Source organism: Leptodactylus fuscus, chromosome 5 (genome assembly GCF_031893055.1).
Source record: "Leptodactylus fuscus isolate aLepFus1 chromosome 5, aLepFus1.hap2, whole genome shotgun sequence".
In the NCBI taxonomy this organism is placed as follows: Eukaryota; Metazoa; Chordata; class Amphibia; order Anura; family Leptodactylidae; genus Leptodactylus; species Leptodactylus fuscus.
In genome coordinates, this window is record NC_134269.1 from 23137677 (window position 1) to 23190346 (window position 52670).

The 52670-nt window shown below is 45.2% G+C and overlaps 2 protein-coding genes across 2 annotated transcripts; both read left to right on the plus strand.

The window, feature by feature from the left end:
- The first annotated feature begins 4295 nt into the window (after positions 1-4295).
- RDH8 (retinol dehydrogenase 8) lies at positions 4296-15215 on the plus strand. The gene is made up of 6 exons (XM_075272624.1): positions 4296-4462; positions 9396-9557; positions 9637-9816; positions 10065-10158; positions 11871-12054; positions 13952-15215. Exons 1-6 carry the CDS (start codon positions 4357-4359, stop codon positions 14174-14176), a joined length of 951 nt encoding a protein of 316 aa, XP_075128725.1. The 5' UTR covers positions 4296-4356; the 3' UTR covers positions 14177-15215.
- A 6138-nt stretch (positions 15216-21353) lies between these two features.
- SHFL (shiftless antiviral inhibitor of ribosomal frameshifting) lies at positions 21354-51973 on the plus strand. Its single transcript, XM_075272625.1, has 9 exons — positions 21354-21451; positions 42415-42556; positions 43522-43571; positions 44936-44977; positions 46209-46238; positions 46576-46731; positions 47426-47529; positions 48748-48896; positions 50175-51973. Exons 1-9 carry the CDS (start codon positions 21422-21424, stop codon positions 50390-50392), a joined length of 921 nt encoding a protein of 306 aa, XP_075128726.1. The 5' UTR covers positions 21354-21421; the 3' UTR covers positions 50393-51973.
- Positions 51974-52670: the final 697 nt, after the last annotated feature.

Below are 52670 nucleotides of genomic sequence, written 5' to 3' on the forward strand. Positions count from 1 at the left end.
GTACAGAGATAATACACAGTGATGTCACAGTACACGATAATACAAACAGTGATGTCACAGTACAGAGATAATACACACAGTGATGTCACAGTACAGGGATAATACACACAGTGATGTCACAGTACAGGGATAATACACACAGTGATGTCACAGTACAGGGATAATACACACAGTGATGTCACAGTACAGGATAATATACACAGTGATGTCACAGTACAGGGATAATGCACACAGTGATGTCACAGTACAGAGATAATACACACAGTGATGTCACAGTACAGAGATAATACACACAGTGATGTCACAGTACAGGATAATATACACAGTGATGTCACAGTACAGGGATAATACACACAGTGATGTCACAGTACAGAGATAATACACACAGTGATGTCACAGTACAGGGATAATACACACAGTGATGTCACAGTACAGGGATAATACACACAGTGATGTCACAGTACAGGATAATACACACAGTGATGTCACAGTACAGGATAATACTCACAGTGATGTCACAGTACAGGATAATACACACAGTGATGTCACAGTACAGGGATAATACACACAGTGATGTCACAGTACAGAGATAATACACACAGTGATGTCACAGTACAGGGATAATACACACAGTGATGTCACAGTACAGGATAATACACACAGTGATGTCACAGTACAGAGATAATACACACAGTGATGTCACAGTACAGGGATAATACACACAGTGATGTCACAGTACAGAGATAATACACACAGTGATGTCACAGTACAGGGATAATACACACAGTGATGTCACAGTACAGAGATAATACACACAGTGATGTCACAGTACAGGGATAATACACACAGTGATGTCACAGTACAGGGATAATACACACAGTGATGTCACAGTACAGGGATAATACACACAGTGATGTCACAGTACAGGATAATACACACAGTGATGTCACAGTACAGGGATAATACACTCAGTGATGTCACAGTACAGGGATAATACACACAGTGATGTCACAGTACAGAGATAATACACACAGTGATGTCACAGTACAGGATAATACACACAGTGATGTCACAGTACAGAGATAATACACACAGTGATGTCACAGTACAGGGATAATACACACAGTGATGTCACAGTACAGAGATAATACACACAGTGATGTCACAGTACAGGGATAATACACACAGTGATGTCACAGTACAGGGATAATACACACAGTGATGTCACAGTACAGAGATAATACACACAGTGATGTCACAGTACAGGGATAATACACACAGTGATGTCACAGTACAGGGATAATACACACAGTGATGTCACAGTACAGGATAATACACACAGTGATGTCACAGTACAGGGATAATACACACAGTGATGTCACAGTACAGAGATAATACACACAGTGATGTCACAGTACAGAGATAATACACACAGTGATGTCACAGTACAGAGGTAATACACACAGTGATGTCACAGTACAGGGATAATACAGTGATGTCACAGTACAGAGATAATACACACAGTGATGTCACAGTACAGAGATAATACACACAGTGATGTCACAGTACAGGATAATACACACAGTGATGTCACAGTACAGGATAATACACACAGTGATGTCACAGTACAGGGATAATACACACAGTGATGTCACAGTACAGAGATAATACACACAGTGATGTCACAGTACAGGGATAATACACACAGTGATGTCACAGTACAGGGATAATACACACAGTGATGTCACAGTACAGGGATAATACACACAGTGATGTCACAGTACAGAGGTAATACACACAGTGATGTCACAGTACAGGGATAATACAGTGATGTCACAGTACAGAGATAATACACACAGTGATGTCACAGTACAGAGATAATACACACAGTGATGTCACAGTACAGGATAATACACACAGTGATGTCACAGTACAGGATAATACACACAGTGATGTCACAGTACAGGGATAATACACACAGTGATGTCACAGTACAGGGATAATACACACAGTGATGTCACAGTACAGAGATAATACACACAGTGATGTCACAGTACAGGGATAATACACACAGTGATGTCACAGTACAGGGATAATACACACAGTGATGTCACAGTGCAGAGATAATACACACAGTGATGTCACAGTACAGAATAATACACACAGTGATGTCACAGTACAAGGATAATACACACAGTGATGTCACAGTACAGAGATAATACACACAGTGATGTCACAGTACAGAATAATACACACAGTGATGTCACAGTACAGAATAATACACACAGTGATGTCACAGTGATAATAATCCTATTAATATTATAAATGTGAAAGTTTGTGGGTTTGTGAGTTTGGATGTTCGGATGTTTGTTCCTCAATCACGCAAAACCCGCTCGACCGATTTGGCAGAAAGTTTCCACAAACATAGTTAATACACCCGATTGCGCAATAGGCTACTTTTCGTCACAATAGCGCACATACGTTTGTGCCAGGACTTCCACAAATCCCAAACTCACACCACCATCTCTGCAATCTCACACACTTTGGACCATAGCAAGCACCAAAATTCATATTGCCCTCTGCAGCCTCGCCCCTAACCCCACACAATCTCATATACATATACTTTACCACTTTGCCCCTCACCTTACCGATACTCCAGGAGGCGCTCTTTAACGCTCCGGAGCAGCCATGTTTGCCGACCCCCACCGCTCTGACAATCCGCGACACCGCCCACCCATGTCAATACCCCTAGGAGGTCTAATAAATGCAAAAAAAAAAAGTTTACAAAAAAGGAAAAAAAAATATAAAAACAAATAAAAAGGATTAAAAATTCAAATCACCCCCCTTTCCCTAGAACACATATAAAAGTAGTTAAAAACTGTGAAACACATACATGTTAGGTATCCCCGCGTCCGAAATTGCCCGCTCTACAAAGCTATACAAATATTTTTCCTGTTCGGTAAACGCCGTAGCAGGAAAAATGGTCAAAAGTGCCAAACCGCTGTTTTTTCACGGTTTTGATTCTGATAAAAATTTGAATAAAAAGTGATCAAAGCAATAACATTTCCCGAAAATGGTAGAACTAAAAAGTACACCCGACCCCGCAAAAAAAGACGCCCTATGCATCCCCGTACACGCACGTATAAAAAAGTTACGGCTGTCGGAATATGGCGACTTTTCAAAAAAAAATTTTTTAACACAGTTTTGGATTTTTTTAAGGGGTCAAAATGTAAATAAAACCATATAAATTTGGTATCCCTGGAATCGTAACAAAACACAGAATACAGGGGACAGGTCATTTTGGTTGCACAGTGAACGCCGTAAAACCAAAGCCCGTAAGAAAGTCGTAGAAATGCATTTTTTCTTCAAATCCACCCCATTCTGAATTTTTTCCCTGCTTCCCAGTACATTATATAGAATAAATAATGGTGGCACCATGAAGAAAAATTTGACCCAGGAAAAATTACGACCTCATATGGCTCTGGGAGCGGAGAAATAAAAAAGTTATGGGGTTTAGAAGGAGGGGAGTCAAAAACGAAAATCAAAAAATGCCATCGGTGGGAAAGGGTTAACTTCAAATACTTCTGTCCCAAAGTCACTATGTAAAGTTTCTCACAACACCGTATATATAGCAGCTCAAATACAAAGTAACTTCAACACAAAAGTCTCACGTATTCTCTGAATTACAGCAAAAACAAGATACAAAGTTACATTTCATATCCCATACCTTATACACAGTACGAAAACCTTACCCGCGCCTGTATATACCCACTGCTACAATCACCGCAGACGAAGTCGCGGGTACCAGCTAGTAATAATAATAAGTACATTGATGTCATAGTACATGATATGAGAAGTAATGACGCACATAGAAGCGCTGACCAAGGGACTCCATCGTAAAAAATTAGTTAGGCCATAGCTGGTTTTCATCATCATCACTAGCTGCGTATATGTCTTGGTAAGGACAATAACTCTTTTTATTTGTGGGTCCCATGGCACTTGTTATATTTGCCACCCTTGTAGTTACTCCCTATGTTCATCCAATCCTTGTCTGAGGGTGCAGGTGCCATTCCACTACTGAGCATTCATTTTGGGTCTTGTTCACATTCATGTTGTAGATTCCTATCACTGGTGGTATTTCGGTATATGAGCAGAGATATAACATGACAGGTAAGCTTCACCTGTTGTTATTGTAATAATTTATATAACACATGAAGGCGGTGAAGACCTTTGACCCTTGAGGCAGTGAAGAGGTTAAAAGGGACAGTCGTCAGGAAAATACTCTGTCACGTGGTGCTGTGATAATCCGGGATCTCTAGCAGAGGAGGGTTGGCAGCTCACTGAGAACAAGGCACAATGGCTAATGACAGCAAGAAGACTGTCCTTATAACAGGGTGCTCATCGGGCATCGGCCTGAAGATTGCAGTGCAGCTGGCAAAGGACCCCCGGCAGCGTTACCACGGTAAGCAATGATAGGGGGCACTTAGCTAATGACTTAGCCCGAAACTTACATAGAGTCCCATAAACATGTTATGTGGCGTGATAGGAAGAGATAGAGCGAGAGGTTATCAGAGGTCATAGTCAGGATCGAGAGGTCACACTGAGTCGGCCCGAGAATACGAGAGAATTCATATACATCTAATGGCTGCCTATATTATAACCAGGACTGCAAATGGTTCACATTGTGGCCCCTTTAGCGAAAGTAGTTAGTAGTTCAAGAGAGTCCACCACCACTACTACCAGCAAAACTAGGTGACACAACGGCACCGAACACAGTAGAAGGAAGAGTATGCTACTACTATGCCTTATCCTAGAAATAGTTATACCGGGTATCTAGTAGGTTGTGGTTAAAGAGAGTCCACCACCACTACTACTGCCACCAAAACTAGGTGACACAACGGCACCAAACACAGTAGAAGGAAGAGGATGTTACTACTATGCCTTATCCTAGAAATAGTTATACCGGGTATCTAGTAGGTTGTGGTTAAAGAGAGTCCACCACCACTACTACTGCCACCAAAACTAGGTGACACAACGGCACCAAACACAGTAGAAGGAAGAGGATGTTACTACTATGCCTTATCCTAGAAATAGTTATACCGGGTATCTAGTAGGTAGTACTTCAAGAGAGTCCACCACCACTACTACTGCCACCAAAACTAGGTGACACAACGGCACCAAACACAGTAGAGGGAAGAGGATGCGACCACTATGCCTTATCCTAGAAATAGTTATAGTGGGTACCTAGTAAGTAGTGGTTAAAGAGAGTCCACCATCACTACTACACCAAAACTAGGTGATACAACGTCACCGAACACAGTAGAGGGAAGAGGATGTTACTACTATGCCTTATCCTAGAAATAGTTATACTGGGTACCTAGTAAGTAGTGGTTAAAGAGAGTCCACCACTACCACCAAAACTAGGTGACACAACGGCACCGAACAAAGTAGAAGGAAGAGTATGCTACTACTATGCCTTATCCTAGAAATACTGTGTTTCCCCGAAAATAAGGCAGTGTCTTATATTAAATTTTGGTTCTAAAGATATGCTATGTCTTATTTTCAGGGGATGTCTTATTTTATTTTTGTGTGCTGCTGTCACCACTGCGCTACACTGAGATGTGCTTGCTGCGCAAAGACTGTATGAAGAAAAACATTGCAGCCGGCTGAACGCTGTGTGTGCTGTGCACAGGTATGCTGGCTGCTGCCGCTGCTGTGATACCGCACATTGTATCCACTGTTCCTGCTTCTGTGGGATGAGCTGGGAGAGTGGACCCCCCGCCACATATGATGCTTAGTGTATGCACAGCATCTCCCAGCTCACCGTACAGCAGCAGGAACAGTGGATACAACGTGCGGTATCACAGCAGCGGCAGCAGCTGGCATACCCGTGCACAGCGCACACAGCGTTCAGCCGGCGGCAATGTTTTTCTTCATACAGTCTTTGCACAGAAATATTATTATTATTGGGGGGATGTCTTACTTTCGGGGGGTGCCTTATATTTGGCAACTCAACAAAACCTTGGTTATGTCTTACTTTTGGGGGATGACTTATTTTCGGGGAAACAGGGTAGTTATACCGGGTACCTAGTAGGTAGTGGTTAAAGAGAGTCCACCACCACTACTACCACCAAAACTAGGTGACACAACGGCACCAAACAAAGTAGAAGGAAGAGGATACTACTACTATGCCTTATCTAAACAATAGCTATAGGGGATATCTAGTATGTAGTACTTCAAGAGAGTCCACCACTACTACTACCACCAACAATTGGTGATACAACAGCACCGAACACAGTAGAGGGAAAAGGATGTTGCCACCATGCCTTATCTTAGCAATAGTTATGCAGGTATCTAGTAGGTAGTACTTCAAGAGAGTCCACCACTAGTATTACGACTAAAAATAGGTGATAAAAAAGGGGTATAAAAAGGCACCGAACAAAGAAGAGGGAAGAGGATGTTACTACAATGTCTTATCATAGCCCTAGTCATACAGGGTATCTTGTATGTAGTCGTTTGAGAGAGTCACCACCACTACTATGACTAAAAATAGGGGATACAACAGGGGTGTAAAATGGCACTAAACAAAGTAGAGGTAAGAGGATGCGACCACTAGGCTTTATCTTAGCCCTAGTCATACAGGGTATCTTGTATGTAGTCGTTTGAGAGAGTCACCACCACTACTATGACCAAAAATAAGTAATACAACAGGGGTGTAAAATGGCACTAAACAAAGTAGAGGTAAGAGGATGCGACCACTAGGCCTTATCTTAGCCCTAGTCATACAGGGTATCTTGTATATAGTCGTTTCAGAGCGTCGCCACCATTACTATGACCAAAAATAAGTAATACAACAGGGGTGTAAAATTGCAACAAACAAAGTAGAGGTAAGAGGATGCGACCACTAGGCCTTATCTTAGTCCTAGACATACAGGATATCTCGTATTTAGTAGTTCAAGAGAGTCCATCGCTAGTACTATGACCAACAATAGGGGAAATAACAGTGGTGTAAAACAAAGTAGAGAGAAGAGGAAGCTACCGCTATTCCTTATCTGAACCCTAAAGAAACAGGATACCTATTATGTAGTAGTTTGAGAGAGTCCATCACTACTAATTTTACCAAAAATAGGTGATAACACAAGGGTGTAAAAATGGCACCCAACAAAGTAGAGGGAAGGGCGTGCTACTTCAATGTCTTTTTGCCTTTCTCTGCATCAACACTGTAGGGTTTTAGGTTGGACTTGAAGGAACTGGGTCTTCATCCAACCTCATCTACTATGTGAAGAAGATACTACTACTATTTCTTATCTCAACTCTAGCCATACAGGGTATCGGCCCCTTGTCCTGGAGCAAGGGGCTATTGAGGCATATCTTTAGGGACTGTAGAGGTAGCAGTTGCTCCCGGGCCCATCACTGGTCCATCACTACTACTGCGACCAAAAATAGGTAACACAACAAGGGCTTAAAACCGGCACAGAACAAAGTAGAGGGAAGAGGATGCTACCACTAGGCCTTATCTTAACCCCAAATCCAGATAAGGGTGACTTGTCCTACAATTTCACCCTAGTACATCCTAACAAATTTCCCGTCCTGACACTTCTGATGCGTCAGAACAGGAGACTCATCAAGGGGTTCAACCCAAAAATAGTAGATGAAGTCAGATACAGGATTATGATCCCCAAAACACTATATACCATCTGTTCCCAATCATTGCCCAATGTAAAAAGTCACCTATAACATGACAAATGAGCAATTACTCATTGTGTCCTATATTACGCGACATAGGGGGGTAGAAATGATTTAGGTCAATCACAAAGTACAAACACAAAGTATTTTGTGAAAATCCCAATGCCATCCATCATCGTATCGGCACTGTCACCCTGAGCATTGTGGTGTTTTGTTTATCCAAATACGTTCAGTTATTCCACAGATATAAGCCCTTATAGTATTGATATTGATTGTTTCTCTAGCGGTCTCTGTCTGCTGTTTGTCATGTAGTGTTACCACCCACTTGTCTACTATATCCTATCTACATAAACACTAGAAGGGCTTATAACTTTGGAACAGCTGAACAGATTTCAATAAGCAAAACACCACAATGCTCAGTGTGTCGGTGCTGATCAGATGTATGACATTGGACTTTTCACATCTGGTGACAGATCCTTTTTTATTAAGGTGTTGTGTTCTCTGGTCGGGCAAATGTACAAACTACACACAGGACTGGCACATTTGGAGCTCATATAAGTAAATTATTAACAATTTATTTAGTAACTTGATATACTGAACACTATGCCTGCTTATTAACGGAGACATAAATTAGATTAACATGGCTGCTATCTTCCAGAGACAGCACCACTCTTTTATATTGTCTACAGCTAAGCTACATTCACCTGATTATTTACTCTTTACAGAAAACAGTGCTGTGACTTCCTGCTGTGAGAGGGGCTGAGATTACGTTTTTTTTCCCAAAAAAAGCCACATTAAAACTTTATTTTCTATCATATGAGCACAAGAGTGTTTTAAATAGACTCAAAATAGTATAAATAACACAAATTCTAAAAAATACAAACCTCTCTCCAACCGCTGTATTGAGCTGGTTTCTACATCACCCTAGTCTTGAGGATTCTCCATCTTTACATTTCATAATCTGTGCTGGTCTTTACTTTACCTTATGGTGGCCCATCGCAAGTGGTTGGCTGAGTAGACATCTCTACACTAGAGGTGGGTGTAAAAAATTTGGATTCGATCAGCATATTCCAAATGATTTGGGTTCATCCCATAACTTTGGGGGTTTATTACCCACAAACCGGTGGCCATCGGTCTCTGATGACCTCCTCGGTGACGTCAAGTGCCAGAGTCACTGCTGAGGCCTGTGATGACCCCGGGCGCATAACATAACCAGGAGGAAGTTTTGTAATAACCATAGTCAGCCCCAGACACTGACCTTTTGCTCCGAGCAAATCTGCTTATTCTTAAGACTTATTCCCTCCGATCATGAAGCCTCTTAAAGTGCCATATGACTACTAACTAATACCCACTGATAGCTTGCGGGATGAGGTGAGGTGTTTTGTAATGCAAACCGATAAATCTTTATTTCTAATTCCTGGCGGGGTGTAAAACCTAACAGCGTAATGATTGTTGGCCTAGGTGAGACAGAAAGGATAAGACCTCAGCTAAGGAGATCAGTGTAGGATAGTTGGGTCCAATTATGTTGGCTCCAAAGTCAAAAGAAGAACATCTTCATCCTTCCCGCCATCCCAAATGGGCAATGCAAAGGTATTGGGTCAAAATTCTGAGATCTTAGAATTTTGCCTCAACGTGACATCAAATCAAAAGTTCAAAAAATTTGACAGTCCACCGACATGGCTAACCTAAAGCCCCTGCTCTATCTACAGTGTTTGCCACCATGAGGGACCTCAAAAAGAGTGGTAAGTTGGAAGAAGAAGCTGGTGAGTCCCTCAACAAGACCCTGGAAATCAGACAACTGGACGTTACCAAAGATGATTCGGTGAAGAAGTGCATATCGGAGCTGCCTGGTCAGACAGTGGACATCTTGTGTAAGTGGTCCATACATGGAGTTACAATTGATTTGTTATAACTCTTGATGGAGATATAATGTACGTTGTTGATTCGCAGTGAACAATGCTGGCATTGGCCAGGTTGGTCCACTCGAAAGCATCTCAATGGATGACATGAGGAAAATCTTCGAGACAAACTTTTTTGGGGTGGTGCACTTGGTCAAAGAATTCCTCCCTTCCATGAAGAAGAGAAGAAGTGGTCATATTGTGGTTATAAGCAGTGTCATGGGACTACAAGGTGAGTAGTTTACTATACTGACACCGTGTAATGCCTCATTCTGCCTATAGTGGTGCTGTTGGGAAACTGAACACTTGTTGGTGGAGCCTCCCACAGATTACAGTCGATTGCTGTTGGTTCTAACATCAGGACAGCCCTAGGATAAGCTTATTGTCCAAGGAATCTTAGAAGAATAAGGGACTGTCCGAAGCAGAAAACCTTCTTAATATATGTAGGACACTTGAAATGTTTTTTCTTTTATTACACAGGCATCGTGTTTAATGACGTCTACGCGGCATCAAAGTTTGCAATCGAAGGATTCTTTGAAAGTCTGGCCGTTCAGCTCTTAAAGTTTAATATCTTGTGAGTATGACATACCTCCCAACGTTCAGAGGACTGAAAGGGGGACAAAATCTGGGTATCGTAAGCCATGCCTCAAACTCCACCCCACTTGGCCCCACCCATTCCCAACCATGTCCCTTTGCGCCTGTACACAGTATAACACCCCTTTTGTTACCCCAACATGGTATCATACCGCCCTTCCGGCCCTGCATTATAGTATCCCTCTTATTATGGCCGGAGCAATAGAATGCCCCCCTCATTGTAGCCTCCACAGTATAATGCCCCCCCTGATTATAGCCTCCACATTATAATGCCTCCCTCATTATAGCCTCCACAGTATAATGCCCCCCTCATTATAGCCTCCACAGTATAATGCCCCCCTCATTATAGCCTCCACAGTATAATGCCCCCCTCATTATAGCCTCCACAGTATAATGCCCCCCTCATTATAGCCTCCACAGTATAATGCCCCCCTCATTATAGCCTCCACAGTATAATGTCCCCCTCATTATAGCCTCCACAGTATAATGCCCCCTCATTATAGCCTCCACAGTATAATGCCCCCCTCATTATAGCCTCCACAGTATAATGCCCCCCTCATTATAGCCTCCACAGTATAATGCCCCCCTCATTATAGCCTCCACAGTATAATGCCCCCTTCATTATAGCCTCCACAGTATAATGCCCCCTTCATAATAGCCTCCACAGTATAATGCCCCCTTCATAATAGCCTCCACAGTATAATGCCCCCTCATTATAGCCTCCACAGTATAATGTCCCCTTCATTATAGCCTCCACAGTATAATGTCCCCTTCATTATAGCCTCCACAGTATAATGCCCCCTCATTATAGCCTCCACAGTATAATGTCCCCTTCATTATAGCCTCCACAGTATAATGCCCCCTTCGTTATAGCCTCCACAGTATAATGCCCCCCTCATTATGGCTCCCACATTATAATGTCCCCCTCCAAGTGGTTCCCACAGTATACTGTCTGCCTCCATAGTATAATATCCCCCTCATTATGCCTCCCAAATATAATATCATCATCCAAGTGGCCCCCAACAGTATAATGTCTGCCTCCGCAGTACAATATCCCCCTCGTTTTTTTCCCCCCACAGTATAATATTCCCCTCTAAGTGGCTCCCACAGTATAATGTCTGCCTCCACAGGATAATGCTCCACCCATTATGTCCTCCCACGTATAACATCACCCTGCAAGTGGCCCCAACAATATAATGTCTGCCTTCACAGTTAAATGTTGCCGTCATTATTTCCCCCACAGTATAATGTTCTCCTCTCAGTGGTCCACCATATGTCTGCCTCCCCAATACAATCCCCCTTATTATTTCTCCCACAGTATAATGCTCTCCTCCAAGTGCTTCTCCCAGTATAATGTCTGCCTCCACAGTATAATGCCCCTCTCATTTCATTCCCCCACAGTATAATGTCCTCCTCCATATGTCTCCCACAATATAATTTTCTCCACTATGTGAGTATAATGGCCCCTTCTGTATCACCCTTACATTATAATGTCCATGTGGGCTTCACAAAGAATTCCCCCAAAAAATCTGCAGAATTATGAATGCTGCTGTGGAGTATAATACAGTCTACGCAATACAATGTATCTACAAAGTCATGGAACGTTCCATGTAGAGGATATCTATAGATATGTACAATAATGGACACGTTTTGGTGGTACGGCGTGATATAACCCACTCTCTATATGGTCAGTGTTTCTTTAATAGAGCCCGGACCCGTGAACACAGAGTTTGAGATGAAGTTGATGGAAGAAGTGGCTCGCTCAGACTTTCCTGGAGCTGACGCCGAGACGATAAGATACTTCAAGGACGTTTACCTCCCTAGCGCACACGAGATCTTCGTTACCATGGGACAGACACCGGAGGCCGTAGCGAAGGTCAGTAAGAATTAGTTTCCTTCAGTAATTTTCCTTCCAGTCCTTCAGTCCTTGTTGTTTGTTCTTGGCCTCCTTTGTGTAGCCAATGATCTTTCCTTAACCAGCGGGGGCCCACAGTAATCCCTTTAACACTGGACCAATACTCAAATTTTGGAGTCATCCACCTCTCCAGGAACCCAATTTGACTTATTGTTGATACCCGTGTATCCAACAAGTTCATCCTATAGGTTCTGAGTAGAGATGAGCGAGTAGTATTCAATCGAGTAGGTATTCGAAATACTCGTACTCGATCGAGTACCACTCGCTATTCGAATGGAAAAGTTTGATGCAGAACTAGCGTTGATTGGCCGAATGCTATACAGTCGGCCAATCAACGCTGGTTCTTCTCCATGCAGCGTCCCCGCGGCGTCTTCCGGCTCTGAATTCACTCTGCCAGACATTGGGCCTGGGCAGAGCCGACTGCGCATGCCTGCACTACAAGAAAATGGCCGCTTTGACTGTAAGCAGTCATTTTCTTGTAGTGCGGGCATGCACAGTCGGCTCTGCCCAGGCCCGATGCCTGGCAGAGTGAATTCAGAGCCGGAAGACGCCACGGGGACCCTGCACGGAGAAGACTTCTCGGAGAATCCAGCCCGACCCTCACTCGTGGACTTGGTAAGTTCAATTTGATCGAATGTTGTCTACCCCTGAAACGAGCATTTTCCCCCATAGACTATAATAGGATTCGATATTCGATTCGAGTAGTCGAATATTGAGGGGCTACTCGAAACGAATATCAAATATCGAATATTTCACTGTTCGCTCATCTCTAGTTCTGAGATTTGACCCCTTAAGGAACTGTAACCAAGATGTGTCTCTTAAATTATTCTAATTTGAGCCCTGTCAAATTTACGAGACTCAAGCATTGAAATATTCAGTCTTCAGTAATAAAGGTGGGCGAACTGGTTCGGATCGAAACAGAATCAACCCAAATTTTTCAAAAGTCACCCACAAATCACTTGAAGTGAAGAAACCCCAGAGTATAATAAGTGGATCACCTGGGGATGTGCTGAAATACAATAAGTAGTTGTCAGTGGCACCCCATAATGGTGGGTAGAGAGGTAGGTACCGAGCCGTAGACAATAGAAAAATAACCTTGCACTCCATATGGTTGTAGTTGATGCTGCTTAAAGGGGTTGTCCAGGATAAACCAAGAAAGATTAAAAAAATACAAAAAACCCCCAAAAACATACTCACCAATCCCCACTACTCCGTTGTCTCCCACCACAGTCCAGCTCTTCTGCTTCCTGAGTCTTGTTCCAGCAGAGGTCCTCACCGCATGTGACCTTTGAGGCCAAGAAAGTAAGGACACATCCCAGTTCCTTTCCTCTGGTTGGACGGTTAAACTGGTTCTTGTAAGGCAAGAAAAAAACCTGTGTCCTTAAGGGTTAAATAAGTAGGTGCAAGACTTTCGTCCAAGACTGTAACCTCCTCGAAACAATAGACTAAATTCAGAGGAGCTAAGAACAGGATCTTGGCGGCCTACACTGCCCCGGAGGCCGTAACTAAAACCGTTTCTCAGCACAAGTTGTGGTTATGGGATGACACATCATAAAAAACTTTGTAGGAAAGCCCCTTTAAAGAACAATGCCTCCAAGATCACTATTACCCAATCTCCCCAATATATGGGTACACAGAGTCCCAACAAAAAGTGAGAACTGATGTTTTTGTGCCAAAGGATGAGCTAGAGTTGTACTTGACTATTAAAACCAATGGTCAAATTTGGAAGAAATTTTTGGGTTTCCTATTTTTTCTTTGTCTCGATCAACACAAGATACAAAAAATAGGGTAAGGTTTTGAGACTTTTTGAATCTGAACAAGGTGCAAGGTCTATTTTTTAACCTTTTATTCCTTGCAGGCCACAGTGAAGGTGATAGGGATGGAGCAGCCGGTTTTCCGTCATCAGACGAACGTCCTTTACACCCCGCTCACGGCTCTGAAATACGCAGACAACAGTGGAAACCTCTCCGTTAGGACCTTCTACAATCTCATCTTCAACTATGGCTCCCTCTTCCATTGTAGCCTCAACCTCTTGAAGTGTATCACTTGCAATTGTTTCCGACGGAGAGTCATGCCGGTGTGAAAATTGGTTTGGCATTTAAAGGGTGTGTATACTTCTGCAAAAACAGGCTTCAAAAAATTTCTCAAAAATTAATAAGCAACTTAATACATAGGCTTAAGCAGAGCCTAAGATTTTGTGTCCTCAACTTCTAAGAAATTTTTGAAAGAGGCTTTTTGCTAAGACAATTTTTTTTACTTTAGAGGTATTCAGTGATTGCAAAAGTATATACGCCCTTTAACAGGTAAACGGGCTGTAGGTCTAACATAGGAGTATTGCCGGCTATGAGATTTAAGAATCGTAGCGATCAAGGTTGAGGAGGTCTACTTGTAGACATCTTATCCTAATATTGTAGTGTGTCATTTTTAGGGAGTGGGCCGATGGGGTCGTTGGTAAATCAGTCATTGTCCACAATGTCTAAGGCGTCTACAGTGAACAACCAAATGGAAACCTGACCCATCACCAAATTTAAAGACTGTACAAGCCTTTGTTAAAAGGGAGCCATTTTGTTGAAACCTCGAGGAAAGGTTTCATTTCATCACCAAAGAAAGCCAGACTTCTCACCCACAACTAGGAGTGTGGCTATAGAGGGTGCGGGGGGTAACAATTGTACCTAGACCCTAGTGTCTGTGATGGCCCAAAGGTCCTTCTGCTATATGGGAAGACACTAGTGTAAATGTCACATGGTATTGTTGGTAGAACCCTGCACAGATTTGGCATTAGGGCCCAAAAAGCTTTACATTTGTCTGTGGTCAACAGATAGTGGGCCCAAAAAGGGGAATCTCCTCTATGATGGCCTGAATACGACCAGGGGCTGTAAATTTTTGAGAATTTATTTAAAGGGACATTTTTTGAAAAAGAACATTTAAAGGGAACGTGTAGTTTGCAAATGGTCACTAGGCCAAAAACTTCCCATATGGGCCTATGTGGGTAAGGTGTTATAATGATCAAAAATTATAATAAGCAGATATTAGAAATGATCCTCATAATAAGGAGTAGAGATGAGTGAGTAGTATTCGATTGATACTACGCTATTTGAATGGAAAAGTTCGATGCAGAACCAGCATTGATTGGCCGAATGCTATACAGTCGGCCAATCAACGCTGGTTCTTCTCCTACCTTTAGAAGTCTTCTCCTTGCAGCTTCCCCGCGGCATCTTCCGGCTCTGAATTCACTCTGCCAGGCATCGGGCCTAGGCAGAGCCGAGTGCGCATGTCTGCTTGTAGTGCGGGCGTGCGCAGTCGGCTCTACCCAGGCCCGATGCCTGGCAGAGTGAATTCAGAGCCGGAAGACGCCGCGGGGACGCTGCACGGAGAAGACTTCTCGGAGGATCCAGCCTGACCCTCACTCATGGACTTGGTAAGTATAATTTGATCGAACGTTGCCTACCCCTGAAACGAGCATTTACCCCCCATAGACTATAATAGGGTTCGATATTCGATTTGAGTATTAAAATATTGAGGGGCTACTTGAAACGAATATAGAATATCGAACATTTTACTGTTCGCTCATCTCTAATAAGGAGCATTAAAAATTTCAAGTATTAAAATAGGCAAAAGTATTAAAATAAAAATAATAAGAAAAAAAATCCCAACTTTTTGAATTCAAAAATCCAAAAAAGTTCCTTTTATTACAGTTCTCAAAAGTTATAATAAGTAGTGATTAGAAGTGATAACATGCTATAATAAGGGGTATTATAATTTTCAAGTATTAAAATAAGCATGTCTTATAATCAGAATAAGAAAAAAACAAAAACAACTTTTTGAATCCAAAAAGTTGCGGTATGGGCGAAGAAGTATTATAATTGTCAAAAGTTATCCTAAGTAGGGATTAGAAACGATCAAATGCTATAATAAGGAGTATTATAACTAGCAAGTATTAACATGAGCGTGTCTTATTATCGGAATTAAAATATTAAATCCAACTTTTTGAATCCAAAAAGTATTAAAATTGTCGATAGTTATAACAAGCAGGTATTAGAAATGATCAATAATATAATAAGAAGTATTATAACTAGGGGGTATTACACAAGTCTGAATAAAAAAATAAAGCCGAAATTTTTTTGTATAATATATACTGTATATTCCGTATGCAATATAGGATTCAAAAATTCAGATTACGGGGTGAACACTCATCAGTAAGGAGGGAGAGATTGTTCCGATTGATTAGGAATCTTTTAGTAACTTTTTGTTTAACAAATTTTTGATGGATTGAGCTCCACCTATTATGACTCTACAGCTGCACACAATGATAGTGACACCTTCGGGCATAAAAGGGTACTGCACACTAAATGTGACCATAGACCCAAAAATTAAACCATCCAACTGTACCATTGTTTTTGGTAATTGTTAAGGCTTTTATATGTCCATCAATGTTGTCTATATAATATAAGTGAAATTTTTTTTTATTGCTCAGCTTCTCAGGATTACTGCCTGTCCTCAGGGATAATAAACAGGAAATTAACGGGGTCGTCCCATCATGGCCGAAGTGGGAATAAGTAGCTCCTTCTGGTCAGGAGATATGGAAACAGTCTGCGTAATTCCTGACCACCTCAGGGAGGCAGAGATGGGCCCATGAAAGGCGGAAATGGGAGTATCCCATTAAACAGACTGCAGAGTCTACTGTACCAAATGACCCGCCCCCGAGGAGCAGGCACACCTTAAAGAAGGGCTGTCTCTAAGTTTAAGCCTCCTGCACCATCTTAAAGATGAAACAGAGACAATCAGACCATCTACTGAATCCTATTTGTACCCGCAAAAGAGGCCAAAATCAGAAGCCTGTCAGTGGGCCCCAGATTTCTACGTCCTGAATGCTATATTAATAGAATATGGAAATTTTTGGAATTTTTTTCTTACGATACAAGGAGTAGTATATCAAACAAGCAGGAATACCAAAATAATGGGCACTATTCATATGACCGCCATACACTAGGCGTAATAATTCCTCAATATTGTTTTTAACTTTAGCCTATTTGTAATTCTAGTAAAAAAGGTGATATTTTTAGAATTAATTTGTAATATATTGTAATGATTATTTAATATTCGTGTTTGCTTTTACATCAGATACGATCAGGGAAACTTTAACACGTTCAGGACCGTCTTTCATATATTGTATATGGCGACACATTATGCGATACTAAGACAGACAATGAAATTTTTGAAAAATTATTTATTTTTGGATTTACGTTATCGAAAATAATATCAAATTCTGTATAAATTCAGTTCTATATATGGCGGTACAACGTGACCTACAAATGCTATAAGGTGCGTAAAACAAGATATAAATAGCATGTATAATATATGAATAATAATACTATGAATATATAATGTCCATAAATATATTGTTACTACTACGATAACGCGTATATAAGCTGCATAGTATAATATATACCGTAATAAAGATTCATCTCTATTGTTGTATATAGTCTTATGTGCATTCTTGTTTGTGTACTGTCAACTCTTCTTTTCATTTTGGCACTTCTATACTATTACTATGTGGTGCACTATGTTGCGGCACTTTTACATGGTGTTCTACGATATCGCACAACTAGGTAGTACACTACTATGCAGCACTACTGAGTGTGGTTTTACATTATGGCATTACTATATGTGAACTACTGGTTAACAGTACGAAATGGTGTTCTACAATAAGGTATTACTATGTGGTGCACTACTAGGTAGTATTCTACAATATGGTATTACTAGGTAGCACACTACTGAGTGTGGTTCTATGACATGGCATTACTATGTGGTGCACTACTGTTTGGTGTTCTACACTATGGAATAACTACTACTATGCAACTCTACTACATGGTGTTCTACAGTACGGTATTATTACAATGTAGTGCACAACTATGCAGCACTAGAAAGAAGTGCCCTACAATATTACTATATTATAGACTATGTGACACTAGTAGTCTCAAATAGTAGTGCACACCATATTATGTGGGGCACTACTATATGGCACTTCTACATGGTGTTCTGCAATATGGCATTACACTATTATGCAGTACTACTGAGTGTTGTTTAGCAGTATGACATTATTATATGGTGCACTCATGTTTAACACTACTAAGTGGTGTTCTACAATAAGGTATTACTATGTGGTGCACTACTAGGTAGTATTCTACAGTATGGCATTACTAGGTAGCACACTACTATGTGACACTATACAGTGAGGTTCTATTGGAGGGCAGTACTATGTGGTGCACTATACTATTGAAAAACTATATTTGGCACTATTTAGTGGTGTTCTACAATAGGGTATTACACTGTGGTGCACTAATATGTGTCACTGTACGTGGTGTTCTACAATATGGTATTACTAGATAGTACACTACTATGCAGCACTACTGAGTGGTGTTCTATGTGTCAGTGTCTGGGGTTGCTAGGTGGGGTGACATAGACACACAAGTCCAGATTACTATGTGGTGCACTATTGTGCGGCACCACTAAGTAGTGTGCTATAAAATGGTATTACTAGGTAGTGCACTACTATGTGGCACTATTGAGTGGTGTCCTATTGTATGGCATTGTTATATGGTGCATTATTGTTTGGCACTACTATGTCATGTTCTACAACAGGGGTACTCAACTAATTTTATTACAAGTCTGTTGACCGCAGTCCGCCATCAAGTCCAAGCTGAACAGCAGCTGAACACGTCCAGTATTTACTGAATTCAGCGCACTGTCAGCCAGGGGTGAACCTAGCTTTTATGCCGCCTGAGGCGGACGACAGGGGGCGGGGCGCAGCAGACGGGGTGGCGTTAGCAGGCAGAGAGCAGGCAGGGAGAGGACCTGCTCTCTGTCTGAGCATGAGGGGACGCCGGTGGAGCAGCGCTGCATCCACAGGGCCTTCCCAATCCACCGCTTGCTTCCCGTGCCGGGCTGCCGAGACGGTGACACTAAGCCAGTCCAGGACAGCTTGTTCTGGACTGGCTTAGGTCAGCAAAAACAACAGCGAGCAGGAAAAACCTTCATCTCGTGCCCCCTGTCCTTAAGTCCTGACCCCTTACACTAATCCACAGCAGGGATTGGCCATTGCCCCCGCTGACTGCACAACAGCCCTCTCATGTGAAGGCAGCGGAGAGGATTACTGATCCCTACTGCCACTAGTGTAAGGGGTCAGGGCTTGGGGACATGGGGCAAGAGGCGATGGTTGTACTGTAGGCGGGAGATGAACCACAGCCCCCCCAGCTCAGGATTCCTGTTTTACAATATTTTATTTCTATGTGGTGCACTACTGAGTAGTTTTCTACAATGCGGTATTATTATATGGTGCACCACTATGCAGCACTACTACCTTGTATACTATATTGTTCTATTACTGTATATGGCACTACTATGTGTATACTCCTACGACGACGCCAGACTATGTGACACTATAATATCATGTGTGGCCTTATATATGGCCATATATAAAATCTGGGTAAAATTCCACCGCACATTCACGTGTCTCAAATATCTTGAAGATCTGAGGACAGGAAACTCCACCCAGTGCACAACAATACAGAGATTAAAGGACCGCTATGTGAAAGTTCAAAAACATGTATAAAATCCACCGCCAGACGAGGAAATAAAATCCACCGCCACGTACATGCCCTTCACAGCACTATAAAACACTATAAAGTTTATACAACACACAAGAGTACTTTATTGTACTTTCCTCTTCTCTGGCACTTGCTCCTGTCTGTCACTGACCACCATGCTTTACACCGCAGCTCCGCTTGTTCACATGTATAAGCTCACTACTAGGTCAGTGTATGGAGACAGGATCATCATCAATACCGAATGATGATGGAGTTTCCCTTTAAGTTGTGCTTGTTCTGCTCCAGTCATCTAAAATACATCAAAAAGTTTCATTCCTAGTCTTCACCCCTTCCCGTCTATTTATAATACCGCCCTTTGGACTTTGCCCCTTCCCGCTACATCAGAGGTTTGGGATGAAGGATAAAGCAAGGCCTGATGTTTACGGAGTCAAAGGTGACGTGAAGCTGGTGTGTCAAGAAATGTGACCCTGCGAGCAAACCTATACCAATCAATATTATTTAGCACTATATGGCGGTATTTTTTTGGAAAATAAATTGTAGTGTAAGGGCTATATGGCAGTAATAAGTATGTTCTAGTGAATCCATATATTGTGGGCATTACACGGTGGTATTATGTGAGCTTTATATGGTAGTATTATTAGCACTATATGGCGGTATTTTTGCAGTGCAGGAACTATAAGGAATATTATGTGGATTCTATTATTGTGGGGTTCATTACTTTGTAATCCGTATAGTTTGGGCATTGCATGGTGGTACTATATGGGCTTTCTAAGGTAGTTTTAGTTAGCACTATATGGCAGTATTTTATAGTAACCTAATTTAAATTTACAAACTGTTTGGCAGTATTATGTGGGTACGAGTGATAATTTGGGCATTACACAGTGGTATTATGTGGGCTTTATATGGCAGTCTAATTTAGCACCATATGGCGGTATATTGGGAGAACTGAATTGTAACTGTAATGTAGGAACTATATAGCAGTACTATGTGGGTTTTACTTATATTTGAGTAATGTGTATACTTTGTCCATTACATGGTGGTGTTAAGAGAGCTGTATGTAGTAGCATTATTTAGTACAATATGGCGGATTTTATGCGGAACTAATTTGTAATGAGGGAACTATATGGCAGTATTATGTGAGTTGTAATGACTTCAGGTAATCTTTACATTTTGGGAATTACATGGTGCTACATACTGAAATTTCCCCACTGTGGGACTATTAAAGGATTATCTTATCTTATTAGTGGGCTTTATATGGCAGTATTATTTAGCACTATATTGTGTTAGTTTTTTGGAGATCAGATTTGTCGTATAGTAACTTTCTCAATATTATGTGGTTTAATGCAGCGCCACTCTCATCAGGGAGACTTTGTGCCTCCTCCATGCTGGGACTTGTAGTCCCACAACATGCTGATACTGTCCTGCTGTATAGTAGTATCCAGTCCACCATGTGAGACTGCGGGAGAACAACAGGTCCCAGCCATAGTATGTAGTATCACATAGCGCCTCCTGCAGGTGAGGACATGTATCCCCCATTGGATGGTGCTGTTCTGTAGAACTACAAGCCCCAGCACCCCCCCCCCCCCCTCCTGAGTCACATGACCGCTGTACAGTATAATAATCCAGTCTCCTCCTCTCACAGGCGGACCCGGAACAATCTCCTGACTGAAGGCAGCGGGGCCAGGACCGAGCCGCCTGCCGGGCACCGGAGCACCGGGACAATGCAGGGGAACTCCGCCGAGGAGCTGGAGGCGAGTGCCGGCGTGTCAGTGTATACTGCATTCTGTGTTCTATTTACTGCAGGCAGATTATGTATCCCCCCCCCCCCTCATAGCCCCCCAGCCTGCTGTGACATATAGAGGGGAGGGAGGGAGGAAGGGGGGGGGGGGTGTCCAGGAATGCAAATTCCCAGAGGCTGCACCTAAGTGTCCCCCCAAGATGTCCGGCCCCTTCTATCAGCACCAGGTGGGGGGGTCACAGCCCTGCCCCGGGGTTAACTCCTTCATGATGTGCTGGGCCTGGACTGCAGGCAGATCAGAACCAGACTAGGACTGTAAACTTGTGACCACATGGCCCCCCTGCCCAAACCATCCAATTAGCAATGGAGGGTCACAGGTTGTCTCCCCACCATACAGGAGATCTTATAAACCGACAATGAACTCCGACCCCAACTCTTAATACCCTACTGGTACAGTGCGGGCGCCCTCCAGGTACTGCTGGCCGGTGCACAGGGAGCTGTGATGGATTAACCTCAAGTTTGGGGACCAAGGAGCCCTTGTGGTCCAGCATCAATCAGAGGACCCACCGCTGTACCCTCCTGCTCCATCAAATCCCAGATCTGACCTTAAGTACCCCCAAGAGATTTCCCCTTTCATCAGAACCCTGATCAGCAGCCCCCTGCCCTGAGTTAACCCCTTAACCTTCCCTTTCCTGCAGTCAGAAGTCCTTCTGCTTGTTCAGCATCTCCTATTCTGTGCACTGCATACTATATACTGTACACTGCATACTATATACTGTATACTGCATCGTATACGCTCTGTGCAATGGATTATATGTTCTGTTATGTGTTCCCTGTGTTCTGTGCACTGGATTCTGTGTAAAGGCAGTCTGAAAATATATCACAATGACAGTAACGTCACACTGGCATCACCTCTACCCATTGTTCATACTCTATGCTCTATGTTCTACACTCCATACTCTTTGCCCCTCGCATTGTGCTCTGTATTTATGTGTATCTTGTGCTACATTTTCTATACTGTGCTCTGTATATTACATTCTGTCTCGTACACGTTGTGCTCTGTTTGCTTTGTGTTTTTGTGCTGTATTGTGTGTGCACTATTTTTTATGTTCTGTTTTATAGTCATTGTTCTGTGCTGTTTGGCATTTATACACTGTATAGCTATAACACTAATATAACTATGATGGGTATGCTGGAGAGTGGAGTACTGACGGTGTATATAGTGTATACTGCCATTGTTATACTGTATTCATAGTATAATATCATATATATTGCCCCCGCCTCATTCCCTGCAGTTTTGGTGACAAATAGATTAGTTCTGACTAGAGATGAGCGAACAGTAAAATGTTTGAGATTCGATATTCGTTTCGAATAGCCGCTCAATATTCGACTATTTGATCGAATATCGAACCCCATTATAGACTATGGGGGAAAATGCTTCGCTACAGGGGATCCCACCATTCACCTCAGGAGAGTCACCAAGTCCACTATCACACCCCAGGAAATGATGCCAACACCTCTGCAATGCAACTGGGACAGCAGGGGAAGCATGTCTGGAGGCATCAAGTACCTTTATTATGTCGGGATCCCCTGTCAGCTTGCGATGTCAGCTTGCTGACTTTTTCCCATAGGAATGCATTGACCAGCGTTGATTGGCCAGTGTACTGCATTCGGCCAATCAACGCAGGTTCTGCCTGAGGAGGCGGAGTCTAAAATCGGTCCACAGCAGTTTCCATTCTGGTTCGATTTTAGACTCCGGCAGAACCAGCGTTGATTGGCCGAATGCTGTACACTGGCCAATCAACGCTGGTCAATGCATTCCTATGGCGAGATGAAGCAGAGCTAGCCGTGCGGTTAGCTCGGAAACTCCAGACACCGGAGATGAAGCAGAGCTCAGCTCTGCTACACCCAACCATCCGTCCAACTACTCCTCCTGTCACACACACAGCTCTGCATTACTGCCAACCATCCCTCCAGCTACTTGTGCTCAGCTCAACTCTAGAGTAGTTGAGCTGAGTGTGCAGTATCGGATTAACCCCCTCCCCCCACCATTGTCCACTTACCTGCAGCTCCCAGCTCCTCTTCTTGGTCCGGTCCGGTCCTCTGTCCGGTCTTCAGAGCGCCCTGCCCCCTTCTCCCCCGGCTAGTATTATAGAGAAGGTGGGGCTTAGGAGACTGTGGGCGGGTCTCCCCGCCCAGTACCCGCCCACACTATCCTAAGCCTCGCCTTCTCTATAATACTAGTTGGGAGAGGGGCGGGGCTTAGGAGAGTGTGGGCGGGTACTGGGAGGGGAGACGTGAGTGATTGAAGAGTACAGAGGACCCCGCCTCCCTAAACTAGTATTGTAGAGATGCAGGGAGTAGGCGGGGCTTAGTGCGACTGGAGAGTGTGGGTGGGGAGACGTCAGAAGACTCTGAAGACAAGTGGACAGAGGACCGCACCAAGAAGAGCTGGGAGCTGCAGCTATGTAGGTAAGTGGACAACGGTGTGGTGGGGGGGGAGTTAATCACTACACAGCGTGGGGTCCAACAATATTTGGACTACATGCTGTGTAATGAATAGGATCGTTTTTAAAATCCAATCTCCGAATGATCGGAAATTGGATTTTAAAAACGATCCTGAAATGTCAAGATCAGCTCAACTCTATGTGCTGGCAATGTAGCAGTGTCCAATGTAGCAGAGCTGGACCTGCTACACACTCAGTGCTGCTGCATTGGATTGCTACATCGGTATAGCTGAGTGTGTAGCAGGTTCAGCTCTGCTTCACCTCGGCATAGGAATGCATTGACCAGTGTTGATTGGCCGAATGCTGTACTCTATATGGCATTCGGCCAATCAACGCTGGTCAATGCATTCCTATGGGAAAAAGTCAGCTCCTGCATATCGCAAGCTGAGAGGGATCCCGACGAGATGGAGCCCCAAAAAGCTGGGTGAGTAACATTCCCCCCTAAATAAAGGTAATCCCTAGCTAACCCTGCCAGCACATCTGTCCCTGTCTCACAGTCACATAGTTCACGGTCCCAAATTAGTCGAATGGTAAATCCACCATTCATCTAAATTGGAGGTTATCTGTTTCCGGCCGCCAATCCCTTTTTCCGATTTTTTTTCACTGCCTCCGTTGTCGTAGTTCCTGTCCCACCTCTTACGCAGTTATTGCTGAAAAAAACGCGCCAGGGAAGGTGGGAGGGGATACGAATTTTTACTGCGTTTGCGGCCTTGTATTCGATTGTAATCGAATATCCCGAACGGCCTGATATTCGAACGAACGGCGTTCGCTCATCTCTAGTTCTGACCACTGGAAACCAGTTCATAGCATTCGCTCATCATGAAGGTCAACGTTGACCGTTGTATTGATCGGATGTAGCAGAGCTGTGTTTGTTATTTGACACAATGTCTCCGCAGCGCTGCAGTTGACACCATTATATCCTGAGTTATTGTGAAGTGTATGGAGCTTTCCCGCTGTAGGTGAAACATGACGTGGCGGCACTACTTACACTTTGCTGACTTCTAAAGGTGAAATTTTCCATGTTGGTTTTATATAGGTAACCTGTGCTCACAAGCAGTGGAAAAACATTGTGTGGTGTATAGGTCATAGGTCATGGCCCGCATGTTACACAATAATACTAAGGGTCTGCTCTTAGTTTGTGCTTTTTAAAAACCCTTGGTTGAGCCCAGAAAAAACTCCATAGCAAAACCTGCGGGAGCCACGTTGAGATTTTGGCATAGATTTTTGTGCCTTCTCAGTAGGAAACTGTGCATGTGATAGTATCTTTGATAGTTATCTCCTTTGAAAGGGTTAATGAGAGCATCTCTGGTAGTGAATGGGTTAATGGGCACCGAGTGATGTCCCTGACATCCAGTGGTTTAGGTTTCAGAGCTGTCTGGTGCTGCAGTCACTGGTCTGCAACTAAGCTGGCAGGAGATGGACGGGCAGGGAGCAACTGTGGCCGGGGACTGGGGTATGGGGGCAATTTGTACTGTCATGGGCAGGTGTATAGTCACTACTACCCATAGAGACAGTCAGGGGCAGGTGTATAGTCACTACTACCCATAGAGACAGTCAGGGGCAGGTGTATAGTCACTACTACCCATAGAGACAGTCAGGGGCAGGTGTATAGTCACTACTACCTATAGAGACAGTCAGGGGCAGGTGTATAGTCACTACTACCCATAGAGACAGTCAGGGGCAGGTGTATAGTCACTACTACCCATAGAGACAGTCAGGGGCAGGTATATAGTCACTACTACCCATAGAGACAGTCAGGGGCCGGTGTATAGTCACTACTACCCATAGAGACAGTCAGGGGCAGGTGTATAGTCACTACTACCCATAGAGACAGTCAGGGGCAGGTGTATAGTCACTACTACCCATAGAGACAGTCAGGGGTAGGTGTATAGTCACTACTACCCATAGAGACAGTCAGGGGCAGGTGTATAGTCACTACTACCCATAAGGACAGTCAGGGGCCGGTGTATAGTCACTACTACCTATAGAGACAGTCAGGGGCAGGTGTATAGTCACTACTACCCATAGAGACAGTCAGGGACAGGTATATAGTCACTACTACCCATAGAGACAGTCAGGGACAGGTATATAGTCACTACTACCCATAGAGACAGTCAGGGGCAGGTATATAGTCACTACTACCCTTAGAGACAGTCAGGGGCCGGTGTATAGTCACTACTACCCATAGAGACAGTCAGGGACAGGTGTATAGTCACTACTACCTATAGAGACCGTCAGGGACAGGTGTATAGTCACTACTACCCATAGAGACAGTCAGGGACAGGTATATAGTCACTACTACCCATAGAGACAGTCAGGGGCAGGTGTATAGTCACTACTACCCATAGAGACAGTCAGGGGCAGGTGTATAGTCACTACTACCCATAAGGACAGTCAGGGGCAGGTGTATAGTCACTACTACCCATAGAGACAGTCAGGGACAGGTATATAGTCACTACTACCCTTAGAGACAGTCAGGGGCCGGTGTATAGTCACTACTACCCATAGAGACAGTCAGGGGCAGGTGTATAGTCACTACTACCCATAGAGACAGTCAGGGGCAGGTGTATAGTCACTACTACCCATAGAGATAGTCAGGGGCAGGTGTATAGTCACTACTACCCATAGAGACAGTCAGGGACAGGTGTATAGTCACTACTACCCATAGAGACAGTCAGGGGCAGGTATATAGTCACTACTACCCATAGAGATAGTCAGGGGTAGGTGTATAGTCACTACTACCCATAGAGACAGTCAGGGACAGGTGTATAGTCACTACTACCTATAGAGACAGTCAGGGGCCGGTATATAGTCACTACTACCCATAGAGACAGTCAAGGGCAGGTGTATAGTCACTACTACCCATAGAGACAGTCAGGGGTAGGTGTATAGTCACTACTACCCATAGAGACAGTCAGGGGCAGGTGTATAGTCACTACTACCCATAGAGACAGTCAGGGACAGGTGTATAGTCACTACTACCCATAGAGACAGTCAGGGACAGGTGTATAGTCACTACTACCTATAGAGACAGTCAGGGGCAGGTGTATACTCACTACTACCCATAGAGACAGTCAGGGGCAGGTGTATAGTCACTATTACCCATAGAGACAGTCAGGGGCAGGTGTATACTCACTACTACCCATAGAGACAGTCAGGGGCAGGTGTATAGTCACTACTACCCATAGAGACAGTCAGGGGCAGGTGTATAGTCACTACTACCCATAGAGACAGTCAGGGGCAGGTGTATAGTCACTACTACCCATAGGGACAGTCAGGGACAGGTGTATAGTCACTACTACCCATAGACACAGTCAGGGGCAGGTGTATAGTCACTACTACCAATAGAGACAGTCAGGGGCAGGTGTATAATCACTACTACCCATAGAGACAGTCAGGGGCAGGTGTATAGTCACTACTACCCATAGAGACAGTCAGGGGCAGGTGTATAGTCCTACTACCCATAGAGACAGTCAGGGGCAGGTGTATAGTCACTACTACCCAAAGAGACAGTCAGGGGCAGGTGTATAGTCACTACTACCCTTAGAGACAGTCAGGGGCCGGTGTATAGTCACTACTACCCATAGAGACAGTCAGGGGCAGGTGTATAGTCACTACTACCCATAGAGACAGTCAGGGACAGGTGTATAGTCACTACTACCAATAGAGACAGTCAGGGGCAGGTGTATAGTCACTATTACCCATAGAGACAGTCAGGGGCAGGTGTATAGTCACTACTACCCATAGAGACAGTCAGGGGCAGGTGTATACTCACTACTACCAATAGAGACAGTCAGGGGTAGGTGTATAGTCACTACTACCAATAGAGACAGTCAGGGGCAGGTGTATAGTCACTACTACCCATAGAGACAGTCAGGGGCAGGTGTATAGTCACTACTACCCTTAGAGACAGTCAGGGGCCGGTGTATAGTCACTACTACCCATAGAGACAGTCAGGGGCAGGTGTATAGTCACTACTACCCATAGAGACAGTCAGGGGCAGGTGTATAGTCACTACTACCCATAGAGACAGTCAGGGGCAGGTGTATAGTCACTACTACCCATAGAGACAGTCAGGGGCAGGTGTATAGTCACTACTACCCTTAGAGACAGTCAGGGGCCGGTGTATAGTCACTACTACCCATAGAGACAGTCAGGGGCAGGTGTATAGTCACTACTACCCATAGAGACAGTCAGGGGCAGGTGTATAGTCCTACTACCCATAGAGACAGTCAGGGGCAGGTGTATAGTCACTACTACCCAAAGAGACAGTCAGGGGCAGGTGTATAGTCACTACTACCCATAGAGACAGTCAGGGACAGGTGTATAGTCACTACTACCTATAGAGACAGTCAGGGGCAGGTGTATAGTCACTACTACCTATAGAGACAGTCAGGGGCAGGTGTATAGTCACTACTACCCATAGAGACAGTCAGGGGCAGGTGTATAGTCACTACTACCCATAAGGACAGTCAGAGACAGGTGTATAGTCACTACTACCCATAGAGACAGTCAGGGGCAGGTGTATAGTCACTACTACCCATAGAGACAGTCAGGGGTAGGTGTATAGTCACTACTACCCATAGAGACAGTCAGGGAGAGGTGTATAGTCACTACTACCTATAGAGACAGTCAGGGGCCGGTGTATAGTCACTACTACCTATAGAGACAGTCAGGGGCAGGTATATAGTCACTACTACCCATAGAGACAGTCAGGGGCAGGTGTATAGTCACTAGTACCCATAAGGACAGTCAGAGACAGGTGTATAGTCACTACTACCCATAGAGACAGTCAGGGGTAGGTGTATAGTCACTACTACCCATAGAGACAGTCAGGGGTAGGTGTATAGTCACTACTACCCATAGAGACAGTCAGGGACAGGTGTATAGTTACTACCCACCCATAGAGACAGTCAGGGGCAGGAGTATAGTCACTACTACCCATAGAGACAGTCAGGGGCCGGTGTATAGTCACTACTACCCATAGGGACAGTCAGGGACAGGTGTATAGTCACTACTACCCATAGGGACAGTCAGGGACAGGTGTATAGTCACTATTACTCATAGAGACAGTCAGGGGCAGGTGTATAGTCACTACTACCCATAGAGACAGTCAGGGGCAGGTGTATAGTCACTACTACCTATAGAGACAGTCAGGGGCAGGTGTATAGTCACTACTACCTATAGAGACAGTCAGGGGCAGGTGTATACTCACTACTACCCATAGAGACAGTCAGGGACAGGTGTATAGTCACTACTACCCATAGAGACAGTCAGGGACAGGTGTATAGTCACTATTACCCATAGAGACAGTCAGGGGCAGGTGTATAGTCACTACTACCCATAGAGACAGTCAGGGGCAGGTGTATAGTCACTACTACCCATAGGGACAGTCAGGGACAGGTGTATAGTCACTACTACCCATAGAGACAGTCAGGGGCAGGTGTATAGTCACTACTACCCATAAGGACAGTCAGAGACAGGTGTATAGTCACTACTACCCTTAGAGACAGTCAGGGGCAGGTATATAGTCACTACTACCCATAGAGACAGTCAGGGGCAGGTGTATAGTCACTACTACCCATAGAGACAGTCAGGGACAGGTGTATAGTCACTACTACCCATAGAGACAGTCAGGGGCAGGTGTATAGTCACTACTAGCCATAGAGACAGTCAGGGGCAGGTGTATAGTCACTACTAGCCATAGAGACAGTCAGGGGCAGGTGTATAGTCACTACTAGCCATAGAGACAGTCAGGGGCAGGTGTATAGTCACTACTACCAATAGAGACAGTCAGGGGTAGGTGTATAGTCACTACTACCCATAGAGACAGTCAGGGGTAGGTGTATAGTCACTACTACCCATAGAGACAGTCAGGGGCAGGTGTATAGTTACTACCCACCCATAGAGACAGTCAGGGGCAGGAGTATAGTTACTACTACCCATAGGGACAGTCAGGGACAGGTGTATAGTCACTATTACTCATAGAGACAGTCAGGGGCAGGTGTATAGTCACTACTACCCATAGAGACAGTCAGGGGCAGGTGTATAGTCACTACTACCTATAGAGACAGTCAGGGGCAGGTGTATAGTCACTACTACCTATAGAGACAGTCAGGGGCAGGTGTATACTCACTACTACCTATAGAGACAGTCAGGGGCAGGTGTATACTCACTACTACCCATAGAGACAGTCAGGGACAGGTGTATAGTCACTACTACCCATAGAGACAGTCAGGGACAGGTGTATAATCACCATTACCCATAGAGACAGTCAGGGGCAGGTGTATAGTCACTACTACCCATAGAGACAGTCAGGGGCAGGTGTATAGTCACTACTACCCATAGAGACAGTCAGGGGTAGGTGTATAGTCACTACTACCCATAGAGACAGTCAGGGGCCGGTGTATAGTCACTACTACCCATAGAGACAGTCAGGGACAGGTGTATAGTCACTACTACCCATAGAGACAGTCAGGGACAGGTGTATAGTCACTACTACCCATAGAGACAGTCAGGGGCAGGTGTATAGTCACTACTAGCCATAGAGACAGTCAGGGGTAGGTGTATAGTCACTACTACCAATAGAGACAGTCAGGGGCAGGTGTATAGTCACTACTACCCATAGAGACAGTCAGGGACAGGTGTATAGTCACTACTAGCCATAGAGACAGTCAGGGGTAGGTGTATAGTCACTACTACCAATAGAGACAGTCAGGGGCAGGTGTATAGTCACTACTACCCATAGAGACAGTCAGGGGCAGGTGTATAGTCCTACTACCCATATAGACAGTCAGGGGCCGGTGTATAGTCACTACTACCCAAAGAGACAGTCAGGGGCCGGTGTATAGTCACTACTACCCAAAGAGACAGTCAGGGGCAGGTGTATAGTCACTACTACCTATAGAGACAGTCAGGGGCAGGTGTATAGTCACTACTACCTATAGAGACAGTCAGGGGCAGGTGTATACTCACTACTACCTATAGAGACAGTCAGGGGCAGGTGTATACTCACTACTACCCATAGAGACAGTCAGGGACAGGTGTATAGTCACTACTACCCATAGAGACAGTCAGGGACAGGTGTATAGTCACCATTACCCATAGAGACAGTCAGGGGCAGGTGTATAGTCACTACTACCCATAGAGACAGTCAGGGGCAGGTGTATAGTCACTACTACCCATAGAGACAGTCAGGGGCAGGTGTATAGTCACTACTACCCATAGAGACAGTCAGGGGCCGGTGTATAGTCACTACTACCCATAGGGACAGTCAGGGGCAGTTGTATAGTCACTACTACCCATAGAGACAGTCAGGGACAGGTGTATAGTCACTACTACCCATAGAGACAGTCAGGGGCAGGTGTATAGTCACTACTAGCCATAGAGACAGTCAGGGGTAGGTGTATAGTCACTACTACCAATAGAGACAGTCAGGGGCAGGTGTATAGTCACTACTACCCATAGAGACAGTCAGGGGCAGGTGTATAGTCCTACTACCCATATAGACAGTCAGGGGCCGGTGTATAGTCACTACTACCCAAAGAGACAGTCAGGGGCCGGTGTATAGTCACTACTACCCAAAGAGACAGTCAGGGGCAGGTGTATAGTCACTACTACCCTTAGAGACAGTCAGGGGCCGGTGTATAGTCACTACTACCCATAGAGACAGTCAGGGGCAGGTGTATAGTCACTACTACCCATAGAGACAGTCAGGGGTAGGTGTATAGTCACTACTACCCATAGAGACAGTCAGGGGCAGGTGTATAGTCACTACTACCCATAGAGACAGTCAGGGGCAGGTGTATAGTCACTACTACCCATAGAGACAGTCAGGGACAGGTGTATAGTCACTACTACCCTTAGAGACAGTCAGGGGCCGGTGTATAATCACTACTACCCATAGAGACAGTCAGGGGCAGGTGTATAGTCACTACTACCCATAGAGACAGTCAGGGGCAGGTGTATAGTCCTACTACCCATAGAGACAGTCAGGGGCAGGTGTATAGTCACTACTACCCAAAGAGACAGTCAGGGGCAGGTGTATAGTCACTACTACCCTTAGAGACAGTCAGGGGCCGGTGTATAGTCACTACTACCCATAGAGACAGTCAGGGGCAGGTGTATAGTCACTACTACCCATAGAGACAGTCAGGAACAGGTGTATAGTCACTACTACCCATAGAGACAGTCAGGGGCAGGTGTATAGTCACTACTACCCATAGAGACAGTCAGGGACAGGTGTATAGTCACTACTACCTATAGAGACAGTCAGGGGCAGGTATATAGTCACTACTACCCATAGAGACAGTCAGGGGCAGGTGTATAGTCACTACTACCCATAGAGACAGTCAGGGACAGGTGTATAGTCACTACTACCTATAGAGACAGTCAGGGGCAGGTGTATAGTCACTACTACCTATAGAGACAGTCAGGGGCAGGTATATAGTCACTACTACCCATAGAGACAGTCAGGGGCAGGTGTATAGTCACTACTACCCATAAGGACAGTCAGAGACAGGTGTATAGTCACTACTACCCATAGAGACAGTCAGGGGCAGGTGTATAGTCACTACTACCCATAGAGACAGTCAGGGGCCGGTGTATAATCACTACTACCCATAGAGACAGTCAGGGGCAGGTGTATAGTCACTACTACCCATAGAGACAGTCAGGGGCAGGTGTATAGTCCTACTACCCATAGAGACAGTCAGGGGCAGGTGTATAGTCACTACTACCCAAAGAGACAGTCAGGGGCAGGTGTATAGTCACTACTACCCTTAGAGACAGTCAGGGGCCGGTGTATAGTCACTACTACCCATAGAGACAGTCAGGGGCAGGTGTATAGTCACTACTACCCATAGAGACAGTCAGGAACAGGTGTATAGTCACTACTACCCATAGAGACAGTCAGGGGCAGGTGTATAGTCACTACTACCCATAGAGACAGTCAGGGACAGGTGTATAGTCACTACTACCTATAGAGACAGTCAGGGGCAGGTATATAGTCACTACTACCCATAGAGACAGTCAGGGGCAGGTGTATAGTCACTACTACCCATAGAGACAGTCAGGGACAGGTGTATAGTCACTACTACCTATAGAGACAGTCAGGGGCAGGTGTATAGTCACTACTACCTATAGAGACAGTCAGGGGCAGGTATATAGTCACTACTACCCATAGAGACAGTCAGGGGCAGGTGTATAGTCACTACTACCCATAAGGACAGTCAGAGACAGGTGTATAGTCACTACTACCCATAGAGACAGTCAGGGGCAGGTGTATAGTCACTACTACCCATAGAGACAGTCAGGGAGAGGTGTATAGTCACTACTACCTATAGAGACAGTCAGGGGCCGGTGTATAGTCACTACTACCTATAGAGACAGTCAGGGGCAGGTATATAGTCACTACTACCCATAGAGACAGTCAGGGGCAGGTGTATAGTCACTAGTACCCATAAGGACAGTCAGAGACAGGTGTATAGTCACTACTACCCATAGAGACAGTCAGGGGTAGGTGTATAGTCACTACTACCCATAGAGACAGTCAGGGGCCGGTGTATAGTCACTACTACCCATAGAGACAGTCAGGGGTAGGTGTATAGTCACTACTACCCATAGAGACAGTCAGGGGCCGGTGTATAGTCACTACTACCCTTAGAGACAGTCAGGGGCCGGTGTATAGTCACTACTACCCATAGAGACAGTCAGGGGCAGGTGTATAGTCACTACTACCCATAGAGACAGTCAGGGGTAGGTGTATAGTCACTACTACCCATAGGGACAGTCAGGGGCAGGTGTATAGTCACTACTACCCATAGAGACAGTCAGGGGCAGGTGTATAGTCACTGCTACCCATAGAGAAAGTCAGGGGCTGATGTATAGTCACTACTACCCATAGAGACAGTCAGGGGCAGGTGTATAGTCACTACTACCCATAGAGACAGTCAGGGGCAGGTGTATAGTCACTACTACCTATAGAGACAGTCAGGGGTAGGTGTATAGTCACTACTACCAATAGAGACAGTCAGGGGTAGGTGTATAGTCACTACTACCAATAGAGACAGTCAGGGGCAGGTGTATAGTCACTACTACCCATAGAGACAGTCAGGGGCAGGTGTATAGTCACTACTACCCTTAGAGACAGTCAGGGGCCGGTGTATAGTCACTACTACCCATAGAGACAGTCAGGGGCAGGTGTATAGTCACTACTACCCATAGAGACAGTCAGGGGCAGGTGTATAGTCCTACTACCCATATAGACAGTCAGGGGCCGGTGTATAGTTACTACTACTCAAAGAGACAGTCAGGGGCAGTTGTATAGTCACTACTACCCTTAGAGACAGTCAGGGGCCGGTGTATAGTCACTACTACCCATAGAGACAGTCAGGGGCAGTTGTATAGTCACTACTACCCATAGGGACAGTCAGGGGCAGGTGTATAGTCACTACTACCCATAGAGACAGTCAGGGGCAGGTGTATAGTCACTACTACCCAAAGAGACAGTCAGGGGCAGGTGTATAGTCACTACTACCCAAAGAGACAGTCAGGGGCAGGTGTATAGTCACTACTACCCTTAGAGACAGTCAGGGGCCGGTGTATAGTCACTACTACCCATAGAGACAGTCAGGGGCAGGTGTATAGTCACTACTACCCATAGAGACAGTCAGGGGCAGGTGTATAGTCACTACTACCCATAGAGACAGTCAGGGGTAGGTGTATAGTCACTACTACCCATAGAGACAGTCAGGTGCAGGTGTATAGTCACTACTAGCCATAGAGACAGTCAGGGGCCGGTGTATAGTCACTACTACCCATAGAGACAGTCAGGGGCAGGTGTATAGTCACTACTACCCATAGAGACAGTCAGGGGCAGGTGTATAGTCACTACTACCCATAGAGACAGTCAGGGACAGGTATATAGTCACTACTACCCATAGAGACAGTCAGGGGCAGGTATATAGTCACTACTACCCAAAGAGACAGTCAGGGGCAGGTGTATAGTCACTACTACCCATAGAGACAGTCAGGGGCAGGTATATAGTCACTACTACCCAAAGAGACAGTCAGGGGCAGGTGTATAGTCACTACTACCCTTAGAGACAGTCAGGGGCCGGTGTATAGTCACTACTACCCATAGAGACAGTCAGGGGCAGTTGTATAGTCACTACTACCCATAGGGACAGTCAGGGGCAGGTGTATAGTCACTACTACCTATAGAGACAGTCAGGGGCAGGTGTATAGTCACTACTACCAATAGAGACAATCAGGGACAGGTGTATAGTCACTACTACCCATAGGGACAGTCAGGGACAGGTGTATAGTCACTACTACCCTTAGAGACAGTCAGGGGCCGGTGTATAGTCACTACTACCCATAGAGACAGTCAGGGGCAGGTGTATAGTCACTACTACCCATAGAGACAGTCAGGGGCCGGTGTATAGTCACTACTACCCATAGAGATAGTCAGGGGCAGGTGTATAGTCACTACTACCCATAGAGACAGTCAGGGGTAGGTGTATAGTAACTACTACCCATATAGACAGTCAGGGACAGGTGTATAGTCACTACTACCCAAAGAGACAGTCAGGGGCAGGTGTATAGTCACTACTACCCTTAGAGACAGTCAGGGGCCGGTGTATAGTCACTACTACCCATAGGGACAGTCAGGGACAGGTGTATAGTCACTACTACCCATAGAGACAGTCAGGGACAGGTGTATAGTCACTACTACCCATAGAGACAGTCAGGGGTAGGTGTATAGTAACTACTACCCATATAGACAGTCAGGGACAGGTGTATAGTCACTACTACCCTTAGAGACAGTCAGGGGCAGGTGTATAGTCACTACTACCCATAGAGACAGTCAGGGGCAGGTGTATAGTCACTACTACCTATAGAGACAGTCAGGGGTAGGTGTATAGTCACTACTACCAATAGAGACAGTCAGGGGTAGGTGTATAGTCACTACTACCAATAGAGACAGTCAGGGGCAGGTGTATAGTCACTACTACCCATAGAGACAGTCAGGGGCAGGTGTATAGTCCTACTACCCATATAGACAGTCAGGGGCCGGTGTATAGTTACTACTACTCAAAGAGACAGTCAGGGGCAGGTGTATAGTCACTACTACCCTTAGAGACAGTCAGGGGCCGGTGTATAGTCACTACTACCCATAGAGACAGTCAGGGGCAGTTGTATAGTCACTACTACCCATAGGGACAGTCAGGGGCAGGTGTATAGTCACTACTACCCATAGAGACAGTCAGGGGCAGGTGTATAGTCACTACTACCCAAAGAGACAGTCAGGGGCAGGTGTATAGTCACTACTACCCAAAGAGACAGTCAGGGGCAGGTGTATAGTCACTACTACCCTTAGAGACAGTCAGGGGCCGGTGTATAGTCACTACTACCCATAGAGACAGTCAGGGGCAGGTGTATAGTCACTACTACCCATAGAGACAGTCAGGGGCAGGTGTATAGTCACTACTACCCATAGAGACAGTCAGGGGTAGGTGTATAGTCACTACTACCCATAGAGACAGTCAGGTGCAGGTGTATAGTCACTACTAGCCATAGAGACAGTCAGGGGCCGGTGTATAGTCACTACTACCCATAGAGACAGTCAGGGGCAGGTGTATAGTCACTACTACCCATAGAGACAGTCAGGGGCAGGTGTATAGTCACTACTACCCATAGAGACAGTCAGGGACAGGTATATAGTCACTACTACCCATAGAGACAGTCAGGGGCAGGTATATAGTCACTACTACCCAAAGAGACAGTCAGGGGCAGGTGTATAGTCACTACTACCCATAGAGACAGTCAGGGGCAGGTATATAGTCACTACTACCCAAAGAGACAGTCAGGGGCAGGTGTATAGTCACTACTACCCTTAGAGACAGTCAGGGGCCGGTGTATAGTCACTACTACCCATAGAGACAGTCAGGGGCAGTTGTATAGTCACTACTACCCATAGGGACAGTCAGGGGCAGGTGTATAGTCACTACTACCTATAGAGACAGTCAGGGGCAGGTGTATAGTCACTACTACCAATAAAGACAATCAGGGACAGGTGTATAGTCACTACTACCCATAGGGACAGTCAGGGACAGGTGTATAGTCACTACTACCCTTAGAGACAGTCAGGGGCCGGTGTATAGTCACTACTACCCATAGAGACAGTCAGGGGCAGGTGTATAGTCACTACTACCCATAGAGACAGTCAGGGGCCGGTGTATAGTCACTACTACCCATAGAGATAGTCAGGGGCAGGTGTATAGTCACTACTACCCATAGAGACAGTCAGGGGTAGGTGTATAGTAACTACTACCCATATAGACAGTCAGGGACAGGTGTATAGTCACTACTACCCAAAGAGACAGTCAGGGGCAGGTGTATAGTCACTACTACCCTTAGAGACAGTCAGGGGCCGGTGTATAGTCACTACTACCCATAGGGACAGTCAGGGACAGGTGTATAGTCACTACTACCCATAGAGACAGTCAGGGACAGGTGTATAGTCACTACTACCCATAGAGACAGTCAGGGGTAGGTGTATAGTAACTACTACCCATATAGACAGTCAGGGACAGGTGTATAGTCACTACTACCCTTAGAGACAGTCAGGGGCAGGTGTATAGTCACTACTACCCATAGAGACAGTCAGGGGCAGGTGTGTAGTCACTACTACCCATAGAGACAGTCAGGGGCAGGTGTATAGTCACTACTACCCATAGGGACAGTCAGGGACAGGTGTATAGTCACTACTACCCATAGAGACAGTCAGGGGCAGGTGTATAGTCACTACTACCCATAGAGACAGTCAGGGACAGGTGTATAGTCACTACTACCCATAAGGACAGTCAGGGGCCGGTGTATAGTCACTACTACCCATAGAGACAGTCCGGGACCGGGGTCTAGTGCAGCAGATACACCATACCTGGCATCTTTCCATAAGACTACAAAGACACCTGCACAAAGTCTGCGGCAGGCTGGAGAGCACAATTGTGGCATTGACTACTGTAAGACGACCTCTATTATCTCTTGTGATCTGTTGACGCCGAGTCCTCTATGGAGATCCCTTCACACATAACTTTTAGCAAGTACGAAAAAAGTTTGGATGAAAGTTGGCATAAAAAATTGTAATGGGGCAACTAAGTGTGTATAAAACGTTGGAATGTACTCTAGGTGAGGCCTGCTTCTTGTGAGTCTGGGTTGTGTAGATGAAATCGTGTAGTCGTAGTCGTAGTCAGCTTCTGGATAAAATAACAGAAAAGACTGGAGAGAGAAATCTGGTCAATATGGGGATGGTCTTCTCAATGTGGTGGTCTTTGGAGATGCTTCACTGTGTGAATGAACCGCAGACTAAGCTCCTCTGAAGGGGAAACGGTGGTTTTGAGGACGTTCATGACTTCATGGTATAGTGGTAGTTTTGACCATCTCTAGTCCATTGCTGGTGACCTGGATCTCCCAACCATGTCCAGTGCTTGGAGAAAGACAAGAAGAACCATTGGCCACTTCCATGGTCCTTACATTGGTGAGACCTCAATAGATGGCGACTTCTCCACCACAATAGACCCATAGCTCTCTTGCATCATGAGTGTGCACCAAAGTGAGGGTTGGTGGAGGACCATGCTCTGACCTATAGGGTGCCAGACATGACATTGAGGTGTATAGTCCTATTATTTGGTTATGGAGTTGGTCTCCTTGGTTGGGATATTGTCCCTATCTCCATTATGTGTTGGTTTTCGGAGTACTTGTGTTGTTCCCAGTATTGGACACCTGCCAAATGTATCTTTACACTGTTGTAAGTGTTCATAGTGTTTATTTGTGAGTGGATTATTTGGCTGATGCAATGTGTGCACAGCTTGGCATAGTGTTTGCCGTATACGGTGTAAGTGGTTGACGTATCCTAATTGTAAACGTAAGCTGTGCCAACGTGCCATGTGATCATACCACGGGCCATTGCACTGTAGAAATATATGACAACTACCTTGAATTTGCCTTGTAGGTAAAGGACATTGGTGTGAATCACGCCTTAGTGCCCTGGGTATGGCGGTGATCGAGCGTCACAATCAGGAATGGGCTGAAGGAGGACGATGGTGTGCGCCATATATGGCTCAGGTTACGTGAAGAAATCGGTGATGCTTAGTACACCTTCCATTGGCTGGCACTATGGTTGTGGGTGTTTGCCAGCTGTTGTGTCACACTCATTGACTAGTGCTACAAGAATTTCTAGTCGACCATTTGGCATGGCTCCTGTCCTGTAATAATTCACAGAGACTGTCCTCGCATTGTGCAACAATACACCATTGTTCTGGTAGCAGCCAACCGTGGCCAACCATCTGTCCTAAAACCTTATGAACACATGGTGTTTATGTTGTAGGGGCAAGCAGAGGGGGTTGGAGGGATCAGGGCACTAACCTTTCTCAACCATCTAAGCCTTCTGATCATGTATAGTCAACAACTTCACTACCCTAGACCACCATGGATATTTCCATTAGCCCATTCACCATCCTATACCACCATGAATGTTCATGTTACCCCATTCCTCGTCCTACATCACCATGGATCGTTTCGTTATCTCTATCCCCACCCTAGATGTTTCCATTAGCCCATTCACCATCTTAGTCCACCAGGGATGTTTATGTTACCCTATTCCCCACCCTAGACCACCATGGATGTTTATGTTACCCTATTCCCCATTGTAGACCACCAGGGATGTTTCCATTAACTCATTCACCATCCTAGACCACCAGGGTTGTTTCTGTTAACCTGTTCCCCATTCTAGAGCACCAGGAATATTTCCGCTACCCCATGCCCCTGTCAGGATCTGAGTTGTTTAATAGATGGTTGTGTATTTTTTATGGTGTCCATCTGGGGACTTGAGCCGGTGTCCTGTGGTTCTCTGGTCAGTTCTCTTTGCCAAGGAGCTGTCTGGTTAGTGGTTGGTAATCTGCCTCAGTGTATACTTGAGCTTGCTTTGTGTGTCGGTGGATGCGAGCCTCAGGTGTGTGTAATTGTCGTCAATCTTTCCGGGGTCTGTAAGGGCTCACTGCTTGCTTCAGTCCCTGCCAGCTTTCATGGTTGCCATCTAGGATTCTTGGCCCAGTTTTGTAGGAGAGTATAGTTGGGGTTGTACGGTTTCTGGAGCTGATTTGGAAGTGATGTGAGCTTTGTTCTGTGTGAGAGTCTGTTTTACTGTCAACATGTCTGCTCAACCCCTGTCCTGTATTTCTGGCTGCCTGTCACTGGTATTAGTGAGTTTCTGTTTTGGGTTCCAGGTTTGTTTTGCCCCTGTCCTGTGATACCCTTTCCTCACTACTCCACTCTTCCTCTCCTCAATCCCTGTTGTGTGTTTATGGTTGTGTTGCACCTGTTAGTTTTCCAGCACGTCCCATCCTAGTTGTTACTGTTTGCAGCTGCACTTATCCTTTCGCTAGGGGTGACCGCCTCTAGTTTCCCCGTCCCTAGCCTCTTTCAGCTCTCACTCCACCTGTCTGTTAGGTCTTCACTAGAGATGAGCGAGTACCGTTTCGAATAGCACGCTCCCATAGGAACGAATGGACGCAGGCGGGGCCGGCATCCTGCCGCTTAACCCCCTGCGCGCCGGCCGCTCCCATTCATTCCTATGGGAGCGTGCTATTCCAAACTACTGTTTCGAATAGTACTTGCTCATCTCTAGTCTTCACGTTTAGAGAGCCAGTGGTTGTCGGGGCCGAGCTTAGCTCTGGTTCAGCTGACCAACACCCTCAGGCAGGGCCTAGTCAGCCGTTGTAGCACTAGGGACAGCTTTCCTACCCCGTTTCCATAGTAGTGCAAGCAGCATTCAGTACAACAGTTGTTCGGGCATTGACAACCGTGACATCCCAATCCTAGATCACCAGGGATATTTCCGTTACCTCACTCCCCATCCTAGATCACCAGGGATGTTTCCATTAACTCTATTCCCATCCTAGACCACTAGGGATGTTTCCAACACCCCATTCTTCTTCTTAGACCCCCAGGGATGTTCCATTAACTTATTCGCCATCCTAGACCCCCAGGGATGTTTTCATTACATCCATTTACCATTTCTTTTAAAGGAGATGTCTCAACAGAAACGTCCAATTCCCAGTTCCCAGATTTCGTCAGCAATTTGCCCCCCACAAGAAAGATATTACATTGTGCCTATTGATGATTATCCATGCCATCCTTGCCGTCGATATGGGTTTCCCTGGTTGTAGCCCATATTTATATATCTACTAATCCCAATGGGCATCAGAATCTGACTATGGCCATAACATGCAAACATATGTGAAGAGGGAGCGTTTTAGGTACTTGTGGGCAAGCTCAGTGACTGGGTGACCAAAGACAGTTCTCCATAGCCTTCAAAATGGCACCTGTCTTCCTATATACCTTGCTTATAGGCCGGTAAAGACAGTCAGGTTACATACAATGTACAGGGTTATATAGTAGCGGTTACACACCCTGTGCACAGAGATACGTGGCGTTACTCAGCACCAGCCATTGGGATGATCAGCAGGAGCGCGCAGATTGTTTTCTGTCTCGTGGAGACTGTTGTGGTTCCTCTTTGGCAGTGGCCTTGTCTGTATGTAAACAGATGGATATTTGGCACTCTATGAAGGATAATCATAAAGTAAACCTTACTTTGGGCTCCGCTCCTCTCCCACTATTGTCTCATTCAACATCATGGGGATTAACCCTTTCGTATGCATGACACAGTGAAACAGACCCATCTGGGACCTCCAGTGATCAGATGGAAACCCTACAGCAGGTGGTTCTGTTTCCCTGCAGCACCCCCACTGGTGAAACAAGGAATTACACTGTTCCTATTAAAATCAAATGTAATATATGAATTCGGAGGTGCTCTTTATAGCTCCCACTTTCGGACCCCATTATAATGACCTGGTAGGGGGTATAGAAATGTAGTTTTTAAAGGGATCTGTTACCACCGACCACGGGCTGGGTTGGTATGCCGGGTTCCCTTTAAGCTGGAAACACATAGCACACAGAATGTCTTTGTAATGACTTAAGCCTCTCGTATATTAAATTAGTTTATGGGCTTTATGACTGCGACGTGTCCCTCATAGTAGTGCCGCCACGTATTACGGAGCGCCTGCTCTATAGTAGACTGTCCCTGGCAAAGTGTCTGCCACTGCCTTATCCTGGCATCAGATATGTTTACTGTATAGGGCAAATAGCTGGCGGGCAACTTACCGTAATTAAGAGTCAATGAAGAATCCCAGAACACACAGTATCTAGTCACAACAGATCAGTCTTTGTCAGCGCAGCAGAGTCGAGTTAGTCATTTGGCTCCATGTGACTCCATTGTGTGCTTAGACTTTGTTTTATACTGCAAGTCAGACATGGCCAGGACTAAGTACAGGTATCACTGCTCCACCTGTATATAACAACATGGCGGGGTAGGATGTGCTCATGTGTCTTGTATCTTTGGATATAGCTGGAGAAGAGCGTCCGCCGCCTTCGAGAGAAGTTTCATGGCAATGTCCCGATAGAGACGGCTGTGTTGCTGATGAGAAGATTTGCGAACAACCATGAACAAGTGTGCAAGAGGATCATTCTGTGCAAGGATGAGCTCAATGGTAAGGGATGTATATCATGGCCGGTGTGCGTACGGTCTTCTGGATCAATTGGATGATTCTTCCATAGGTTGAGGTGTCCTCCTCTGGCCTCTTGGATGACGTCTTGCTCCCTGGGCTAACCAGTGAGGCCTGTGATTGGTCGTATGGGCCAGTGAGGCCTCAGTGGTCACATGGGCCACGCCAGGCCATGTGATTGCTGTGCCCCAATGACAGACCTCAGTGGTGACCCAGGGCGCAAGACGTCATCCAAGAGGCCAGAAGAGGACCCAGAGACAATGCCGGACACCACGATAAGGCCCAATAGAGGTTAGAGAGACCTCAGAGTATAAAAATTTCACTTCTGGTTCACAGACGACAAATCCTCAAAGTCTTAGGATTGAGTCGAACCCAAAACCTTTGGGTCGAATCCGGCTCATTACGAACCTATTAGTCCATCTGTGTCCATCATTTCTAGCTTAATGGACACACTGAATTGTCCCCTGAATCAGAATGGGTACTATGTCTCCTTAAAGGGAGTCTTTCGCTAGAACCCGCCCCGAATATAGGTTATGGTTAGGGTCACCAGATCTCAAACAGCGTTTTACCTTCGTGAATGGCTGCCTCCTTTTCCAACATGAGCTCTTTGGAGCAGTGGCATCGCCCTCATTTGGAGCAATGACACTAATAGGGGGCAGTAACCTCGAAACTTCTGTCCTTTTCGAGGAGATATTCTACTTTGACTTCATCCAAGGCCATGTCACTAGTTTCTTAAAAACCAGGCATTGATCTATAGGTGGCACTAGAGTGAGTTTTCCGTTTTACTTCAAGGAGAACTGATTTTCATATTCCTTCTCCTCTATCCCCTGACCCATCGCATCGTACTGACCTCCGTCCCCTGTCTTTATTATAATGCTGACCTGTCTCCGTCAATGAACACTTCCCCAGATATGTTTTGCTCTGACGTCTTCTGTGTGTTTATATTGTAGACATGGACCAAGATGACAGAAACATTCTAAAAAAAGACAAAGTTGCAATGGTAAGAACTTTTTGGAAACCCATGATTGACCATAGATCAATAGAACTATATGTCTTCCTACTGACCTTGGCCTTAGCAATTGCAGGCGACGTCCCGGGGCTGCAGAAGTGAAGCAATGGTGGCGGTGAACGCCTGCGGCTCTGGAGGTGGCACAGTGGACAATGTCAACTTTTTTTGCCCTGCTAGATGGAGTTTTTTTTATAGGGCACACAAAGTGGTGGATTTATTAAAGGGGTATTTTATCTTACAGAATAGAAAACTGTATCAGCATAGATGGTCTTAGAAGCCATGTATAAAGTAGTGGGTGTGGAGCAACTCCGTCATTAGACCTGTTTGACTTTGGGCTACACCTGAGGGTGTTGTCTAAGGGGTCCCCTGATTTCACACTTTAGCTGCCGTGTGGAGATCTAGCTTTCACTGCAGGGGACAACCAGGGCGCCACCTCTAAGGGTAGTCCCAGTTTTAGCTAACCCAGTTGGTTCAGAAGACACCAAAGCAAGGCTCTGCAGAGATAGTGAAGTCAGGGCAGGCAGAGTTCGTGCACATTGGTTAACCAGGCAATGGGTCAGGATAGACGGCACAGGTTTTGATAAACAGTCTGAAGTCAAACACGGGTAGTCAGTATATACAGGAACACCTTCACAGGACTAGCAAAGTAGTAGATCAGAGCAAGGACTAGGAGGAGTAGGAAGCAGTAGGAAGTGGCAATGATGAGGATGGTCGGAACGGTGAAAGATGTGCTGGTGGTCATGCACCGCCAACCTTATATTATGTATCCTAGGAATTCTGGGAAAATATATGCAAATTAGCTTTTCTAGTTGGAAACAGGAAACCTGTGCCTTTAGTGAGTTAATCCTTAAAACCTATACTGGTGATTTCAGAGTCTTCTGTAGCTCCTTGGGAGTTAGGTCACCTCCAATACAATCATATCTTGACCACACTCCATGACACGTCCATCCAAAAAGTTTCCTGTTGTGTACAGATGAACTTTGAAAAAGAGGACGTGTGAAATGTACACAAGGTGGAGATGGCACCAAAGGTTGTAGGATAGCCAACAGTTGTGTGCAGCTTCAGAGAGGACATTCAGAATTCTTAATCTAGACAAAAAAAGTTAGACAGTGCCTCCTAAAACCAATGTGAACAGGTTCACGCTGCTATGGCTGCAATACAGACAAGCAAACATTGCAGCAGCACTCATTTCAATGGAAATACATTGAGGTTCTTGGCACACATTTGGATCATAGAGCCCATCTGCCCCAACAAGGCGACCTCATTCAGATAAGACCCTACACTAAACGGACACACCTCTCTCGGGCCCCGATTAGGCCAGGTATGGTGATGATAATACTTTTCTACTCTTTCAGAACGTGATCAATAAAATGAAGAAGGACGGTGACGTGCCAAAGGTAAACCTCATGATCATCTTGTTAATACAAGTCATATGCAGCTGCCCATGTTTGCAGATTTCATGTACCTGAGATGTTGGATCAGTCTGTAGGACCCATGAAAACCCTTCTCAGTGTCCTCAGTCATGAGCTCATACCAATAGCAGGTATGCGGTACTAAGATGTTTGGTCTTGCTGTGATTTAGACCTGCACGGGTACTGGATTAATATACTAAATGACAAAAAAAAGCTAAAAAAAACCTCATTAACATTTACATATCTGATACTTATGTTGGGTTAAGTGATATTTGCTACTCTAAACATAAGATGCCTCCTGTCTTATAACAACCTCTCACTTTGTAGGACTTCTCCCATGCTGCACCCGTTCTCTGGAATTCACTACCTAGACCATTACACTTGTTCCTAACATTCCCAATCAATAAAATACTAATGTCTTCAAGGAGGCCTGCATCACAAAGCCATAGTCCGTGGGCCTCCCATTCGCCACCAGGAGGGGGAGCGTAGGAGGAAACCGCCTCAAAAATTACCTCCAAATTCCGCTGTGTGAACATACCCTAAACTAGACTGACTACCATATCAGACTTGTCGTGTTATCTCTGGTATCATTGTTAGAGATGAGCGAGTAGTACTCAATCGAGTAGGTGTTCGATCGAATATTATGGTATTCGAAATACTCGTACTCGATCGAGTACCACTCGCTATTCGAATGGAAAAGTTCGATGCAGAACCAGCATTGATTGGCTGAATACAGTCGGCCAATCAACGCTGGTTCTTCTCCTACCTTTAGAAGTCTTCTCCGTGCAGCGTCCCCGCGGCGTCTTCCGGCTCTTCATTCACTCTGCCAGGCATCGGGCCTGGGCAGAGCCGACTGCGCATGTCCGCTTGTAGTGTGGGCATGCGCAGTCGGCTCTGCCCAGGCCCGATGCCTGGCAGAGTGAATTCAGAGCCGGAAGACACCGCGGGGACCCTGCAAGGAGAAGACTTCTCGGAGGATCCAGCCCAACCCTCACTCGTGGACTTGGTAAGTATAATTTGATCGAACGTTGCCTACCCCTGAAACGAGCATTTTCTCCCCATAGACTATAATAGGGTTCGATATTCGATTTGAGTAGTCGAATATTGAGGGCCTACTCGAAACGAATATCGAACCTCGAACATTTTACTGTTCGCTCATCTCTAATCATTATTTACATGTACATACTAAGTTAAATGATCTCTGTTTCCATTTTAGGGGGATTTGAGCTCCGACAAGGAAATAAAGGTGAAGTTCACAGCCCTAATATAAATTTTGTAAAAATTTGCACAATTTATCCGAATAACAAAGCAGTGTAAATGTGTATTGTCCTTTGTAGTTCTACTTTGTTTCTTTGGCCACTGTACTGTCAGTCTTCACTGTAGATCTGGCATTATATTCAAGCAAGAATTCTATCAAAGTAATTCCGCCTTCTATGGGGAAGTTCTGCAGCACATGGAATTGTATGAAAACACAGCAGATTATTTTTTTATTGTATTAACGTCCTGTAATCTCGCCGTAATACAAACAGGACCCGTGACCTTTGTACCCTTTATCGTTTACTGATATAATAGTATATTCCCAGGATCTGGCTGCGAAGTTGAAGTGTTTGCCTCTGACGGAAAAAAACTTGAGGATGTTTAACAACGCCTCTGAAAACCGAATTCCTTCCAGTGACAGGCAGTTTGCGTGCAAAGATTGTGACAAGATGTGGTGGAGGCGAGTTCCTCAGAGGAAAGAGGTGAGTATTCTATTCTTATAAGAAGGAAGTTTTTTCTGCTTGGATTGATGGTTGAGTTAGGATTGTGCTGAGAGTGACTGCTGGAGAGGGAGAGAGAGAGCTGCTGCATTATCACTTCAAAATTAAGATTTTGTATGATATTTAGTGGGGTTACTTGTCACTGCCAAGATGTTGTAGGGGCAAGTTCCTCAGAGGAAAGAGGTGAGTATTATATTCTTGTAAGAAGAAAGTTTTCTGTACTTGGATTGATGGTCGACTACGGGAGAGGGAGAGAGAGCTGCTGCATCATCACTCCAAAGTGTTGTGGTTAAATACCATATTTAGAAAGTACTTATCACTGCCAAGATGTGGTGGAGGCAAGTTCCTCAGAGGAGGAGTTGAGTGTTAGTTTATTCTTTATGATAGGGTTGTTTTCTTTGCTTGGATTGATGGATGAGTTGAGGTCATGCTGAGACTTATTGCTGGTAGAGAGGGAGAGAGAGCAGCTGCATCGTCACTCCAATGTGATCTATCCATTTTGGTTGAGTGGAAAGCAGTGGGTATCTCAAACCATACCTGGAAAGGTTTTCACTTATTGAGTCCCTTTGCGGGCAATAATACCATTCATACCACATCTCAAAGTTCTAGGTGGGATTTCTATTTAATAAAACATGTTACATCTTATAAAGTATTGACCCCTTGTTTGTTTGTTTAGGTGTCGAGATGTCACAGCTGTCGTAAAAAATATGACCCTGTTCCATATGACAAGATGTGGGGGATTGCGGAGTTCCACTGCCATAGCTGCAATCGCACATTCAAGTAAGGCAATGAGGAACCTCAGTATTAGGAGGGAGCCTGACACCAAAATTGGGGTCACATGTACATGGACCTTTCAGCACCTCCACTGATCCAATAGAAGTTGCTCTACTAATACTGGAGCCCTCATGTTCCCGAGCAATCATTGCTGATAGGTGGGCGGTCCCGGTCTGTCTGTAGCAGCCTAGGACCGCCCACCTGACAGTAGAGATTGTGCTGAAGCTAACAGAAATGGTTGTATGGGAACTGTTGGGGTTGAGGTGACCAAAGGTCTTCTTTAACCAGAAGCATGTTCTAGCTCCAAATCTACTGTCCAGAGTTTGCGGCCACAACTAGGGAGAGCTTAGGAGCAGTTACCCTTTTTTTTAACTTCCTCCCCTGTTTCTACATATGCCAGTGGAGTTGTGTGAAGGCTAAACTTACTCATTGCTCTATTTGGCAGATATAGTGCCTGGTGTTCTCCCACATGAACTGTGCTTGAGTTGCCTGAGGTCACAGTTTCATTCTCCGAACCAGAACTTAGACTTTCAATGTGTTCCTATGAGAACCTTCTAGGCTCTAGGAACCCCTGAGTTCCAGTTCACTGAAATAGATAGGGACCTTAAAAGTCGGTCATGCAGTGAACTATATCTGATGAATAAAGCAACTAGTAAGTCAACCTTTACACCACCCCTCTGAGCCACTTATGTGGAAATGAGCGGGACAATAAAAAGAAAAGGTAACTGCTTCTTTATTATTGAGTTCTATGTATGAACTGTATGTGCTGAACCCTTAAGCTCCCTCTAGTGGTGGTTCCAGTAAGCCAAAATTGCCAATTTAGCTGTCTATTAGAGCTCCGTATCATGTAACCTTGTAGTCCTAGCCTAAGTGTATAGCTACAGCAGCAGAAGACATCACTGGGTTACTTGAGGTTCCAACTAAGACGTGACGTTGTCCAGGATTATTTTTTTGAAACAGCGCCACTCTTGTCCACAGGCTACTGCAGCTCAGCCCCATTCACTTTAAGGAGGATGAGCTGTGATACAAAACACAGGCTGTAGAAAGGTGTGGCGCTGTTCCTGGCTACTGACAATATATATTAGTGTCCAGGACATTCAGTCAGATGCGTGCTTACATATTCTACAACTCCCACCTTTACAAAGGAGCGGTTAAAATGCGATTCATTGATGTTCACTATTTACCGTTATTGACTCATTCCCTGGTATCGTCTTCCATTTGCAGGGGATTTGCACAGATGGCGGTCTCTTGCCCATGTTACTTGTGTGGCAGTCCAGTCTTACCTAGTCGAATCCTCCCTCCCCGGCGAAATAGTGGCCCACGAACCCGAAACCCTCACAGCTGCTTCGCAGAAAATTGTTACAACCGGAGAGGTAAAAAACAGTGGGTCTTTCTTATCATCTAATTCTAACCGTTGGTATAATCTTACTAGGTCCTTATATTTTATTTATTTTATTATTCAGTCAGTATTCCATAAACAAGTAGTTTCAGTTAACAATGAAGTCTATGGAGAGGTGAAAAAGAACTGTCTCTCTATAGTGCAGATGTCTCTCTGCTCAGAAGAACTTTCCCCTTCCTGGAGATAAAAATCATTCCAAACCAAAACATTTATATATATATTTGTGGCTCCCCTCCCCCCCCCCCCAAAAAAAGAAAAAATTACTGAGGGCAAGAAATGGGCTAAAACAAAAAAGTAAGCGCCGCTCACCTCCTCTTCACTCTGCCGTCACCATTACTGGCCTAAGCAGTTATGTGCGGCAGTCGGGTCCATCATCACAGCAGAGGTTCCGATCCACATACCTGACTGATATTGAAATTGGCCGCCATGTTTGAGGCCATTGACATCATCTCTGGAGCACCAGTACGTCCTGACAGTCATAGGCTTTTGTAGCCATGGACATAAGACCCCGTTCACACGGGCAAGAGGGGGCGGATTATGGTGCTGAATCCACGTCATAATCTGCCCCCTCACAATGGAGGTTGATGTAGACCGCCACGCTACTTTTTACTGTGAGCCTACTCCGGAGGGGGAAGCCGTGACTGTCGTGGCAGGCGCATTTTGGCCCAAGAGTGACGTGGTTTCCCGCGTCACTCTCGGGGCCAAAATCTGACAATCCGCTCCCCTAAGAGTTGCATCCTGACCTCAAACAAGTGCAATAACTCACGGTCATATGTAGAGCGGTGGTTCTGGTGTCATTTGAAAGCCAAAGCTTTATATATTGTCACATAGTAGTAAGATATTAGTGAGTGTAGATGGACCTCTTTTGGACCTCCTCGTGATGTCAGGCACTCTCCTTTGGTCACTCGTTGACATCCTGATTCCTGGCCCAATTTCAGTCCCCCTGGGCACATGACCTCTCCAGGTGAGCACCGTATGACACAAGGAGGCCCAAACCAGGAGAGGGAAGGTGAGTATAAATGGTTTTTATTTTTACCCCTCCCCTGGGCCTCCTCCTATTATACTCTGGGGTCTGAAGACCACAATGCATGATGTGACCGCCATCTTAGTTTCTAGGAGACCTCCCTAATGTAAAATCGGAACCATTTGGAATATTTGGGCCAAACGCGTCTGTTCACCCAACTCTATCCATGAGAAGGCTTCTCCTCGTTCATACATACATGGTCACTGACTTCTTTCTGTCTCCACGCAGAGCCTTACATCCCCGGCCTACTGTGCGTCCATCCCAGGAGCAGGACCAAACAGAACTCTCCCAAAGTCTTGTACCCGAGCACATTGCACGTGAGCACAGGGTCCACCGTGGCCACATGTCTCAGCCAGGGCAGCCTGACGCAGTGCGATGTCGATGATCTCATTCTGGACGACATACGAGAGTCTGACGAAGACGAAAACGACAGCAACGACAGCTAGGATGGAAAACGCCAACGTGACATGAGCGGCCATCGTTACATCATGAATGTCCATACTCACCGCAGAGATAATATGTGATGTTACCTTAAAGCACCTGCACTCATCTATTTGTATGAATGACAATTCCCTAATATATTATTGGACCCCGATCCTTTTCCCAGCAGGAATTTATCATGAAAGCCATTGAGCAATTAAAGTAGATCCGGCAACCTAATAGGTGGCCAGATTATTAAGGCTACACGGTCATACCTCTAGTAGCCAAAATGGCACCAAAAATGTACCAGTCTCATAGTACGAGTCCAGCTATATTCATGAGCACAGCACTAGCCCTACCTCCCTCTACCACTGGGAGGCGATGAAAACATCAGCCTGTCAATCACTGCCCTAAGGGGCGGGCGGAGGTGGAGTTACTGCTGTGCTCATGAATATAGTTGGACTTGTACTATGAGGCCAGTGTATTCTTTAGCACAACTAGTATTAAAATTTGATGTGCCTTTTAGGCTACTCATAGTAGAGTTGTAGCTAAAATACATTACCTATATATAGGGATGGTGATAACATCCTGAGGGGCGGGAGGAGGCGGGGTTAATGCTGTGCTTATGAATATAGCTGGACTCATACTATTAGCTAAGTTGTATTCTTTTTATAAAGACGGCACTTTTTTGTGCTTTTTTGGCTACTAGTCGTACAGATCTAGAACAGAGGGATGGTAGGAAGTAGGGTTAATGCCGTGCTCATGAATATAGCTGGACTCACACTATGAGGCCAGTGTATTCTTTAGCACTATTATATCAAGACATTTTTAGGCTATCAGTAGTACAGACCTAATACAGAAGGATGGGAGGAGATGGGGTTAATGCCGTGCTCATGAATATAGCTGGACTCACACTATGAGGCCAGTGTATTCTTTAGCACTAGTAGTATCATAACTACTTTTTTGTGCTTTTTTTGGCTATTCGTAGTACCGACCTGTCGCTACAATAGGCTACCCTTATATTGGGCATTGCTATAAAGAGGTTTCCAAGTGCTGCCGTATCTCAAGAATTGATTGGTATAGTGGGAGTCACACCGTCATCTAGGAGGAGCCACTTTCTTCCTATGAATAGTGAGTGCCCCTGCCTATCCGCCATCACTTGGAGTGACCTGAAAACCCCTCGTTGTACGATGGTCTGTGTATTCAGAATACAGACTACCCTAAACAGCACCCTGCATTCTGCTGATGGATTTAAAGGGCCAGTACCAGGAATTTTAATTCTTCTCCTGTACTATTCTTCCTGCTAGTTAAGAGAAGGGATACAACGCAAAATATAAATAGACCCTATGGAATTGTCATTTATGCAACTTCCTAGTACATTACTGAAGGCTCCACTTCATTGTCTTCGGTCAGTGCCTTATTCTTGTGGCTTGGGACTGTGTGGATGAGTCAGTATCCGTTTCTTCTGGTAAAGTCACAGCTTCCATATCGCCTTCATATGACGCATCTTCTTCTTCCTCCTGTACACTTTTACTTAAAGCGTCCGTCGTCATTTCGCTTGCGGGAATTCAATGTACTGCTGTATGCAAAACTTTTTGTTAATAGAAAATAAAAAAATATAAGTTTTTCAGCAAATGTGTGTGGGGTGTGTTACTATGGGGTAGTGGGCATGTTGTACTATGGGGTAGTGGGCGAGTCGTACTATGGGGTAGTGGGCGTGTCATACTATGGGGTAGTGGGCGTGTCGTACTATGGGGTAGTGGGTGTGTTGTACTAGGGGGTAGTGGGCGTGTTGTACTATGGGGTAGTGGGCGTGTCGTACTATGGGGGTAGTGGGCGTGTTGTACTGTGGGTAGTGGGCATGTCGTACTATGGGGTAGTGGGCGTGTTGTACTAGGGGGTAGTGGGTGTGTTGTACTATAGGGTAATGGGAGTGTCGTACTTTGGGGTAGTGGGCGTGTCGTACTAGGGGGTAGTGGGAGTGTTGTACTATGGGGTAGTGGGTGTGTCGTACTAGGGGGTAGTGGGAGTATTGTACTATGGGGTAATGGGAGTGTCGTACTTTGGGGTAGTGGGCGTGTCGTACTAGGGGGTAGTGGGCGTGTTGTACTATGGGGTAGTGGGCGTATCGTACTATGGGGTAGTGGGAGTATTGTACTATGGGGGTAGTGGGCGTGTTGTACTGTGGGTAGTGGGTATGTCGTACTATGGGGTAGTGGGCGTGTTGTACTAGGGGGTAGTGGGTGTGTTGTACTATAGGGTAATGGGAGTGTTGTACTTTGGGGTAGTGGGCGTGTCGTACTA

What these genes read in the sequence shown, in the direction of transcription:
- RDH8 (XM_075272624.1), top strand. Translation starts at nt 4,357, where the DNA reads ATGGCTAATGACAGCAAGAAGACTGTCCTTATAACAGGGTGCTCATCG. An exon ending in TCAGACAGTGGACATCTTGT is followed by an intron (nt 9,558 to 9,636) that starts GTAAGTGGTCCA and finishes GTTGATTCGCAG; the next exon opens with TGAACAATGCTGGCATTGGC. An exon ending in CAGTGTCATGGGACTACAAG is followed by an intron (nt 9,817 to 10,064) that starts GTGAGTAGTTTA and finishes TTTATTACACAG; the next exon opens with GCATCGTGTTTAATGACGTC.
- SHFL (XM_075272625.1), top strand. Translation starts at nt 21,422, where the DNA reads ATGCAGGGGAACTCCGCCGAGGAGCTGGAG. An exon ending in AGGACGGTGACGTGCCAAAG is followed by an intron (nt 44,978 to 46,208) that starts GTAAACCTCATG and finishes TTTCCATTTTAG; the next exon opens with GGGGATTTGAGCTCCGACAA. An exon ending in GCTCCGACAAGGAAATAAAG is followed by an intron (nt 46,239 to 46,575) that starts GTGAAGTTCACA and finishes GTATATTCCCAG; the next exon opens with GATCTGGCTGCGAAGTTGAA.